Source organism: Phoxinus phoxinus (assembly GCF_949152265.1).
Source record: "Phoxinus phoxinus genome assembly, chromosome: 10".
In the NCBI taxonomy this organism is placed as follows: Eukaryota; Metazoa; Chordata; class Actinopteri; order Cypriniformes; family Leuciscidae; genus Phoxinus; species Phoxinus phoxinus.
In genome coordinates, this window is record NC_136885.1 from 15428803 (window position 1) to 15497484 (window position 68682).

Below are 68682 nucleotides of genomic sequence, written 5' to 3' on the forward strand. Positions count from 1 at the left end.
TAATGCAGATTATGTCCCCTTATTATGTCGAAATTACGAGATATCGATACTAGGCTACTGTGTCCACCGTGGTCTCCTTTTTGATCAGCGGAAACGATTTTTGCTTTTTTGGGATCTGACTGTCCAGCGTATTTGAAAAAGTTAAAGGACAAGTTCGGTATTTTACACTTAAAGCCCTGTTTACAGATCGTATCTGATGAAATAGAACGGTTAAGATTAAAATTTGGACACATGCTCCTGTCCCGAGAATTTTAGTTTTATTTAGCGTTTGTGGACCTATTTTGCCAAACGCGTCACACCCAGATTCTTCCGTTGAGAGCTTGAATAATAGACACCAGTTGGTGGCGATAATGCACCTTTGCCGATTGCAAGCAAACCGCTGGCATTTCATTTAATACACAGAAGAAGCAGAAGAAGAAGCGGCGGAGGAATATCGTACCTCACACAGCACATTCAATACAAGTCAATGGAGGTGGACAAAAACTACGATAAAACCTGTTGGAATGCATCTTTTTCAGCGATTTTTTTTGGGCCCGTATCAGTGAACACCCCTGACCACTCGGTGAGTTTCACGTCTTTGTAAACGAAAGTTGAATGTGTTTTAGGAAGGAATCTTCCAGTGGCCATAGACAACCATTGTGGGGGTGTGGGGGGGAAGCGAAATAAACCCAAAATTCTCGGGACTGGAACATGTGTCCAAATTTTAAACTTAACCGTTCTATTTCATCAGATACGATCTGTAAATAGGGCTTTAAGTGTAAAATACCGAACTTGTCCTTTAAGCAAACTTTCCTGTCTTTTTGAGTCCCCTGAGTGAAACGATAGAGGCTAACAGCAATCTCAACTCGTACAACAAGCGCGCAAGTCATGTGTCACAAACAGTCTTTTTTTTTTTCATCTAGGCAATTAATTTTAGTGACACAGGAGGTGCCGGATCCAATAAAAAAGGTTCCGGATCCAATGTCGGAGGTGACGGAACATGTTCCGGCGTGTTCCGGCTCAAATTAAGCCCTGCCAACCGTGTACTTAGAATGGTTGGCAAAATGGAAGTCTTGCATAAGGAATAAATAAATTAATACATGCATGAAAGTAAAACCCCTGTTTTTATTTCTGCTTTTCTGGATAAGGTAAATAACTCTCTAGATAGACTGCAATTCTAAACATAATTGGGTAGATGAATGTTTCCAGTTCTCTTTCTGTCAGTCATGTTAAACGTTTTGTTGATAATAACATTAGGGACCCTATCTTGCACCTAGCATAATTTACTTCGTACACCGACACATGTATCATTCCTATTTTTGCACCCGGGCACAGCGGACTTTTCCCTCCACAGACGCACGTCTGCACCGGGGGCGGTGCAGCTCAAAGAGGAGGCATGTTCCGGCACAAACATTCCCTGGTGCTATTTTGCAGTTTCAGAAAACAATTCCGCCACTGACCAGGAAAAACCTAGTCTTAAGTCAGTGACGCGTTGCGCATTGGTAAAATGTTATTTTAAAGGTGCATGCTTGGCCCTCAGGGGCCAGACCCACAGTTTTAACAGCTCGGGCCGAGGGTGGAAAACTAAGCCCCCTGCCTGGGACAGCAGGTCCCTCCTCAGAGGGATCTGCCATGGCGGGCCTGCCAGGAGTGATATGATGTCTGAGAACCATACTCGGGCTTGCCAGAACGGGCCTACTAATAGTAGGCTGACGCCGTCTCAACGGACCCTTTCCAGAACTCCCGGGAGCAGAGCGATCGGGGGAAAGGCATACAGACGTAGCCTCGGCCACGTCTGTACCATGGCATCCAACCCCAGTGGGACTGGATGCGTGAGGGAGAACCACAGTGGACAGTTTGTCGTCTCTCGAGACGCAAATAGGTCCACTTCCACTGGGCCCGAACCTCTCGCATATTAACTCCAGCGTCTCAGGGTGGAGTCTCCATTCCCCAGGCCTCAGCCCCTGCCTCGACAGCATGTCTGCTCCCTGGTTCTGGTCCCCCGGGACATACATCGCCTTGAGAGAGGCAGGCCCTGAACTCAAACCACCCTGCCATCCTCTGAAACCCCATGCAAACCTCTACCTCTTGAAACATACTAGACACTTTTCAAACTATGCACTAGACACTTTACACACACTGTTGCGTGTACATAAAAAGACTCAGCAATCTATGTATGTTTACATGCTCATGCACTTCAAATCAGCGGCTCTCCGAGGTCTCACAGGAGTTAGGACCTCTTTCCCTTCGCCTTCCTGTTCTGGAGGACGGTCCTCAGATCCGCCTTCTCAGGAGGCTGTGGTTCCCTATAGTCCCAAGCTCTATGAAGGGGACCTCTAGAGGCGAAGCTCCCCTTCTGGCTTTGGCGATAGGAAGAGTTCAACGATGGTTGCGGCTGCCTCTCCTTAGCAATGTCGGGTAAGAGGTAACTAGCCAAAGCTTCCTCAACCCAAGGCATCATCCCATACCCGTTCTCTCTAACCCCCATAATGTTGCTATAGTTCAACATCGGGGGATTAGACAGGCGCAGGAAAGTGCCTCGGCAGTCCCTCTCCCCTCTGCAAACTCTCTTTGCTATCCCCACGATCTAAGCCGCCGCGTCGCCTCGGCGGATGCGGGACCTGAACCGTGGGGAGCGCTCATCTGGCCGACTTCCTCGGAAAACAAAGCCAGGCAGGAACGCAGCACTCTTACTGAAAGGGATTCGCAGTGAGCGCAAGCAGCCCCCTCGAGGGCCTGGGCGTGCTGCATTCCTAAATAAGACACACGCATCTCATGTGTTCCCAGCCGTGATGTAACGTGGGCAGGGGAACACACACTTCTTGAACTGCTCGCTCATGATGGAAATAATATATATAAAGGACAGACAACACCAAATAGGACAAACTGTTTTCACACACACAGAGCGCTTGCTGAATCGCAAAAAGCTAATTTTGCTGGGTGCCGGCGTGACTTTGTACACATCCGCTTATGCCGTCACACGCTACGTCATTACGCAACGCCAATAGGATTGGACTAGTTTCATTCATGAATTCAGATGTGCTACGCTGAAGGGCGTTCCCATAGTGTTATCACTGACGCAGTTCGAGTTCCCTCGAAAGGGAACTATTGTAACATTATTCACTGTTCAAAAGTTTGGGCTCAGTAAGAGTTTAGTTTAGTTTTTTATGTTTTTTTTTTTTTTTAAAGAAATTAATACTTTTATTAAACAAGGATGCCTTATATTGATCAAAAGTAACAGTAAAGAAGACATGTTTTAATGGTAAAAAATATTTATATTTCAAAACTTTCAGTTTATCAAAGATTTTTTTTTTCTGTTTTCAACATTGATAATAATCAAAAATGTTTCTTGAGCAGCAAATCATATTAGAATTATTTCTGAATGATCATGTGACACTGTAGACTGGAGTAATGGTGCTGAAAATTTTGATCTTTGTGTAAAGAAAATGTATAGTCAGATTACTTATTTTAACTTAAACTTGATTTTGTGAATAAGGCAAAACAATACATTCAATCAGTGTATGTCTTGTCACATTCATTCTCTATAGTTCCCTCTGTCACATTCCTCATTGATATTGCCAGGGTGATGTTTCACGGCCTCCCTGCAAATCAGCCATTCTGACCATTAGTGTCTTGCTAAAGTTAAATGACTGTATTGTTTTGTATGAAGTGATCAGGATGATTTTCACACTGTTTTGAAGAAAAAACTCTAGGCAACAAGTTCCAGTTTTGAAAAGCCTTGTGAACAAATGTTTATTATGTGTTATATGGCCCTATTTCAGTAACTTAAAATTTTAGTTTAAAAACAAAACAAAAAAACATGAATAAACATTATTTTCTCAAAATTACCAACTTGTATGTACATGTTGCTCACATATTACTGTATCCCTGTTCTCTTACGAGAGTTCTTTCGTACTGCGTCGAAGACGCTGCGGGAAAGATTCTTTCTCGAGATATTGAAGCCTAAAAATGAATCCTTAATTTTGTAATAATGTAAAACGCTTTTCAGCAGCATACAGCCTTAGGCGGAACAGCTTGCGCGCCCATTGGCTGCTCTGCGGCAAAAGCAGCAGCCTATGCGAGGCCTCCATGACGCTTGACCCAATGAGGACGCCTCCCGCCCTCTACGTCACGTCCCGCCAGAATAGGCGTGGCCTAGGCTTATAAATAAGCGAACACGGCTGCATACCTCCTATTTTCTTCACTTCGGAGTGCCGCTGGATGTGCCGCTGCGTCACACATTTTTTCCTCACGCTAAAAGAGCCGAGCGTCTTTTTCAAGATGCCTCGCACCTCCTGTGGCTCGTGTAGAGCTCCACTCAGCGACGGGGACCACCACGTGAAATGTGTTTCCTGCCTGGGTGAGGACCACGCAGCTTTAGCTCTCTTCGATAGCGCTTGCCATCACTGTGAGACGATGCCTATGGTGACTCTGCGGAATTTCCTGGCTTCGTTCGCTGAAGCTGCTCTTCCGCCCGCTGCAGTGCCGCGCCGTAAAAAGCGCCGTGCTCAGCGGAACCCGGAACCTCCCTCCACCACGAGGAGCTCGCCGCTGCTGCCGCCAGCTTCTCCGCCCGCTTCGCCAGACTCTCTGACCGACGGACAACGGCCGCTGTCTGCCGCCGCGTCCGTTATAGACGATGAGGGTGAAGCCGCGTCTGTGGAGGACGACTGCTGTTCTCTCCTCGCTTTGGGTAGCGAGGGATGGGCGAGCTCTGAGGACCTCACCGCCCCCGCCGCTCGTGAACGTCGAGGAGGAAAGGCCAGCATCGAAGCAGAGCTGATGCGTCTGCTTACGCAGGCCGTCGCGAGCCTCGGCCTCGAGTGGTCGGCGCCCGAGGAGCCTGCGCTTTACCGGCTGGATGGCTGCTTTTCTGCAGGGGACCGTACTTCGCCATCCTCACGACTCGCGCCTTTTCTTCCTGAGTTTCACGAAGAAGTCGCGAAGTCCTGGAAAGCCCCATTTTCAGCCAGGGTGCATACTTCTGCTTCAGCTTTGAACAGTCACGCCTACGCCGCCGCTGGACAAGCTGCGTCGGCATTGCAAACACGATGGCGGTGTTACAGATTTTCCAGGCCAACCTTCTCCGTAAACTCGATGAGGAAGGCCCGGAAGTGATCTGCATGCTGGATTTACGGAGCGCCACAGACCTCGCTCTCCGCGCCACTAAATCCGCTGCACATGCCATCGGGCGAAATATAGCGAGACTACGCTCTTGCTCAGCTGGACGCCGCCCTCCGCTGCGTGGGCCTCGGCCAAAGATTGAGATCAAGCCCGAGGCCTCCACACCTTCCTAGCCCGCCTAGGAAAGCGACGGTGTTCAAGTCCCGCTGCGGCCGGATTTTCACCCAAACTTTTCGCTCGCACAGTTCCAACACACTCGAACGTGCCAGTGTATTCTGTAGTCACCAAACCGGCATCACGGCCCGTTTGCCTGCACACAACGCCGTTTTTACGGCGTCCCAGGTAAATCTGAAAAATGTGTATTTTCTGGTGTCCCGGACACGGCCGATGGTGTTATGTGTGTAACTGTAATTCCCACAACTCAGTGCCCATTCGTACACACAAACACAGCCCTACACAATACAGGGCTTGCACACATACAATCGACTCATGTCGATTGTGCATCACATGTAGTGAACGTGCCCGCTATTCAGTGCCCACAATCACTACACACTGCATGTCCCACAGTTTCTCTAAAAACGAAACCAATGCACGGTCAGTCAGTTCTGATAGACAGTATTCTCAGTGCTATAAATGTACCCGCTTTCACGCACCCACATTTATTCCCACACATGCCGAGCCCTATGGGGCTCGCCCCGCGTGCTCTCTCTCAGCTGAGAGAGCTGAGCGCGCGCGGGCTGCCCGCACGATTAAACGCGCCCCCGCCTCAAACGCTGCAAGCATGGTTACAGCACATGGTTGCTCTCGTGTCGCCGCCATTTCGCGACCAGAGCCCAGATTTCATTCTACCCCTATTTACTCATGTGGATGCGTGGGAAAAACTTCCCGGGGTTTCAGAGAGGGTGCTGAACATTATAAAAAGAGGCTATTCGCTACAGTTCTCGCGACGACACCCCCCCCCCCCCCCCCCCCCCCCGTTACACGGAGAGGGTCGAAACTACGGTAAAAACAGAAGTAGCACATCTACTGTACTTCGAGCTGAAATTGTGAAGCCATTGAGAAAAGGGGCCATAGAGCTTTTATATCAAGCTCAGAGCGAAGGGGGTTTGTACAGCAGATATTTCCTAGTGCCAAAGAAAGACGGGGGTCTCAGACCCATTTTAGATCTGAGGCAGCTGAACAAAGTGCTTGTGAAGCGCAAGTTCAGAATGCTCACGACCAGAAAAATCCTCGCGCAGGTTCGCCGAGGGGACTAGTTTATGTCAATAGATCTGAAAGACGCGTATTTCCACATACAAATCGCGTCACGTCACAGGCGATTCTTGAGATTCGCCTTCGAGGGCCAGGCATATCAGTACATAGTCCTCCCGTTCGGCCTGTCTCTAGCACCTCGTACATTTACAGTGTGTATGGACGAAGCGCTGGCACCACTGAGACTCCAGGGCGTGCGAATTCTGAATTATTTGGACGATTGGCTGATTCTAGCCCAATCGCGATCAGAGCTCGTACAGCACAGGACACAATTACTCGAACACCTCAAGGTTTTGGGTCAAAGAGTTCACTGTCTCCCAGTCAGAGGATATCTTTTCTGGGCACAGATCTGGACTCACTGTCTATGACAGCACAGCTGTCATCACAGCGCAGACTGCGTATTCTGCGCACGATAAAAACCTTCCGCAACGGTTCTATAGTTCCGCTCAGGAGGTTTCAGAGGATGCTGGGCCTCATGGCCTCAGCATCGTCAGTACTACAGTTGGGCCTGCTGCGCATGCGCCCGCTACAGTTCTGGCTGAAAGCACGAGTGCCGCGCCGAGCATGGGTCTCCGGTCTTAGTCGCCTCAAGGTCAATCAGGAATGCGTGTCAGCCCTTATGCCATGGAGTGCGACAGACTGGTACCAGTCAGGTGTAAGCCTGGGGACTTCCTCGAGCGTGAAGGTGGTGTTCACATTAAGTTCTTTTTTTTTTTTAAATGAACTAAGTTCACATATCTAAAAATGAACTAGTTCACATTCATTTTTTTAAATTATTTTAACAAAGTTGTAGGCTATTATTAATAATAATGTTATTTCAACACAGTATCTCGTTATTTCGAAATAATATGTGTGCGTGCATCTGTAAATCCGGTGACGCGTGTATTGATTTTTATTAATAAACAAGTGTTTTCTCTAAAAGTGTCGACTCGGCTGCAAAGATGAAGTTGACGATCGCCATATCCGTGTGAACGCGCTTATAGAGAGAAATGCACATAAATAAGCCTAATAATGGATTATCAGAGAGTAGCCTTTTTCTTTATTCGTTTTTGAATTATTTCGTTTAAAGACATTTCAAGCTTTGTGTATTTGATGTATTTGCAGGGCCGGATTAAGAGTTCAGAGGCCCCTGGGCACAATGACTTGTATGACTTTACTGTATATGACTTTACTGTATAAATTGTACATTCTCAGTCAAGAGTGAGGGATTTTCTCTTTATATTTTGTTGTTTTATTAACAGGGATAGTTCTCCAAAATGTTTTAATTGTCATCATTTAGCCTACTCTCTCAAGCCGTTTCAAACCCGAATAAGTCTCCCTCTTCTGTTGAAAATAAAAGTTATTTGGAAGAATGTGGGTAACCAAACAGTTGATGTACCCCAGTGACTTCCATAATAGTTTTTTCCTACTATGGTAGTCAATGGGGACCAGCAACCGCCCGGTTAGCCACACTCCTCAAAATATCTTCTTTTGTGTTCAGCACAAGAAAGAAATACATGTATGGAACAACATTAGAGTGAGTGAATAAATAATGACATCATTTTTATTTTTGGGTAACAATCCCTTTAAGGACAAGCGGCAGCATGTTTACTATTAGGGCTACTGTCTCTTTAAGATCTGCCCGCGACGAGTCTAATATACACACATTTGACAATCAGATTTTTTTCTACTGTTCTTTCACTTTAGACATAACCAACTTTGTTTATGTAAACCTTGTGTGTATTTGACAGTATTAGAGAATAAGACTCGAAAGATAACTTTAGTAACCATGCTGTTAGACAGGCTTTTAGTGCATGTGCGCGTCTAGTATACGTTATTGCGCTCAGAAAAGCGCCCGTTAGAACAGCGCATCAGCAGCTAATGACATGTTTAACCGGTAAGGCTTTAAAGCACATGCAAATAATTAATTTTTATAAACTACAGTGTCCCGTTCCTCTGCATTTCATACGTCGCGCTGTACAGTATGTTGAGACGGAGGCGCCAGAACTGCAAACTGATAGAATGCACGATCCTACGATATTTCTTCAAAAGCAGATCGTGGAGACATTTTAATCGTCCACGATCAAAAATCGTGATATCGCACACCCCTAATCTAACATAATATTTGACGGTGCCCAGGGCCCCTTAGATGTCCTGGGCCCCTGGGCAAGTGCCCAGTTGCCCTAATGGTTAATCCAGCCCTGTGTATTTGTCATGTCTGTGTGAGGCATACACTGAGTTTCGTTAAGTTAGGATGTGCTCTAGTTCACGGTTCACGTGCAATGCAAGTGAGCGCGCGGGCGCCTCCGTTATATTTGTTTCGTCGGCCTATTCATTAAATACAGGCAATTGGTTGATGAAAAATTAATTAAAATTAAGATACAATTTATACAAAACGAAATTCACTTTAAAGAAAGGCTTTCTATAACAACTTCAACGGTCAAAATCATGTCTGACCCGCTCCATGTCTCATATTGCGCATCTTACTCGTGCTGTTCACTTTTCATAAATCAACATAAATGGGAAAAAAAATAACATTATAATATTTTAACAAATATGAAACGCGCTTTTTTTTAATGGCTACAACAGTATAGTAGGCCTAGGCCTACATAGCCGACTCTCTATTTGTACAAATTTCTGCACATTAATTTAATTCTGAATTTTGCACTCACAAGTTGAAAGGCATTTGTTCAAATCAAGTTCACGGATAATTGTGCGTGCATTTATAAGCCTAATCATTATGATACTAAAATCCTAACAAATAGGCTACTATGTACAAAAAATCAGATGAGCCAATAATATGAACGGTTAAGCATTTTCCTCCCATAGAAAACCATTAGGCCCGTATTTATGTCGAAATAACGAGATATCGATACTAGGCTACTGTGTCCACCGTAGTCTCCTTTTTGATCAGCGGAAACGATTTTTGCTTGTTTGGGATCTGACTGTCCAGCGTATTTAAAAAAGTTAAGCAAACTTTCCTGTCTTTTTGACATTTTTCCCCTTAGTGAAACGATCGAGGCTAACAGCAATCTCAACTTGTACAACAAGCGCGCAAGTCATGCGTCACAAACATTGAACACTACACAAACAGTCATTTTTTAATTTTTTTTATTTAGCCAATTAATTTTAGTGACACAGGAGGTGCCAGATCCAATGTCGGAGGTGACGGAACGTGTTCCAGCTCAAATTAAGCCCTGGTAAAACCTGACTTTTCAAATGAGCGTGAACGTGAACTGCGCGTGCTGCTCATTCCTGCCAGAGTGAGCGCCGCTCTCGTTCACGTTCATTGTATGAAAAGTGATTCGTTCAGTTCAGCGTTCGGCGAAAATATGAACGAGTTCAGTGAACGTCGTTCAGTGAACGTCGTTCAGTGAACGTCGTTCATTGAACGCGTTCATGCACAACACTGACTTCAGTTCACACGGCATGAGCAATACAGAGCATAACAGGCTGACTGACGCTTCTTCAGCTAGCTCTACACAACCCGTTTTAAATGCTAAACAGGTATTGCCCCCTAGGGGACCATTCTAGTATGACAGAGATAACCTTCCCCATATACAACATTCTTCCCCCCTCAAGCTCTTGCATTCATCCTGACACAACTTTTTTTTTTAGCACTCATAGTCCTTTAAATAACCTGGCTTTGATACAGGTCTCGACGACCGACGTACCACTGGAGTCGCAGATTGTGACTGCACTTGAGTACCTGGAGGTTGAATGTCCAGCACTGATGGAGTAGCCTGCTCTGAAACGGCCCTTGCCACACCCTCAGTCTCTGCTTCTGGAACCAAGTAGCTTCCCTCCAGAATGGAACTCTCTGACGCTCCAAAAGCTGCAGCTGCCGATTCAGACAACGGCTGGTGCCCTGGTTCCCTAGATTCCATGATCACTGGTTCCACCCAATCCTTATCCTCCGAACTTGTCAAGATCTGGTCGACGTGCCTGCGCACAATGTTACCATCTCCTAGCATGACCTTGTAGGAGACAGGACTTGTTATCTTGGTAATGAACCCAGGGATCCACTTAGGTCCATGACTGAAATTCTTTGTGATCACGGGGTCTCCCTCCTGGAAACTTCTCCCTGCACCTTGCTTGTCACGATGTTTCTTTTGCATGCTCTGTTTCCGTTCCACCTTCCCATGGCGGTCCGGATGAATTAGGTCTAAGGTCGATCTCAACTTCCTGCCCTGTAACATTTCAGCCGGCGACAGCCCAGTGGTGGACTGTGGTGTCATGCGGTAACTAAACAGCACTCTGGACACTTTAGTGGTCAGGCTTCCGGCACTCGCCTTCTTCATCATTGACATGAATGTCTGGACTGCGCGTTCAGCACAACCATTAGAAGAGGCATGATAAGGAGCAGAAGTGATGTGTTCGATTCCATTTTTCTGCATGAAATCTCTGAATTCGGCACTCACAAAACATGAGCCATTATCAGACACAATTGTTTCTGGAATTCCTTGATTGCTAAAACTCTTCCGTAGACACTCAATCGTAATGGCTGACGTTGAAGTTGTTACAGGGTAAACATCCATCCATTTGGAGTGAGCGTCCATCAGGATCAAAAACAGGTGTCCCATAAACGGTCCCGCATAGTCAATGTGTAACCTTTGCCAGGGTTTGCTCGGCCACTCCCAGGGATGAAGTGGTGCTGGAGCTGGCGAATTACGATGTTCTTGGCATACGACACATCTTTTCACTACAGCTTCGATGTCGGCATCTAACTTTGGCCACCAGAAATAGCTTCGCGCTAAGGCCTTCATTCTAGTGATGCCGATGTGACCATGATGTAGTTGCTGTATCAAGGCGACCCGTCCTGGTGGCGGCACCACTACCCGTGAGCCCCACAATACACACCCATCTTGTACACTTAACTCTGTTTTCCTAACAGCATATGGTTGGAAAGCTGGGTCCCGGTCTTGGGGCGGCCAACCAAGTTGGACAAACTGCGCCACTCTGGACAACACAGGATCTCGGCTGGTCCATCGGTTCATTGCAGCTGCCGAAACGAGGGTCACATTCTCCATCATTAGAACTCGTTCCTCCTGTCCTCCTTTGACAGCCTGGTGGGGTAGAGGGAGTCGACTCAACGCATCAGCATTGCTATGATGTTTCCCCGGCTTGTAAACCAACTCGTACTCATACGCTCTCAAGGTTACTGCCCACCGCTGTATACGGGGGGAAGCCATTTGAGGCACAGCTTTCATCTCATTGAAGAGAGACAGTAATGGTTTATGATCAGTGCAAATGACAAACCTTCTTCCATATAAATATTTATGAAAACGCTGAATGCCAAATATCACCGCCAGACCTTCTTTGTCCAGTTGGGAGTAATTCGATTCAGCGGACGTTAGTGTCCTCGACATGAAGCTGATCGGTCTCTCCTGTCCATTTGGCATGCGATGCGACAACACCACTCCCACTCCATAAGAAGCATCATCGCAGGACAGGATCAGATCTTTTTGGCTGTTATAATGCACTAACACATCCGATGACTGCATGAGTCGCTTAGACTCCTCAAAAGCTCACTTTTGCTCCGCCTCCCATTTCCAGTCTGTGTCCTTTCTTAACAGTTCATGTAAAGGTGCCAACAAAGTTGACAAGTGTGGCAAGAACCTGTTATAATAGTTCAGAAGACCCAGATACGCTCTCAGTTCGGTGACATTGGTCGGTGCTGGTGCTTCTTGTATGGCCCGGACCTTATGTGGCAAAGGATGAAGTCCAGACGCATCCACCTTATGGCCCAGGAACTCTGCTTGTATTACCTGCTGATACGCATGGCTCAGGTCCAGTTTACTGAACTTTTCGCCGATTGACAACTTCTCAAACAAGTCCTCCAGTCTCGGTATGGGATACTGCTCGAGCTTCGACACCTGGTTTACAGTAAGTTTGTAGTCTCCGCAGATGCGCACAGAATTATCAGCTTTTAACACCGGCACAATCGGTGCGGCCCACTCAGAGAATTTCACTGGCTCAATAATTCCCTGGTTCATGAGTCTCTCTAACTCCATTTCCACCTTCTTCCTCATCGCATAGGGCACTGGCCTGGGTTTATAAAACTTTGGAGCCATGCCTTCTTTAACATAAATTTTCGCTGGTGGGCCTCTCCAAGTGCCCAGTTCCTCCTTGAAAACCTCTTCATGCTGCCTTAGCACATACTGCAATGTCAATGCTTGCTGCTCCATCTTATTGATACGAACACAGTTCATTCCCAGCTCCTTTATCCATGCCCGGCCTAACAGATTTGGTCCTGGCCCCGCTATGACCACTACTGGTAACTGTTTGACGTGGCCGTTGTACTCTACTGTAACCTCTGCTGCTCCTAGTGTTGGTACTTTTTCGCCCGTATAGGTTTTCAAAGTCATTAAGCAGTCCTACAACTCTCGTGCACCCCCTGCGGTCCATAACTTGGCATATTCAGCCCTTGACAAAATCGTCACACTACAGCCAGTATCCACTTCGAATTCCACAATGTTCTTATTGATGTTAAGCTGTGCAGTAATGGGGTCTACTTTCGTTATCTTGGGCTCTGTTATATTGTACAGCGTAAATACATCTTCATCACTAGTGACATTCTCCGGGAATTCCCGTATGTGATGCGCCCACTGCTTTTTATCGTTTCTGAAACTTCCTACAGACTGCTTGTTTTTTCCTCCCCCCTTAAAACGCTGGTCAGCAAAAGGCAAGGATTTGCACACTCTCTTCAAATGTCCCTTTTTACCACAGCCATGACACTTTTCATTAACAAAACGACAGTCTCTTGCAATATGTTCACCCCCACACCTGTAACAGGTCAACGGTGTTGCCTTTCCTAGCCCTCTCTGGTTTGACTCCACATTATGCACTAAGATGTGAGGTGCAGCTGTACTCACGGTACCCTCCAGTGTTTTCAGTTGCAGATCACGCACATTCCTATTGGCTGTCTCCACGGCCAACGCAACTTTCAAGGCTTTTTCAAATGTGAGCTCCGGCTCCGCCAACAATCTCCTCTGCATGCGATCATCCGCTATGCCACACACCAGCCGGTCGCGAAGCATCTCCTTCAATTTATTGCCGTAGTTGCAATGTTGAGCAGGCTCTCGCAGCACTGCCACATACTCCGTCACAGTTTCATTCGCGGTTCTAGTCCTTGAATTAAACTTAAATCTTTGGACTATTTCACTGGGCTTCGGGTTATAATGTGACTGCAGCAGGTCAGTCAAATCCTCATATGACTTTTCACCAGGCTTGTTCGGGCTCAATAAGTTTCTCATTAAACTATATGTCCGACTACCCACAGAACTTAACAATATTGCCCTCTTTTTTTCCTCATCCATGATTCCATTGGCAACGAAAAAATGTCCCAACACTTCGACATATTCCTCCCATGTTTGGGACTGACTGTCAAAAGCAGTAAGTGTTCCTACCATTGCCATAGCCATCTCGACGCCTTGGTTAGCGTTAGCTTCCTCGTCATCCGACATCCGCCGAGTTTCAGCGTACTCGTACTCTCCAGCTTCTTATTGTTCTTTCTCTTTGTTCTCTTCCGAGCTCCCCAGCATCCTCGTCGCCAAATGTAGTATCCTGCGTACTCATCAAGGAAGACGGACAGCGAGGTAGCGTTTATCAGAATGCTTTACTTCAGTTCACACGGCATGAGCAATACAGAGCATAACAGGCTGACTGACGCTTCTTCAGCTAGCTCTACACAACCCGTTTTAAATGCTAAACAGGTATTGCCCCCTAGGGGACCATTCTAGTATGACAGAGATAACCTTCCCCATATACAACAAATTGGCAAAGGTGCATTATTGCCACCAACTGGGCTGGAGTGTCTATTATTCAAGCTCTCAACGGAAGAATCACGGGTGTGACGCGTTTGGCAAAATAGGTCCACAAAAGCGAAAATAAACCTAAAATTCTCGGGACAGCAGCATGTGTCCAAATTTTTATATTAATCGTTCTATTTCATCAGATACGATCTGTAAACAGGGCTTTAAAGGAACACTCCGACTTTTTGGGACTTTAGCCTATTCACCTTATCCCCCAGAGTTAGATAAGTCCATACATAGCCTACCTTTTTCATCTCCGTGCGTGCTATAAGTCTGTTTGACGCACCCACCGCTAGCCTAGCTTAGCACAAAGACTGGATGTAAATGGTTGCAGCTAGCATACTAATCCAAATAAGTGACAAAATAACGCAAACATTTTCCTATTTACATGTTGTGATTTGTATAGTCACAGAGTGTACAAAAAACAAAGTCACATGAGACACAGACATATTTTAACCGTATGAATACTGGGAACTATATTCTCTGAAGGCGAAGCACTGCTACTTGGGCGGAATGATAACCGCAGCACCTGAGGCGCGCCGTTGTTTCTTCTGTCAACAAAACCAACGTGACTATACGTGACCTCTAGCTCCGCTCAAGTGTTACTGGGACGACAGAGCGCGTTCGAGGCAACAATACTAACATTACAGGGGATACATGGAGCCCGTAAACAGTAGTTACCACCCTATTCATATAATAGTGTCACTAACGTTACATGTTAGCTAATGACAGTGTTACAGTAACGTTAGGCTAAACATTTAAAAATATAACGGAACACTTACCGCAGCCGCTCCACTTTGTCCTGTAACTTATGTGATATCGATGGGATGGCTGTATCCTTCAGCACACGTTTCATGGTCCTTGTGGCAAATTCCATTTTTGGAAAATAGTCGTCCTCAGTGAAATGTACCGAGCAAACATAATGTCCCTTGATAATCTCATTAGGTGTGTTTTGATCAATATCCAGAGCAAGTAAGTTAGCCATTTCTTCATCCGGTCAGCGTTTTTAGTTGGAATTCTATGAAACATCATGGTATTACCTGGTCTCCCTGTTTATTGTCAAAGCTCTTTACAATACAGCGAAAATCCATGATTGTAAACTACGCTTTTACTATTTATAAATTGCTGACTCTGTTAGCCAAACTCTGAATGAACTCTGCTCCTCACCACGGCGCGCCTCAGGTGCTGCGGTTATCACTTCGCCCAAGTAGCAGTGCTTCGCCTTCAGAGAATATAGTTCCCAGTATTTATACGGTTAAAATATGTCTGTGTCTCATGTGACTTTGTTTTTTTGTACATTCTGTGACTATACAAATCCCAACATGTAAATAGGAAAATGTTTGCGTTATTTTGTCACTTATTTGGATTAGTATGCTAGCTGCAACCATTTACATCCAGTCTTTGTGCTAAGCTAGGCTAGCGGTGGGTGCGTCAAACAGACTTATAGCACGCACGGAGATGAAAAAGGTATGTGTGGACTTATCTAACTCTGGGGGATAAGTTGAATAGGCTAAAGTCCCAAAAAGTCGGAGTGTTCCTTTAAGTGTAAAATACCGAACTTGTCCTTTAAATAAAACACATGTAAGGGTTGTTGATGATTTACCTTGGATATGAGCGAGAGTGAACCTGCACTGTATTCGCATATAGCGCGTGAAATCAGGGCAACAAATGAATGGAAATCCACTGTTTCCTCAAAAGTGTCCGTTTGCAAGCAGCAGAAAGCCACATTATGACACACAGTAAACCTGTGTTGTTCACTCAGCTGCGCATAATAGCACCAAATTAATAAATAAAAAAAACATATATTGACCCGCGTTCTGTTTTCTATCATGCGCCGTGCATGTTTGCGATGACGTAAGATGCACACAAACGCACCAGGGTACGATAGAATCAAGTTGAGTGTAAATCCAGACAAACGCTTCGGGGGGTGCCGGGAACAATCGCTCGGACCGCAGCAAACGAGCCTAGTGTGAAAGCGCCCCTAACTAGGGAACACAGGCAAAGTCAGGTAGACTGGAAGTTCTGGAACAGAACCAAAACACACTATACAGGTGACACCGTATTTATTATTATTTATTATTTTTTTATGTGCATCTCAGGTCCTGACTGATTTTTTTTTTTTTTTTTTTTTTGGTTCCTACTAACTTAACTAGTTCATTTTAGTTGGCCCCAACTTCCATTTAGTCTCTCACATAATGTAAATGTAGCATGTCACAAGTCAAAAATTCATGTATATTTTACTGCTTTGTTTTTATTTACTGTGTTTCTCAGTTTTGTTCAGGGTTTTCACTCTGGACCACTCGATGCGACCAAAATCAGTGATAGTTCTTGTCTCTATATATGTAAGTATGAAAGTTCTAACACATTCTCTTACTGTCAATAATTCATTCTCTGAGTTTTTTTTATGATTATCTCATGAAATAGGATTATTCCTGTAGCTTAAGTTCTTGTCATAATTTATTGAGCAAACAGAAACTGTATGCTATTAGGATACTTATTTTAAACTCAAAATAAGAAAGTATGCTTTCAGTCTGCGTTTTGTGTAGCTACTTCTCAGAAATATACTTTATGTACCTCTCCGAAATATACTTAAAATGACACTTAAAGGGGTGGTTCAGTATTTTGGACATCAGACCTCATTTTCAAGTTAGCCTGGTTGTTATTCATCAGTGGAGACAGTTTTCATCCAGTCCTTCCAGTTGCATAGTTCACCGGTGCTAGCGCGAGTCAACGGTATTTGATATATGGTTGTGCTCTCTGTCGCAATAAATAATCGATACACTAACGCCCAATATCGATATTTTATTACAACACAAAATGATTAATTTACCCGTTGTCAGTGTCACTGTCACTACCCAATATCTACCATTCTGTTTGCGGGGGGCGCTGTTCGAGTAAATAGGGGTAAAGTGGCGCAAACAGTGGCCGGTGAAGAACACAAGTAAAGGCGGGCGTACACGGTGCGAGTTCGGACCAGGGGGGCAGTGTTCCGAAAGACATTGAAGCTGACCTGGGCGCCGCCATTGGCTAGCGGACCCCCACCTGCTGTTAGCATTCCATTGACTCCCATTCATTTTGGCGTCACTTTGACAGCGAATAACTTTACATCTGAGGCGTTTAAAGACACCGTTTGTCCATTGTTTATTTCTAAAGAAACACGAAAATGTATAAAAGGCTCCATTACCTTGTATCTTACGTTATGGCCCCGTAGAAGCAGTTTTTGTAAAAATAGGCTAACGGTTGCGTCATACCCGCGCGACTCTGTCGCACAAGTCGAAAAATTACCGTATGGACAGGCAGAGAAGCTCGCAAGCAATCGGGAGGACGTGGAGGCATAAAGTCAAGGGAGAAGCCCATAGAGAGTGATAAAGTTGCTCCCGTTGCTAGCTCATGGACAGCAAATACCCACGCTCTCCGTCTCTGCGAGATTCGGAAGGGAATGATTCAGATTTCTCTCGGCACAGCTACTAGAAGACCTACAGGTTGCTCACGTCACATCTACGTCGTCAAGCTCAGTTTGAGACTGCGCAGTTCGCCTTGCGATCAGGAAGTGAGTGCTTCTAATTGACTTCATTTCTCTCCGTTGAAACCTATGGGGTCGCTGTGTCCAGTTTATATACTGTCTATGGTTCGGACACTCGGGAGGTCGTGAGATATTGCACACATTACGAGTCAGTTAAACTGATAATCGCATCAAAGCAGCTGGTACACGGCACGACTGTCCTGCACAAATTTTATCCCGAGCCGGCGGCAATCACGTGAGCATTCGCGCTAAACACAGAGACCGGAGCTTTCAATGTTGCAGGCAATAGCTTCAGATAGAAAAATGACAGAATGTGTGTGCAAATGATTTGTTGAAAAGCAGAGAACAGTAGCCATTCTGTTCAACATAAAAAAACGAGAGAGAGAGAGTGAGTCTGTGTGTGTGTGTGTGTGTGTGTGTGTGTGTGTGACAGTGTATGCGCACGCTGTATGGTTGCTACCACTGAGGTATAGACCCATATGGATATCGTCAAGGCAGTGAGTTATTATGCAAATGCACATTTCTTTGTACAATGTTGGAAATGTTGGCATTAATCTGTTAGATATCCTAGGTATAACCTAATGTTGGCGGTGTTGCAACAATCTATAGAGATATTCTTAATGTTACTCAGAAAACAGGTGACAAATTTAATTCGTTTGAAGTACTTGTATTAAATGTTACGCTCTTAGATGTAAGGAAAAAATCCCTATTATCTCTAGCCTTGGTTACCGTATATAGACCGCCAGGGCCCTACGCTGATTTCCTAAAAGAGTTTGCAGATTTTCTCTCAGATCTATTGGTCAACGTCGATAAAGCATTAATTGTTGGAGATTTCAACATACACGTAGATAATTCAAATGATGCGTTAGGGGCTGCGTTCACAGATTTATTAAACTCCTTTGGGGTCAAGCAAAACGTCACCGGACCAACTCATCGTCTTAATCATACACTCGATTTAATTATATCATATGGAACCGATCCAACCGATATAGATATCATTCCACAAAGTGATGGTGTCAGTGACCACTTCCTGGTAACTTGTATATTACGGACTACAGTACTATGTCATACTGCGCCGCGTTACCGACCAGGCAGAACAATCCTTCCATCCACCATAGATAATTTCTCAAATTGCTTATCTGATTTGTCTCAGTTACTGCCTGAACCCAAACAAACAGACGAATTAGAGGAAGTAACTAGCACTATGAGCACCATTCTCTCTAGAACATTGGATATTGTTGCACCCATTAGATTAAAAAAGGTCAGAGAGAAAAGTAAAGCACCATGGTACAACAATACTACGCATGTTCTAAAGAGAGAAACCCGTAAATTAGAGCGTAAATGGAAACAAACTAATTTAGAGGTCTTTAGAATCGCGTGGAAAGACAGTATGTCACGTTATAAAAAGGCCCTAAAAGCGGCAAGGGCTGAGCATCTCCGCAAACTAATAGAAAACAACCAAAATAATCCAAGATTTTTATTTACCACAGTGGCTAGACTAATAAATAAACAAACGTCACCTGACCAAAATATCCCGTTACAGTTTAGCAGTAATGATTTCATGAACTTCTTCACTGAGAAAATAGAAAGCATCAGAACCACAATTGTAAACACTCAATCTTCAATCGCGCCTTATAAATCAGCCTCAATTATCACCCCGCAAGAACAATTACAGTGCTTTACAACTATAGAACAAAAAGAGCTAAATAAACTTATCACTTCATCTAAAACAACAACGTGCTTATTAGATCCTATACCAACTAAACTACTGAAAGAAGTGTTACCTGTAGTGGAAGAGCCTCTACTCAATATTATTAACTCGTCTCTATCTTTAGGACATGTTCCAAAAACATTTAAACTGGCAGTTATAAAACCACTCATTAAGAAACCACAATTAGACCCACATAATCTAGCAAATTATAGACCCATTTCAAATCTTCCATTTATGTCTAAAATATTAGAAAAAGTTGTGTCCGCTCAACTGAGCTCTTTTTTGCAAGAAAATGACATCTATGAAAAGTTTCAGTCTGGATTCAGGCCGCACCATAGCACTGAAACTGCGCTCGTTAAAATCACTAATGATTTACTTTTAGCTTCAGACCAAGGCTGTATCTCAATACTAGTTTTACTTGATCTTAGTGCTGCGTTCGATACTATAGATCACACAATACTCTTAGATCGACTACAAAATTATACTGGCGTTCAAGGACAAGCATTAAGCTGGTTTAGATCATACTTATCAGACCGCTACCATTTTGTCTATTTAAATGGGGAAAAATCGATCATAACTTCAGTAAACTATGGAGTGCCGCAGGGATCTGTGCTAGGCCCTCTATTATTCTCAATATATATGCTGCCACTTGGAAATATTATAAGGAAACATGGAATTAGTTTCCATTGTTATGCTGATGACACTCAATTATATATTTCATCACGGCCGGATGAAAACGCTAAATTATCAAAATTGACAGAGTGTGTTAAAGATATAAAAGATTGGATGACGCGTAATTTTCTTCTATTAAATCCAGACAAGACGGAGGTACTACTCATCGGTTCAAAAAACCGCCCACAAAACCTCTCACAATACAACTTTAACATAGTAGGATGTCCTGCTACTTTATCCTCTACAGTAAAAGACCTGGGTGTCATATTAGACTGCGACCTGTCTTTTAAAAATCATATTTCATATGTTACAAAAACGGCATTTTTCCACCTTAGAAACATTGCTAAGCTACGTAATATGCTGTCAGTTTCTGATGCAGAAAAGTTAGTTCATGCATTCATGACCTCGAGACTAGATTACTGTAATGCTCTATTAGCTGGTTGTCCTGCATCCTCAATAAACAAGCTACAGTTAGTCCAAAATGCAGCTGCTAGAGTTCTTACCAGATCAAGAAAATATGATCATATAACACCGATCTTATCATCTCTACACTGGTTACCTATAAAGTTCCGTATTAATTATAAGGTATTGTTACTGACTTATAAAGCCCTAAACGACTTAGCTCCAGTTTATTTAACGGATCTTCTATCGCCCTATAATCCATCGCGCTCTTTAAGATCGCTAAATTCGAGGCTTTTGGTTATACCTAGGATATCTAAGTCCACCAAAGGAGGGAGAGCATTCTCACATTTAGCTCCAAAACTCTGGAATAGCCTTCCTGATACTGTTCGTTGCTCAGAGTCGCTCTCCCAGTTCAAAACTAGATTAAAGACGCATCTCTTTAACCAGGCATTCATATAAATGTTTTAATCTTACAGTTAAATCCGGCCTCTAGTTCATAACCGCCAGAGGAGAACTGGCCCCCGACTGAGCCTGGGTTCTCCCAAGGTTTTTTTTTCTCTCTCCATTAGGTCACCTGATGGAGTTTTTCGTTTCCTTGCCACTGTTGCCTTTGGCTTGCTCAGTTGGGGATATTCAATTTAATTAATCAATCAATATTACTATTGATTAGCATTACCAAACATGGACATTTTATTATTATTTTAATTTATTACTGTGAAGCTGCTTTGATACAATCTGTATTGTGAAAAGCGCTATACAAATATTCTTGACTTGACTTGACTTGACTTGACATTAATAAATGCATTATATTTCCTTATTTCCTTATCCTTCTTTTTCTTTTCAGTCACATATATCGTGATATATCGTTGATGAAATTTCTACCAATATATTGAATATCGTAGATATCGTGATATTATCATATCGTGGACCACATATTGCCACAGAATTGAATCGTGAGGTACCTGTATCGTCCCACCCCTACGCCAGACTGTCGATGTAAATGTCTTTTGAGAGAATAATGTTAGAAATCAAACTACCCTTTCATCGCATTGCAATAGTTATACTTTTTTCCCTGTATTTATTAGCACAGTCTACAGCAGCGGCGGAGTGATATTAAAGGAGAACTCCGGCGCAAAATGAACCTTTGGTCTAATTACACATTGTTACCTAGTCAACCGTTATCTGAGATTTGTTTTCATGATTATCGAATGTAAATAGTTTTATCTCTAAAAACAGTTTAACCTATAACGCTAGTATATAGGGCATAGAGTAATGAAAAATAAAAATCGCTTGTTAATACCACTAACAAGGCTCAAAATAGCCCCACACTAACACGGTAGCATAATGAGGGTCCCTACCTTCAAACCGAAGCATTGAGAACTTTGACAGTGTCCAGACAGTTTAATAAGAAGATATTTTATACATACAGTCAACTTCACGAATACAGGCAGAAGCCATCTTTGAAAAACAGTCTCTATCAGTCGATCAACGAACGCCGATCCAAATGCGCTGGACCATATGAGATTCTACACAGTTCAGCGCATTTGGATTGGCGTTTCGTTGATCGACTGAAATCTCAGATAACGGTTGACTAGGTAACAATGTGTAATTAGACCAAAGGTTAATTTTGCGCCTGAGTTCTCCTTTAAGTTACCAAGGCAACCGAGAGAGCCGGTCCACATGACAATCATGCAAGTGTACCTGCCGCTGACACTCATCACTAACAGAAGCAGAGTATATTTCACAAATAAATCAACATAGGACATAGGACTATGGCCACGTTTGAAAGCCATGCCAATGATTCAGACTTTGGAGACGATAAAGACGAGGAATGTGTTTTATTCAACGAACCATACATGTATGAGCCGGAATACACAGACGAAGAACTAATCAAGTTGGATGCTTAAAGGGCAGAAAGAGAAAGAATGTCTGTAGAGACAGCAGCCGCTGGAGATGCCGTAGAGAATTCCTTAGTTTACAATCAAATGTTTTTCAATATCATTGTTCAAGGCTACTACTAGCTAGCTAGACGTCCCGACTGTAGTGCACTTCTGTTCTGTGTTTACTTTTCGGCGCAGTACTAATAACCGGAGAAAAGTAAAATTCCGCCGCTGCTGAGAAACTAGTTCCTGTAAATGTAATGCGATCATTGAGATGCAAGAGTACTTTGATTTCTAAAATTATTCTCTCAATAGACATTTACATCGATAGTCTGGCGTTATAATTTATTTGCTTTTGGTGTACTGTGGAGTGGGTAAAACTGTTTTTAATGACAGGCTAGCATATACCGTTGACTCGCGCTAACCTAGCACCGGCGAACTATGCAACTGTAAGGATTGGATGAATTTTTTTGAAAACTGTCTCCACTGATGAATAACAACCAGGCTAACTTGAAAATGAGGTCTGATGTTCAAAATCCTGAAGCACCCCTTTAATACTTGACCCATACGGACAGAGAAAAGTCTAAGTATATTTCGCCTATTCTTGTACTCAATCTTTTGATCAAGCGCGCGTGATCTTAGGTAAACCTATGCGCGTGAACTCGACAATCGACTACTTTGGACTTCGACCGAAAACAATTTAAATTTCTTATGCACAAGTATCATCAAACATTAAAAAGCATATACAGTAAATCTGACAAAACTGCCTGATATTACCAAATTAAATCCCAACTTAGGAAGAGGTCTAGGACTGAAACTTTGGTTCAAAAAACTTTTGAAACTTCTGATTTTGATCATCATTCTAAATCTGATCTGGATGTAGTGATTTTCTCAGCTTTTTGTTAAAAGTGTATTTTTTTTATTAACTTTTTGTAAGGGATGCCTAACTGACCTTTATATCCTCAGAATGCTGCTGGGAACAAGGTCAAGAAATCAACACACAAAGTTTTAGATGGCATTCTGTCAAAGAGCTACCACATCCCTGATATTTCAAAGTACAGTCAATCTTATTTTCTATCTTAGTTAAATATCTTGAAGCATAAAATCTCTGATACTTCCGGAAATAAATATCATGCTGTTCAGTCTTTTAAGATGGCACCATTCTGAAGCTGCTGTATTTTTTATCAGCCCAAATAATATGTTTAATTCAATCTCTCCAGACCTGGTGTATGGAAGATTACAGCACATTACGAAGGTGATGAGAAAAATCCTGCAGTGTGTGAATTCAGCGTACAGAAATTTGGTAAATGAAATTAAACTATACATGGAAATTATCATATTTTCAATTTTTATCGATATATATATAACTTTATTCACAGATATTGTATTGCATCTAACTCAAATACACTGCATTTTTGTCAGTTCCTCCCAGTTTTGAGGTTACTGTTCATTCAGAGAAAACCTTTCTGCTTGTGAATGCGGAGACATTCACATTCACCATTCAAGCCTCGTAAGTTCACATTCAGATCAAATATAACTCTCAAGAGATGGTTTACCCCAAAAGAAGAATTTTGTCATTATTTACTCATCCTTATACCATTCCAAACCTGTATTTTGAGGTGAACTATTCTATTAATGGTAGCAATGTGAAATTACTAAATGTGACAGTAGATTAAAAATGTTTTCTTTTTAATCATTTAAAAGATACGCATATGGTAAGGTGATTGATGGTGCTTTCAACTGTTGGTTTGGGATGAAAAAAGACGAGTCAAAAAATAATCCTGGAGAAATCAAATTCATCAAGGGACTGGAGAAAACTGGATCGGTGAGTAGAAACCGCTATATATTGAATCGCCAAGAAAAGTAAGTACACCTATATATATTACTATATACTCATATATCACTCTTTAACCCCCTGAGGTCGGCAAACGCGCGGGCGCGTTTTGCTCGTTTTTTTTTACATAGCAGCAAAATAGACCTAAAATACTCCGTCGGTTTTGGTCATACAGACTTAAGAAATATGAAAAAATTTGCTGTTAAATGTCTACTTTTTTATGTGTCCACTTACAATCGAAATAAAACATTGTGCTTTTGTAAAATAAAGAAAGTAAACAGGGAGTGCTTTATGCCTCTCCGTCTCCGTGAACTTTTTTTCTGAAGCACTTCTCTAAACTCAAATAAAACTCAGCGAATACTATTCACTCAGACATGAGCTATATATCTCTATAATCATTTAAGTGTGTAGTTTTAAATTATCTAATTCAAATCTAAAACAAATATTCTCTGTTTATGTAATCTATATAAAAAGAGCGAGAGATCAGCTGTGCTCATTATCTTTCTGGCACCTCATTACTCCGCTAATGTGACACGCCCATCGAGAGCGCGCGCTATTCAAACACAGATAATCTGGAGCAACACATGCAAACCAGTCAACGCCCACAACAGCTGGACAACACACTCGCTGTGTGGAATAGCTCTGCTAATAATATCGTGATTATCCTGGAAATTTTACCTCAAACGTGCTGGAGTAGCCGAACAACGGACCCAGCTGCAGATCATCAGTAAGTGCTTTGTTCTAATCGCGATATGAACTGGTGTCTGTAATCCGCAAAAGACTGTTTAAATTTGAATCGCGTTTCTGTGTTTGAATGAATGAACGGCACATGTGCATGCGTTTGTTTACTAACGTTACAGCTCGCGCGTGTCTGTGTGTGTGAATGAAATATCTATTGCCTACTGAGATGAGTAAAAATCGACTGAATACGTTGAAATAAAATGTCTTTGTATAAGCAACGTTTTAAACTGCAAATTAACATTTATGCCCTAATATAGGCTATATTATAAAAGACGATATGTTACAGACGAAATATGAAAGAAGTTTGTACTGCCACATCAAAACCTAATTTCCAAGGTGCAAACAAAATCTTAAAAGGTCAATATAAGCCTTCTCTTTAAATTATTTTTGTGTTTTATTAGTGACAAATTTGGGGAGAGGATAGCCTACATAATCCAAAACTTTCTGAAAATACGAATGAGAATTAACTGCACAATTACTAGAAATGTTTACCTTGGATATTATACAATTTGCAAGCATTACACAGTTTGTGGAAAAATACACTTTTTTTTCAAGATGTTTCCAACTCTGAACCAATTCTGTAGATGTGTGTGTGTATGTATGTATGTGTATGTATATATATATATATATATATATATATATATATATATATATATATATATATATATATATATATATATATATGTGTGTGTTGTCTTTGCATTCTGTGTGGCTCAGTGACACACTCAGTGAAAGGCTCATTAGTATGCAGCATTAGCAGCTCTTCTTTGTCTTCTCCAGGTGTGAATGAGGACATTATTCATGACCTTCTTGGATCATTCACGCCCCCCTGCATATTGCCTTTCCAAACAAAAAGTGTCTTACAAAATTTAAATCAATCTATTGTTTAATGTGAACGATTAGCCCGGATGATTTTCAGATCATTTTGAAGTAAATACTCTAGCCGACAACATCCATTAGTCAACAGTATTGTGGGAATATGTGAAGTTGGTCGTTTGTGGTCTTATATCAGAACATTTAAGTTTGAGTTTTTTGAATAACCACGCATAAATAATATTCTCTCAAAAATGCAAACATGTACATACATGTTGCTCACATATTATGATAGTCATGTTCGTGCTAAATAGAGTGTAATTACACCTTTGCCATTAATATGTTTATAAGCAACTGAAAAAAATAAAAATATCAGGGCATTTCAAAACATCTCAAGGACCCCAAAAACACCTTAGACTCCAGAGGGTTAATAATCTTTCATGGTGTTTTCCCCTTTTTAGGTGAAAGGAGGCCGTGCTGAGATTAAAGTTAAAATTTCAGAAATAAAGCAACTCCTGGATTCAACATTAGAAAATTTGGCAGTGATTCAGGCCCAATTCTACATTGCTGTCACAGTCACAGATATTTTAAGTAATCAATTGTGAGACAAGACATGAAATAATTTTTGTCAAAGTTAATTGAACTTTAAAGACTAAGGGACAGATTTATTAACAGCTTGTGCCAACACAAACCCTCTTTTGGCGTTAAAACTACTGTTATGATGTACTAAAGACAAGCAATGAGGCATGCTTAGATATTTTTGCAGCTGACCGTATTACATATGCATTTGTTGGATTTTCTCTTTCATACGCATAATTTATGGGGGAGAGTATTTAAATAAATCATGCAATGGGATGTACTAAGGTTCCCTTTCGAGAACGGTCACTTCGTATTGCGTAGCTAATACGCAGTGGGGAAACTCCTTTCCTAGAGAAATATTGAATCCTATAGTTTAAAACGCAGTGCAGCTGCACCGAGAACACAGCAGCACAGAGCGTCTAGCTCGCTCATTGGCTGTGCTGCGGCAACTGCACATCCTATGGCGAAGCGCCTCTGATGCGTGAACCAATCAGGTGACTTGGCGCCAGAGCACGTCAGAGCCCGCCAGAATGGGCGTGGCTTATGGCTTTAAGAAGCCCCCATCATCACCCACCCCCCCCCCCCGCCCCCGCCCCGCGCGCTGATCCGATCGGGGTTTTACAGTCACCACTTCCTTGTACTGAAAAAGGACGGCGGCACTCGCCCTATTTTAGACCTGAGGCATCTGAACAAAGCCCTCATAAGACGGCCATTCAGAATAACAACTACCAAACAAATCCTCCCGCAGGTTTGCCCGAGGGATTGTTTTTTTACGGTGGATCTGAAAGACACTTACTTTCATATTCAGATAACTCCCAATGACAGGCCATTCTTGAGATTCGCCTTCGAGGGGCAGGTTTATCAATACACTGTCCTACCGTTCGGTCTATCCCTGGCACCCCGTACATTTACGAAATGGATGGATGCAGCGCTTTCTCCCCTGAGGCAACAGGGAGTGCGCGTGCTGAACTATCTTGACGACTGGCTCATTATGGCACAGTTGCAGACCGAATTATTGACACCCAGGTCCAAGCTCCTCAGCCATTTGGTATGCCTGGGGCTCAGGATCAATTTCCCTGAGAGCAAACTGTTACCCAGCCAGAACGTAACCTTTCTGGGCACAGTTATCAACTCAACACTGATGAGAGCTCGGCTCACAACAGAGCGCATTCTCTCTATTCAACAGCTGATAGCCTCCTTCAGGCTAGATGCTCGCATGCCCCTCAGAGGCGTCTCATGGCCGCGGCATTGTCAGTACTCCAGTACAACACTCATTGCGCAATGTTCTTTTCGAAGAACAGGGACGCGCTGGCCCATTCCTGGCCCAGACGCCCTCTTTATGCGTTCCCGCCAGTCTCTATGATCCCTCAGGTCATCAGACGGATCAAGGAAAGTGGATGCCCAGTCCTCCTTATAGCCCACCCAGGCGTGGTTTCCGGAGCTGGCGCAGATTATGGACATTGTTCACTGGCCGGTGCCAGTGAGGAGGGATCTACTCACGCAGGCGAACGGGACGATTTGGCACCCTCGCCCCGACTTATGGGCCCTCCATGTGTGGCCCCTCAACTCCAGGGTCACACTCAAGCCAAGGCATGGTTATGTACCCAAGGTGCTCTCAACTCCGTTCAGAGCACAGGTTATTACATTGTCAGCACTTCCACCCTCGAAGAACAATGGGTAGGCTAATTTGCTCTGTCCTGTCAGAGCTATAAAAATCTACCTGGAGCGTTCTGCACCGTTTAGGCAGTCAGAACAGCCCTTTGTATGCTTCGGTGGTCGTACCAAGGGGTCACCGATTACGAAGCAGAGACTGTCCAGATGGATGTCATCTCTCTCGGTGGGCCAGGTTTGTCCCATAGGTGCTAGAGCCCACTCTACAAGAGGCATGGCCTCTTCGTGGGCCTAGTCCAGTGGTGTACCAATTCAAGAAATGTACGGCGGCCGGGTGGTCCTCGCCACCGATGGTCTAACATGATTACTGTCTATAAGCAAAAGTTGTTCTAGGACTATGTTACAAGATCGAGCCTGGTTCAGGCGCTCCAGCCCCTCTTATCATGAGACCCGACTTAGGTCCGGTCCCTGTTCTTGTGAGGGTTTATTATGGCTTGTTGATGCTTCCTTAGGCTCCAGTTGGATTAGAGCCAGTTGCTAATAGTGCGGCGTGTTACTAACCGTTACTCGGTTACTAACGTAACCTCGGTTCCCTGAGAGTGCCACACTATTGCAATCTGTCAGTGTTTGTCACTTCAGTCGATTTAACCTGTCTATGGCGCCCATTCTGGCGGGCTCTGATGTGCTCTGGCGCCAAGTCACCTGATTGGTTTGCATGTCAGAGGCGCTTCACCATAGGATGTGCAGTTGCTGCAGCACAGCCAATGGGCGAGCTAGATGCTCTGCTGTGTTTGCTGTGCAGCTGCATGGCGTTTTAAAATTTAGGCTTCAATATATCTTGAGGAAAGGAGTTTCTGCGCAATACTCGTTCCCTACTCTCAGGGAACCGAGGTTACGTTGAGAACCGAGTTGGCAGAACTTTGTTGATTGCAGTCTTATGCTAATTTGCCCTGTTTAGTAAATATGGCCCCAAAAATGCAAGATTAACTGAACAGACTTTTGATTAAACAGACAAACCAATGTAATTTGTCTGCATGTGCTATGTAGCCTAATGTTAAGATGCCTACAGTTCTGAAAATAGTAAACATAATTGTTTTTTTTTACCTAAAATGACTGTGCACCTCTCATAAGGTGGTGAGGTACAGAAATCAGCAGCTTTCGTTCCCGTTGTTTTGAGTCCATACAATGTGGATCTGTCTCGGACAAGATCGTTCTACACACCTACATTTCCCTTTCAAGCGGTGGTAAATAAAACACCATTTGATATAATCAAACTTCTATTCACAATACTATGCATCATAATGATCCTGTCAGTCATAGAGGATTATGCTTAATTCATTATGGTAGCTTTCACTCTATAATGGAAAACCTTTTGCTGATGATTTTGGGACAGGGTAACAGTGGTTTTTGTTTTTTTATTAGGTCACAGTCCATCACCCAAATGGTTCACCAGCTGAAGACGTTCAAGTGAAGTTAGATGTCTCAAGCACCAAAGAAAAGTCCCTAAATATTACAACTAATAAAGAGGGAATCGCATTTCAAAATTTCAAATTGGAAGGAACACCATCTTCCTTTTCAGTGCAGGTTAAACAATCAAAGAATAAAGTTATTTTAATACCTGTGAAGGCTGTTTCACACTGCTGGCAAAAGCAGTAGGTCTCTTTTACTAACTGTGCGAGTGCATGAATTTGAGAGTGAAATCTGCATGTGAACTTTTTCATGAAAAAATCATGATTCATCAATAACTTTTGTTCTAAAATTCATTCTAATTTTATGTAAAAATGTAGGAACAACTGAAACCACTCAAAAATAACCTACTCTTCCTGGCCTTATATAGATCCTATATATTGCGAGGTTGCCGCAGGGGGCAAGGTTGCCGCAGGTGGGCGCCCTCGCCGCGGGGGAAGGGCCAGCTGAAGCGGTTCGCCAATATCCATATGAGCAGGCTTGAGACGGTCAATAGCCACCCGCTCAGGCCTGCCCCCCATATCCACAACAAAGTTCTTAGACCCCCCCACCAGGACGCGGAAGGGCCCATCGTATGGGGGCTGCAGCGGTGTCCGATGGCCATCGTGGCGGATGAAAACATACTTGGCCGATGGTAAATCCTTGGGCACGTAGGACCGGGGAAGGCCATGGTGAGACGTTGGAATAGGAACAAAGGCGTCTGCAATGTCCCGAGACGCAGCCCGATGTGAGGCAACTGACCACGGGGCCGTGGCATCTGGAAGAAACTCCCCCGGGACACGCAGAGGCTGGCCATACACCAGCTCGGCCGATGAGGCCTGAAGATCTTCCTTGGGGGCGGAGCGAAGGCCAAGCATAACCCATGGAAGGCGGTCAGCCCAGTCGCTGCCCGTAAGGCTGGCCCTGAGCGCGGCCTTCATGTCACGATGAAACCGCTCGCACAATCCGTTGCTCTGTGGGTTATAGGCTGTGGTACGATGGACCTTCACCCCAAGGACCTCGGCGACCGCAGACCAGAGCTCCGATGTAAACTGCGGACCCCGGTCCGAAGAGAGGTCGGACGGTGTGCCGAAACGGGCCACCCAAGCCATAATGAACGCCCGGGCCACTTCCGCTGATGTAGTGGAGGACAGGGGAACTACTTCTGGCCACCTGGTGGTCCTGTCCACCATGGTGAGGAGGTAGGTGTAACCACGGGAGGGGGGAAGTGGGCCCACCAGGTCCACATTCACATGATCAAAACGTCTCTCTGGCACTTTGAAGGGTGCCAAAGGAGCCTTGGTATGACGAGTCACCTTTGCGCGCTGGCACGCCACACAGGCCGCAGCCCAGGCCCTGACGTCCCTCCGCAGGCCCGGCCAGACGAACTTGGCCCCCACCAGCTTGGTAGAGGCCTTCGCCCCCGGGTGGGAAAGACCATGGATGGCATCAAAAACTTTATGCCTCCAGGCAGCAGGTACCATGGGGCGAGGTTGCCCAGTGGAGACGTCGCAGAGGAGTGTAGCGTTGGCCGTGTCAAACATCACATCTTCCATGAGCAGTGCCGTGGGGGCCGTCCTGTAGGCTTGCACCTCAGAGTCCGCCATTTGATCCGCAGCCATAGCCGCATAGTCGAGGCCCAAGTGGACGGAACCAGCGACCGCCCGGGAGAGGCAGTCGGCGACGAAATTGTCCTTGCCAGCCACGTGCTGAATGTCAGTGGTAAACTCTGAGATGGCCGAGAGCTGACGCTGCTGTCGACCAGACCATGGCTCCGTAGACTTGGCCATAGCAAACGTCAGCGGCTTGTGGTCGACGAAAGCCGTGAACCGCCGACCCTCCAACAGGAAACGGAAATGACGTGTGGCGAGGAAAAGACCCAGGAGCTCCCTGTCGAAGGCGCTGTACTTCCTCTCATTGTCCCGGAGCTTCCTGCTGAAAAAGGCCAGCGGCTGCCAGGCTCCGCTCACCCACTGCTCACACACAGCCCCCACGGCGTAATCAGAGGCGTCCGTAGTAAGAGCAACTGGGGCGGTCGGAGACGGGTGCGCCAGCAGAGCAGCGTTGGCCAGCGCAGTTTTGGCAGCATCAAACGCATCAGTCATCTCTGGGGACCAATCCAACACGTCCGCCGGTCTCCTACCCCGCAAGGCGTAATACAATGGACGCATGAGCTGGGCCGCATGGGGGAGGAAACGGTTGTAGAAGTTCACCATGCCCAGGAACTCCTGCAGAGACTTCACAGTGCGTGGGCGTGGAAAACTGGCGACGGCCTCCACCTTGGCAGGGAGGGGGACTGCCCCCTGTGGGGTGACGTGGTGGCCGAGGAAAGTGATGGATGACCGGCCAAACTCGCACTTGGCCGGGTTGATGATGAGGCCATGCTCACTGAGCCGGCCGAACAGCTGCCGGAGATGCGTCCGGTGGTCGTCTACGGACGCGCTGGCCACGAGAATGTCGTCCAAGTAAACAAACATGAACGGCATATCTCGCAGCACCGAGTCCATGAGACGCTGAAACGTCTGCGCTGCCCCCTTGAGGCCGAAAGGCATCCGTAGGAATTCGAAAAGGCCAAAGGGTGTGATGACTGCTGTTTTGGGGATATCCTGCGGGTGGACAGGCACCTGGTGGTAACCGCGCACCAGGTCCACCTTTGAGAAAATGGTGGCGCCGGCTAGGTGGGCGGAGAAGTCCTGGATGTGCGGCACTGGGTACCGGTCGGGTGTGGTGGCGTCGTTCAGGCGACGGAAATCTCCACAGGGACGCCATCCACCATCAGCCTTGGTCACCATGTGCAGGGGTGAAGCCCACGGGCTGTTGGAGCGGCGCACGATACCGAGGTGCTCCATGGTGGCGAACTCCTCCCTGGCGATAGCGAGCTTGGCAGAGTCGAGGCGCCGGGCTCGTGCGTAGACTGGGGGGCCCACCGTGGTGATGTAGTGCTCCACGCCATGCTTAGCCACCGCCGATGAAAACGTGGGCGTGGTGATGTCAGGGAACTCAGCAAGTAGGCGTTGATACAGGTCCCCGTTGGCCAGCGTGTTTGACAGACAAAGCGCCCCTGTCCCTCCCAGCGTGCAGGGGTACGAAGCAAAAGAGAGGGCGTCGATCAGGCGGCAGTTTGTAACATCCACCAACAGCCTATAAGCGCAGAGAAAATCCGCCCCCAGGAGCGACGTAGACACAGCAGCCATGACGAAATCCCAGCCGAACCGCCGCCCGCCGAAACACACTTCCACATGCCTCGTGCCATAGGTACGAATGGGCGTGCCGTTAGCGGCGTCCATCGGGGGGCCGTGCCCGCCAGCCATGGTGTCCACAGGCTGCGCTGGCAGGATGCTGCGCTGAGCCCCAGAATCGACCAGCAGCCGCCGGCCGGACAAGGTGTCGGTGATGAACAACAGCTTGCAGTCACGGCCAGCGCCCATAGCTGCTTATGAGCGCCGGCCCTGGCTTTTCCCTGGGCTCCAAAACTGCAAGGCTGACGACACTGCTTGGCTTTGGCCCCAAACCTGGAATGGTAATAACACCACCCGTCCTCACGCTGTCGGCGGGCCGTCACAGCAGCTGCAGTGTCTGGGTCGTCCTCCGAGGGTGGAACAGACGTGCGCTGGGTGGGCAGCAGTGCATGGACAAACTGCTGTCGGTTGGCGAGGAAAATCCTGTCTGCCTCCACAGCCAGTGCTCGGTAGTCTCTGGAGGAAGGGAGGGTGGGAACTAGCCAGTGCGGTGCGCACGGGTGCTGGAAGCTGCCGCAGGAATATGTGGGCGAAAAGGAATGAGGGATCCGCCGCGCCCAGCACCGCCAGCATCCTCTCCATTAACTCGGACGGCTTGCTGTCGCCCAGGCCGTTCAGGGACAGCAGGCGGTCTGCCTTCTCCAGTTCTGACAGTTCAAAGAGGCTCAACAGGAACGTTTTAAGTGCGTCGTACTTGCCGTCAGCTGGAGGAGCCTCTAACAGCGCCATAGTCCTGGCCGTCGTCGAGGCATCTAAGGCCGCTACCACGTGGAAATACTTTGTAACGTCCTGTGTTATTCCTCTCAGCTGGAACTGTGCCTCGATGTGCTGAAACCACGGCCGTGGATTGTGCTGCCAAAAGTCCGGTAATTTGATGGTGGCCGCGTAGATAGCGCCGACATTAACCGGCGCAGCGGCCGCAGCGTTTTCACCACCGTCGTTGTGAGACATAATTCAGCCGTGTTCAACTCGCGTCGGGGTCACCAAATGTGGAGTGCAGTAAGTGAGGAGACAAGAGACGGAGATGCGTCGAGTCAACTTTACTATCCACTTCAATATAAACTATAACAGTACAGCGAGTGATATCAAAACCAAAACACTGCGTCAAAACCGGAACTCGTCATCATTTTACCTCCCCTTCCTTAAAGGTACAGTCCCTGGTGAATGTCTCTTTCAGACTTCCTTGTGGGTCACTACAGTTACAAAATTGGCTGTATGAAGTGCACAATGTATACAAGTGCACAAGAGTATAGGAAAATAATATTTATTAAATTAACAACGAACACTCAGGAGAATATATCAAAAACAGACACTGAGCTGCAGTGACGAGTATCCAAGGTGGAGCCAGGTTGCCAGAGGACTGAGGAAGAGCCTGTGGGACTAAGGACCAGGCGAGCTGGAGGGAAGGCAGAGCCTGACAGAGGGGTGGAAGGACGAAACTTAACTGATGGCCCGTAGATTAGTGGCACATGCAGGATGATGTTTGACCAAGGCAGAGCCGTAAGGATGATGGTCCCAGGTCAAGCTGAGGGAGGCAGGAGCCAAGGTGGAACCGATAAAGTCGAGTTCAGTGACTGGACGCAAGGATCCTCATGTCTGAGCAGAGCTGGAGACCGGAAGACTTGTGGCAATGGAGTGTAAGGGCTGAAGGGAATGAGAGGAGGTGGGGCAGAGGAACTGGCTGAACTGGAAAAAAGAGTTGGGAGAGGGAGGCTGGGTGGGAGTCACAGGAGACTTTGAGATGGGAAGAACCAGCAGAGGCACAGGAGATTTTGAGCTGGGTGGAACCAGCGGAGGCAGAGGAGACTTTGTACTGGACGGAAGACAGCAGGGACTGGAGAAAAAAATATCCTCTTTCAAATCATAAAAATGTACAGAGGCCAGCTGCAGCTCACCCTCAAAGGTGGGAATTTGGGCAGGGCTTTCCTCCATGCCCTCATGTTCCACAAGTTCTCTCACGGCATCACAAGTTGTAGCTGGCTCACGCATCTGGTCAGATCCTCAATGGGGCTCTGGGGTGTTGGCTCGCTCAGTCCTGGCTCTTGGTACTGGCTCGTGCATCGCGGCAGGCTCAAACTATTACACAAACTTGTAAGCAATTATAATTTTTTTGTATTCTGTAGGCTACAGCACAAAGCGAGATTTTGGGAGTTTATGTGGATTATTCTGTTGTGGCGGCCCCTGACAAAAAAGGGAGCAAGCCGAAAGAAAGAGACTTGCTTAAATAGAACACTCCAAATCCTTTGTGTGATAAGGTAATCCAAAAAAATCCACGCAGTTACAGTGTATGAAAGCCCATTGCTGATATTTACTATTTTTACTATTATGTATTAAGTTACAACAAACAATGATTTTGTGGGTGGTGTGAAACAGGCCTAATAATAAATAAAAAACTTTTAGTTACTATAATCTACATTTTCCTCCCTATGTACATTTTTGATTGATTAATTTCAACAGGCAACAGTGGATGGTTTCAAGTCAACAAAAGAAGTGCGCCCAAAGAAATCCGCAAAGAACAGCTTCCTGTATCTGAGTGTGACTAATAAAGTTATGTCATTAGAAGATTCTCTAGATGTTGCATTTTATGTCAATGGCAATCCAGTAGAAGGGCATATATATTACATGGTAAGTAATGCATTAAATGTTCCTTCTATTACATGTGGTGAAATGTCTAATGTTTTTAATATACCATTGGTCGAGAAAGAAAATAGTACATATTTTACTTTAACAGTAATATTTTAATATCTTACTCAATTTTCCTTCTCTATCACATTTATTTTGATTTACAGAAAGCATGTTTAGATATTTTTACTGTACTCATTAGGATTTTTTCATTAAGATTTAGTATTTTATAAACCTCAGAACTGAATTATGTGCATCTCTTCAGATTGTCAGCAGAGGCATGCTGAGAACAGCAAGCTCTGTTGCATCCGGTTCTGCAGTAAAAATATCCATCCAAATCAGCCCAGAGATGACCCCGTCCTTCAGAGTGATCGCCTTTTACTATGACACAGATGGGGACATCATTGCAGACTCAGTGTGGGTTGATATAGAGGACAAGTGTGAAGGAAAGGTAAACAGACACTAAAAATCTTTCACATTATTTTTAACAACTTACAATGTTTTCATAATTTTATGTCAAAATTATACAGTACAGTGAAAATCTTGCAAAATGCTTACAGTTCTGCTTTCCCATCTCCTGTTTAGCTTGAGATAAAACTGAATGGCAATCATAATTATGAGCCAGAAAATTCAGCAGAGCTTGACATTGATGTCGGATCACAGGATGCAAAAGTGGCCTTACTAGTTGTGGACAAAGCCATTTATGCCCTTGGTTCTCAAAACAAACTCACTCCAAAACAGGTGTGTTGTACTGTCTAATACCTATTGGTTTCAAAAAATTAGGTACTGTATATCAGAAATACATATAAGATAAACTTAAATCTGTTCTTAAGTTCTTGTTCTTTTACTGTTTCTCAATTTCCCTGTGTGAAGGTGTTCACCTCCATGCAGTCTTATGATCTGGGATGTTCGTATGGCGGTGGAGAAAACACAGCTGCTGTTTTTAATGACGCTGGTCTGGCCTTCATCTCACACTCGACCACAATCCATTCAATTATGAGAAAAGGTGCTAAATGATGCTGTAGCAAATAAGCTCAAAGGGGAAATGTCAATAATTAATCATAACTTATCATAATTAATTACAAATATGTGGATCAGTTAATCGAATTAACTCGATGTATCAGAATTAACATCAGTTAACCTGTTCATTCAGTGAACACTATTTTGGCTGTCTATCAAAAGTTCAAAATCTTTATTGTCAGATGTAGGTACAATTAAATTTTTTATTTTAGTATCTCCTCACGAGAAAAACAGGGTAGAAGAGGAAGGGACAATAAATTACAAAGACAAAAAAATATAAAAGAATATACAAGAATATATAAAAAAGGACAAGGCAGTAAAACATAGAAAATATCCCATAAATGACAAACCAGAAACAATCATCAAAATTAATAAGCAATGACAATTGTATGTTCTGTATGAATAAAAAGAATAAGAGAATACAGTCTTTCACATTATAATGTTGCAGTGCAGGTAACAATAAATCAACATTAGAATTAAAGTGTTGAGTGTCTATGTAAAGTTGGTATTTGAATTGTCCACGCCTATCAGTTAAATGCAGTATGAGATAGTGCAAAGTCCAGTAGGTAAAGTGTAGAGGGGCTTATCTAATCCTGATGGTCCAGGTGGAAGTGGCAGTGGGTGACAACCAATTATCAGTCTAATGGCCTGGGGGTATAGACTGTTCCAGAGCCTGGGTGTTCTGGACGCAGTGCTCCGGTACCGCTTGCCGGACTTCATGAGGATAAAGAAATTGTGGGTAGTATGAGTGGGTGTCGCTGATAATGTTGCTAGTCTGTTTATACTGTAAATCAATTTATTGTTGATTTCCTGCAGTGAAGGGAGATCTGTCCCTGTGATTTTTTGGGCCAGCTTTATCACCGTATGTAGTGCCCTTCTGTCATGTGCTGTGTTGTTACCAGACCACACAGCAAGTTAGCACACTCTCCACAGTGCATCTGTAGAAGTTATATGTGCTGACATGCAAAACTTCCTCAGTCTCCTAAGGAAGTACATTCTTTGGTTGGCCTTCCTTACCAATTTCATTGTGTTCTGCATCAACTTGAGGTCTTCACAGATGTGGACACCAATTGACCACTCTCTCTACCTCAGCTTTTCTGGGGTGCGTTTCCCAAAAGCATCGTTAGCCAACTATGGTCGCAAGTTCCATTGAACTCTATTGGAAACGACAGAACTTGCGACCATAGTTGGCTTTGGGAAACGCACCCCTGATCAGTAACGGCTGATAGACACGCTCATTCCTCCTTCTGTCCACAACCATCTCATTGGACTTACTGGTGTTAAGTGTGAGGTTATTGGCCTCACACCAAGTGACCAGTTCCAACACTTCCTTCCGGTAAGCAGTCTCATCTTTGCCTGTGACAAGACCAATGACTGCTGTAATCTGCAAATTTTATGATGACATTGTTGGGCTGGGTAGCGACACAGTTATGTGTGAAAACAGTGTACAGTATGGGGCTGAGTATTGAGGAGTGCCCGTGTTCATTATGCTGGTGCTGGAGGGGTGTTTTCAAATGCCAACACATTGTGGTCTACTGTGAAGCTCCAGTATAAAGTTACACAGTGTAGAAGGCAGCCCCAGGTTATGCAGCTTCTTTATCAGTTTTGAGGGGATGATAGTATTGAATGCCGAACTATAATCAATAAAGGGTAGTCCGGCATAGCAATCTTTATTTTCCAGGTGAGTCCGAATTTTGTGAATAGCAAATTAAATAGCATACTCTATGGATCTATTTGTCCTATTTGCAAACTGTAGTGGGTCCAGGTTTGTTGGCATGATGTTCAGAATGTGTTTTTTTTTTGACGAGACTCTTAAAAAACTTCACGAGAACCACTGTGAGAGCCACTGGTCTGTAGTTGTTAAGACAGGAGACTGTGTCTTTCTTTGGAACATGAATGATAGTGGTGGACTTGAAACAGAAGGGGACTGTTGCCAGGGTGAGGGAAAGATTAAAGATGTCAGTGGTAATATAACAAACATATGCTGCATTATGTGAGGAGGTGATACACTTAAGTGTGAGTCATTAAATGAGCATTCATTTGAAATGAGACAAGATATAGGTGGGGTTACATTAACTAGAAGTTCTATAAAATTACCCTTTGGGGTCTCATACAATTTTCACACATAAATTGTTTGTTGGGTGTGGGGTTTTAAATATTACTTGTTGCATATAGCAAATAACTGTGTCTTTTCGGACCAGCTGTTACAGTGCCAAACTCTTCTCTATTTCAGTACATGAGAAATGGAAACCTAATGCAAATTTTCTTTGTTTTTATTTTCAATCAGTGCTTAAAAAGAAACCGACTGGTACTGTGCTTATTGCCTTTACATGAAAGGGTTGTTACAATATGGAAATAATAATATCCAATTCATTGTACTTCCAGGTTTCAGCTGCGAGTGTGATTTTAGGCGCAACAAACGGTCTACAGATATTCAAACAGAAATGGCTAAAAAAGGTATAGTATTGTCAGCTGAATTTTTGTTGACCTTTTGTATCAATTATCAAACCTCATCTGAGTCAGAGTTATTTTAGGATTTTTTTCATAAAGTATTATATTCTTAATATAATTAGGTTTTATTTGTATATTTTCAGTAGTCATTTAAAAATAATATTATGTGCTTTTATCATTTTTATTTTTTATTTTTAGTCATTGTATTGCTTCAGCTTAAAATGATTTATTTCATTTAGCTGCTGAGGCAAAGTTTTTTTATTATTAGGGCCCAAGCCTTGAAAAGGCGAAGGCCCTATTGTTTTCCTTCGGATTATTCTTCTTTATTAGGGCCCGAGCACCGATGGTGCGAGGACACTATTGGAATTGCTCTGTTTATTAGGGCCCGAGCACCGATGGTGCGAGGACACTATTGGAATTGCTCTGTTTATTATTATTATTATTATTATTAGGGCCCGAGCACCGATGGTGTGAGGACCCTCTTGGAATTGCTCTGTTTATTATTATTAGGGCCCGAGCACCGATGGTGCGAGGACACTATTGGAATTGCTCTGTTTATTATTATTATTATTATTATTATTATTATTATTATTATTTTCCGCATTTGATCGCATTTTTGAGGGCCTAAACATGCACGAAAACTCACGAAAATTTGCACACGCGTCAGAACTGGCGAAAATTGACATCTGATATGCGTTTCAGAATTGGGCGGGGTAAAATGGCTCGATAGCGCCACCTATAAAGGTTCAACGGAGTGCGCCTCCCGCTACGTTTCACGTACGTGTATGAAATTCGGTACATACATGTAATGACCCAATACCTACAAAAAAGTCTCTCGGAGCATAGCCTTAAACACAACAGGAAGTCAGCCATTTTGAACTTCCTCTCTGATTTTTGTGCATTTTTTGGCATTTTCAGGCCTCGTACTTTAACGAACTCCTCCTACAGTTTTAATCTGATCATCTTCAAATTTGGTGAGTGTAATCTTAAGGCCTTTGCGACGTTAAATTGCGAAGATCTAGAGTTTTCGTCGAAGGGCGTGTCCTCGGCGGCCTGACAAATTTTGATGTTTCGCCATGAAACAGGAAGTTGCTGTAACTAAGGCAAACAATGCCCAATCTGCCCCAAACTTCACACGTTTGATAAGCGTTCTGTCCTGAACACATGACCATGCTCAAATTCAGTTACAGTCATAGCGCCACCTGCTGGCAACAGGAAGTGACATGTTTAACACCGTTTTGGACTCCTAATTAACATATACAAAATTGCCAGCAAGTGCTAAACATGTTAACACCATACTAGAAACATGCTAAAACATGCTAGCAAACATTAGCTAAGTGCTAAAGCATGCTATTACTGCAATTAAATAGGAATTTGCTGTAACTCAGGCATTGAATGCCCAATCTGCCCCAAACTTCACACGTTTGATAAGAGTTCTGTCCTGAACACATTTACATGAGAATATTCAGTTATAGTAATAGCGCCACCTATTGGCAACAGGAAGTGACATGTTTAACACTGTGATGCTGTACTAGCAACATATTAAATAAACCATTGAGTTATAAACATGTTAGAAACATGTTAAAACATGCTAGCAATTCTTAGCTAAGTGCTAAAGCATGCTAATGCAATGAAACAGGAAGTTGTTGTTACTCAAGAAGGCAATGTCCAATCTGCCCCAAACTTCACACGTTTGATAAGAGTCCTGCCCTGAACACATTTACATGACACTTTTCAGTTATAGTAATAGCGCCACCTACTGGCAACAGGAAGTGACATGTTCAACACTGTGATGTTGTACTAGCAACATATTAAATAAACCATTGAGTTATAAACATGTTAGAAACATGTTAAAACATGCTAGCAATTCTTAGCTAAGTGCTAAAGCATGCTAATGCAATGAAACAGGAAGTTGTTGTTACTCAAGAAGGCAATGTCCAATCTGCCCCAAACTTCACACGTTTGATAAGAGTCCTGCCCTGAACACATTTACATGACACTTTTCAGTTATAGTAATAGCGCCACCTACTGGCAACAGGAAGTGACATGTTCAACACTGTGATGTTGTACTAGCAACATATTAAATAATACATTGAGTTATAAACATGTTAGAAACATGTTAAAACATGCTAGCAATTCTTAGCTAAGTGCTAAAGCATGCTAATGCAATGAAACAGGAAGTTGTTGTTACTCAAGAAGGCAATGTCCAATCGGCCCCAAACTTCACACGTTTGATAAGAGTCCTGCCCTGAACACATCTACATGACACTTTTCAGTTATAGTAATAGCGCCACCTACTGGCAACAGGAAGTGACATGGTTAACACTGTGATGCAGTACTAGCAACATATTAAATATGCCATTGAGCAATAAACATGTTAGAAACATGTTAAAACATGCTAGCAATTCTTAGCTAAGTGCTAAAGCATGCTAATGCAATGAAAGAGGAAGTTGTTGTTACTCAAGAAGGCAATGTCCAATCTGCCCCAAACTTCACACGTTTGATAAGAGTCCTGCCCTGAACACATCTACATGACACTTTTCAGTTATAGTAATAGCGCCACCTACTGGCAACAGGAAGTGACATGTTTAACACTGCGATGCATTACTAGCAACATATTAAATATGCCATTGAGTTATATACATGTTAGAAACATGTTAAAACATGCTAGCAATTCTTAGCTAAGTGCTAAAGCACGCTAATGCAATGAAACGGGAAGTTGTTGTTACTGAAGAAGGCAATGTCAAATCTGCCCCAAACTTCACACGTTTGATAAGAGTCCTGCCCTGAACACATCTACATGACAATTTTAAGTTAAAGTAATTGCGCCACCTACTGTCGACAGGAAGTGACACGTTTTAAACTGTGATGCATTGCTAGCGACATATTTAATATGCCATTGAGTTCTAAACATGCTAGAAACATGCTAAAACATGCTAGCAACACTTATCTGAGTGATAACGCATGCTATTATCCCCATAATAAAGGACATTTTTGTAACTGACTTTGACATACTCCTATATTTACCTACTTAAATGCACAATGCCCACCGTGCTCTGTCTTCCTAAATCCACCGGGTGGCGGTTGGCACGGGTGCGAGGGCCCTTTCATCGCTGCTTGCAGCTTTAATTAGGGCCCGAGCACCGATGGTGTGAGGACCCTCTTGGAATTGCTCTGTTTATTATTATTATTATTATTAGGGCCCGAGCACCGATGGTGTGAGGACCCTCTTGGAATTGCTCTGTTTATTAGGGCCCGAGCACCGATGGTGTGAGGACCCTCTTGGAATTGCTCTGTTTATTATTATTATTATTATTATTATTATTATTATTCTTCTCCGCATTTAATCGCATTTTTGAGGGCCTAAACATGCACGAAAACTCACGAAAATTTGCACACGCGTCAGAACCGGCGAAAATTGACATCTGATATGCGTTTCAGAATTGGGCGGGGCAAAATGGCTCGATAGCGCCACCTATAAATGTTCAACGGAGTGCGCCTCCTGCTACGTTTCACGTACGTGTACGAAATTCGGTACATACATGTAATGACCCAATACCTACAAAAAAGTCTCTTGGAGCATAGCCTTAAACACAACAGGAAGTCAGCCATTTTGAACTTCCTCTCTGATTTTTGTGCAGTTTTTGCCATTTTCAGGCCTCGTACTTTAACGAACTCCTCCTACAGTTTTAATCTGATCATCTTCAAATTTGGTGAGTGTAATCTTAAGGCTTTTGCGACGTTAAATTGCGAAGATCTTGAGTTTTCGTCGAAGGGCGTGTCCTCGGCGGCCTGACAAATTTTGATGTTTCGCCATGAAACAGGAAGTTGCTGTAACTCAGGCATTGAATGTCCAATCTGCCCCAAACTTCACACGTTTGATAAGCGTTCTGTCCTGAACACATGACCATGCTCAAATTCAGTTACAGTCATAGCGCCACCTGCTGGCAACAGGAAGTGACATGTTTAACACTGTTTTGGACTCCTAATAATTTATAAAAGATTGCCAGCAAGTGCTAAACTTGTTAACAACATACTAGAAACATGCTAAAACATGCTAGCAAACATTAGCTAAGTGCTAAAGCATGCTATTACTGCAATTAAACAGGAAGTTGCTGTAACTCAGGCATTGAATGCCCAATCTGCCCCAAACTTCACACGTTTGATAAGAGTTCTGCCCTGAACACATTTACATGAGAATATTCAGTTACAGTCATAGCGCCACCTGCTGGCAACAGGAAGTGACATGTTTAACACTGTTTTGGACTCCTAATAACATATACAAAATTGCCAGCAAGTGCTAAACATGTTAACAACATACTAGAAACATGCTAAAACATGCTAGCAAACATTAGCTAAGTGCTAAAGCATGCTATTATTGCAATTAAATAGGAATTTGCTGTAACTCAGGCATTGAATGCCCAATCTGCCCCAAACTTCACACGTTTGATAAGAGTTCTGGTCTGAACACATTTACATGAGAATATTTAGTTATAGTAATAGCGCCACCTATTGGCAACTGGAAGTGACATGTTTAACACTGCAATGCATTACTAGCAACATATTAAATATGCCATTGAGTTATATACATGTTAGAAACATGTTAAAACATGCTAGCAATTCTTAGCTAAGTGCTAAAGCACGCTAATGCAATGAAACGGGAAGTTGTTGTTACTCAAGAAGGCAATGTCCAATCTGCCCCAAACTTCACACGTTTGATAAGAGTCCTGCCCTGAACACATCTACATGACACTTTTCAGTTATAGAATAGCGCCACCTACTGGCAACAGGAAGTGACATGTTTAACACTGCAATGCATTACTAGCAACATATTAAATATGCCATTGAGTTATATACATGTTAGAAACATGTTAAAACATGCTAGCAATTCTTAGCTAAGTGCTAAAGCACGCTAATGCAATGAAAGAGGAAGTTGTTGTTACTAAAGAAGGCAATGTCCAATCTGCCCCAAACTTCACACGTTTGATAAGAGTCCTGCCCTGAACACATCTACATGACACTTTTCAGTTATAGTAATAGCGCCACCTACTGGCAACAGGAAGTGACATGGTTAACACTGTGATGCTGTACTAGCAACATATTAAATATGCCATTGAGTTATATACATGTTAGAAACATGTTAAAACATGCTAGCAATTCTTAGCTAAGTGCTAATGCATGCTAATGCAATGAAAGAGGAAGTTGTTGTTACTAAAGAAGGCAATGTCCAATCTGCCCCAAACTTCACACGTTTGATAAGAGTCCTGTCCTGAACACATCTACATGACACTTTTCAGTTATAGTAATAGCGCCACCTACTGGCAACAGGAAGTGACATGTTTAACACTGCGATGCATTACTAGCAACATATTAAATATGCCATTGAGTTATATACATGTTAGAAACATGTTAAAACATGCTAGCAATTCTTAGCTAAGTGCTAAAGCACGCTAATGCAATGAAACGGGAAGTTGTTGTTACTGAAGAAGGCAATGTCAAATCTGCCCCAAACTTCACACGTTTGATAAGAGTCCTGCCCTGAACACATCTACATGACAATTTTAAGTTAAAGTAATAGCGCCACCTACTGTCGACAGGAAGTGACACGTTTTACACTGTGATGCATTACTAGCGACATATTTAATATGCCATTGAATTCTAAACATGCTAAAACATGCTAGCAACACTTATCTGAGTTATAACGCATGCTATTATCCCCATAATAAAAGGACATTTTTTGTAACTGACTTTGACATACTCCTCCTATTTTTACCTACTTAAATGCACATTGCCCACCGTGCTCTGTCTTACTAAAGCCACCGGGTGGCGGTGGCACGGGTGCGAGGGCCCTTTCATCGCTGCTTGCAGCTTTAATTATTATTCTTCTTCTTCTTCTCCGCATTTAATCGCATTTTTGAGGGCCTAAACATGCACGAAAACTCACGAAAATTTGCACACGCGTCAGAACTGGCGAAAATTGACATCTGATATGCGTTTCAGAATTGGGCGGGGTAAAATGGCTCGATAGCGCCACCTATAAAGGTTCAACGGAGTGCGCCTCCCGCTACGTTTCACGTACGTGTACGAAATTCGGTACATACATGTAATGACCCAATACCTACAAAAAAGTCTCTTGGAGCATAGCCTTAAACACAACAGGAAGTCAGCCATTTTGAACTTCCTCTCTGATTTTTGTGCAGTTTTTGCCATTTTCAGGCCTCGTACTTTAACGAACTCCTCCTACAGTTTTAATCTGATCATCTTCAAATTTGGTGAGTGTAATCTTAAGGCCTTTGCGACGTTAAATTGCGAAGATCTAGAGTTTTCGTCAAAGGGCGTGTCCTCGGCGGCCTGACAAATTTTGATGTTTCGCCATGAAACAGGAAGTTGCTGTAACTCAGGCAAACAATGTCCAATCTGCCCCAAACTTCACACGTTTGATAAGCGTTCTGTCCTGAACACATGACCATGCTCAAATTCAGTTACAGTCATAGCGCCACCTGCTGGCAACAGGAAGTGACATGTTTAACACTGTTTTGGACTCCTAATAACATATAAAAAATTGCCAGCAAGTGCTAAACATGTTAACAACATACTAGAAACATGCTAAAACATGCTAGCAAACATTAGCTAAGTGCTAAAGCATGCTATTACTGCAATTAAATAGGAATTTGCTGTAACTCAGGCATTGAATGCCCAATCTGCCCCAAACTTCACACGTTTGATAAGAGTTCTGGTCTGAACACATTTACATGAGAATATTCAGTTATAGTAATAGCGCCACCTATTGGCAACAGGAAGTGACATGTTTAACACTGTCATGCTGTACTAGCAACATATTAAATAAACCATTGAGTTATAAACATGTTAGAAACATGTTAAAACATGCTAGCAATTCTTAGCTAAGTGCTAAAGCATGCTAATGCAATGAAACAGGAAGTTGTTGTTACTCAAGTAGGCAATGTCCAATCTGCCCCAAACTTCACAGGTTTGATAAGAGTTCTGTCCTGAACACATTTACATGAGAATAATCAGTTAGAGTAATAGCGCCACCTGCTGGCAACAGGAAGTGACATGTTTAACACCATTTTGGACTCCTAATAACATAAAAAATTGTCAGCAAGTGCTAAACATGTTAACAACATACAGGAAACATGCTAAAACATGCTAACAAACATTAGCTGAGTGCTAAAGCATGCTATTACTGCAATTAAATAGGAATTTGCTGTAACTCAGGCATTGAATGTTCAATTTGCCCCAATTTCACACGTTTGATAAGAGTTCTGGTCTGAACACATTTACATGAGAGTATTCAGTTATAGTAATAGCGCCACCTACTGGCAACAGGAAGTGACATGTTCAACACTGTGATGTTGTACTAGCAACATATTAAATAAACCATTGAGTTATAAACATGTTAGAAACCTGTTAAAACATGCTAGCAATTCTTAGCTAAGTGCTAAAGCATGCTAATGCAATGAAACAGGAAGTTGTTGTTACTCAAGAAGGCAATGTCCAATCTGCCCCAAACTTCACACGTTTGATAAGAGTCCTGCCCTGAACACATTTACATGACACTTTTCAGTTATAGTAATAGCGCCACCTACTGGCAACAGGAAGTGACATGTTCAACACTGTGATGTTGTACTAGCAACATATTAAATAAACCATTGAGTTATAAACATGTTAGAAACATGTTAAAACATGCTAGCAATTCTTAGCTAAGTGCTAAAGCATGCTAATGCAATGAAACAGGAAGTTGTTGTTACTCAAGAAGGCAATGTCCAATCTGCCCCAAACTTCACACGTTTGATAAGAGTCCTGCCCTGAACACATCTACATGACACTTTTCAGTTATAGTAATAGCGCCACCTACTGGCAACAGGAAGTGACATGTTCAACACTGTGATGTTGTACTAGCAACATATTAAATAAACCATTGAGTTATAAACATGTTAGAAACATGTTAAAACATGCTAGCAATTCTTAGCTAAGTGCTAAAGCATGCTAATGCAATGAAACAGGAAGTTGTTGTTACTCAAGAAGGCAATGTCCAATCGGCCCCAAACTTCACACGTTTGATAAGAGTCCTGCCCTGAACACATCTACATGACACTTTTCAGTTATAGTAATAGCGCCACCTACTGGCAACAGGAAGTGACATGGTTAACACTGTGATGCAGTACTAGCAACATATTAAATATGCCATTGAGCAATAAACATGTTAGAAACATGTTAAAACATGCTAGCAATTCTTAGCTAAGTGCTAAAGCATGCTAATGCAATGAAAGAGGAAGTTGTTGTTACTCAAGAAGGCAATGTCCAATCTGCCCCAAACTTCACACGTTTGATAAGAGTCCTGCCCTGAACACATCTACATGACACTTTTCAGTTATAGTAATAGCGCCACCTACTGGCAACAGGAAGTGACATGTTTAACACTGCGATGCATTACTAGCAACATATTAAATATGCCATTGAGTTATATACATGTTAGAAACATGTTAAAACATGCTAGCAATTCTTAGCTAAGTGCTAAAGCACGCTAATGCAATGAAACGGGAAGTTGTTGTTACTGAAGAAGGCAATGTCAAATCTGCCCCAAACTTCACACGTTTGATAAGAGTCCTGCCCTGAACACATCTACATGACAATTTTAAGTTAAAGTAATTGCGCCACCTACTGTCGACAGGAAGTGACACGTTTTAAACTGTGATGCATTGCTAGCGACATATTTAATATGCCATTGAGTTCTAAACATGCTAGAAACATGCTAAAACATGCTAGCAACACTTATCTGAGTGATAACGCATGCTATTATCCCCATAATAAAGGACATTTTTGTAACTGACTTTGACATACTCCTATATTTACCTACTTAAATGCACAATGCCCACCGTGCTCTGTCTTCCTAAATCCACCGGGTGGCGGTTGGCACGGGTGCGAGGGCCCTTTCATCGCTGCTTGCAGCTTTAATTAGGGCCCGAGCACCGATGGTGTGAGGACCCTCTTGGAATTGCTCTGTTTATTATTATTATTATTATTATTATTATTATTATTCTTCTCCGCATTTATTCGCATTTTTGAGGGCCTAAACATGCACGAAAACTCACGAAAATTTGCACACGCGTCAGAACCGGCGAAAATTGACATCTGATATGCGTTTCAGAATTGGGCGGGGTAAAATGGCTCGATAGCGCCACCTATAAAGGTTCAACGGAGTGCGCCTCCCGCTACGTTTCACGTACGTGTACGAAATTCGGTACATAGATGTAAGGACCTAATACCTACAAAAAAGTCTCTTGGAGCATAGCCTTAAACACAACAGGAAGTCAGCCATTTTGAACTTCCTCTCTGATTTTTGTGCAGTTTTTGCCATTTTCAGGCCTCGTACTTTAACGAACTCCTCCTACAGTTTTAATCTGATCATCTTCAAATTTGGTGAGTGTAATCTTAAGGCCTTTGCGACGTTAAATTGCGAAGATCTTGAGTTTTCGTCGAAGGGCGTGTCCTCGGCGGCCTGACAAATTTTGATGTTTCGCCATGAAACAGGAAGTTGCTGTAACTCAGGCAAACAATGTCCAATCTGCCCCAAACTTCACACGTTTGATAAGAGTTCTGCCCTGAACACATGACCATGCTCAAATTCAGTTACAGTCATAGCGCCACCTGCTGGCAACAGGAAGTGACATGTTTAACACTGTTTTGGACTCCTAATAATTTATAAACAATTGCCAGCAAGTGCTAAACTTGTTAACAACATACTAGAAACATGCTAAAACATGCTAGCAAACATTAGCTAAGTGCTAAAGCATGCTATTACTGCAATTAAACAGGAAGTTGCTGTAACTCAGGCAAACAATGTCCAATCTGCCCCAAACTTCACACGTTTGATAAGAGTTCTGCCCTGAACACATTTACATGAGAATATTCAGTTACAGTCATAGCGCCACCTGCTGGCAACAGGAAGTGACATGTTTAACACTGTTTTGGACTCCTAATAACATATAAAAAATTGCCAGCAAGTGCTAAACATGTTAACAACATACTAGAAACATGCTAAAACATGCTAGCAAACATTAGCTAAGTGCTAAAGCATGCTATTATTGCAATTAAATAGGAATTTGCTGTAACTCAGGCATTGAATGCCCAATCTGCCCCAAACTTCACACGTTTGATAAGCGTTCTGTCCTGAACACATAACCATGCTCAAATTCAGTTACAGTCATAGCGCCACCTGCTGGCAACAGGAAGTGACATGTTTAACACTGTTTTGGACTCCTAATAACATATACAAAATTGCCAGCAAGTGCTAAACATGTTAACAACATACTAGAAACATGCTAAAACATGCTAGCAAACATTAGCTAAGTGCTAAAGCATGCTATTATTGCAATTAAATAGGAATTTGCTGTAACTCAGGCATTGAATGCCCAATCTGCCCCAAACTTCACACGTTTGATAAGAGTTCTGGTCTGAACACATTTACATGAGAATATTTAGTTATAGTAATAGCGCCACCTATTGGCAACAGGAAGTGACATGTTTAACACTGCAATGCATTACTAGCAACATATTAAATATGCCATTGAGTTATATACATGTTAGAAACATGTTAAAACATGCTAGCAGTTCTTAGCTAAGTGCTAAAGCACGCTAATGCAATGAAACGGGAAGTTGTTGTTACTCAAGAAGGCAATGTCCAATCTGCCCCAAACTTCACACGTTTGATAAGAGTCCTGCCCTGAACACATCTACATGACACTTTTCAGTTATAGAATAGCGCCACCTACTGGCAACAGGAAGTGACATGTTTAACACTGCAATGCATTACTAGCAACATATTAAATATGCCATTGAGTTATATACATGTTAGAAACATGTTAAAACATGCTAGCAATTCTTAGCTAAGTGCTAAAGCACGCTAATGCAATGAAAGAGGAAGTTGTTGTTACTAAAGAAGGCAATGTCCAATCTGCCCCAAACTTCACACGTTTGATAAGAGTCCTGCCCTGAACACATCTACATGACACTTTTCAGTTATAGTAATAGCGCCACCTACTGGCAACAGGAAGTGACATGGTTAACACTGTGATGCTGTACTAGCAACATATTAAATATGCCATTGAGTTATATACATGTTAGAAACATGTTAAAACATGCTAGCAATTCTTAGCTAAGTGCTAATGCATGCTAATGCAATGAAAGAGGAAGTTGTTGTTACTAAAGAAGGCAATGTCCAATCTGCCCCAAACTTCACACGTTTGATAAGAGTCCTGTCCTGAACACATCTACATGACACTTTTCAGTTATAGTAATAGCGCCACCTACTGGCAACAGGAAGTGACATGTTTAACACTGCGATGCATTACTAGCAACATATTAAATATGCCATTGAGTTATATACATGTTAGAAACATGTTAAAACATGCTAGCAATTCTTAGCTAAGTGCTAAAGCACGCTAATGCAATGAAACGGGAAGTTGTTGTTACTGAAGAAGGCAATGTCAAATCTGCCCCAAACTTCACACGTTTGATAAGAGTCCTGCCCTGAACACATCTACATGACAATTTTAAGTTAAAGTAATAGCGCCACCTACTGTCGACAGGAAGTGACACGTTTTACACTGTGATGCATTACTAGCGACATATTTAATATGCCATTGAATTCTAAACATGCTAAAACATGCTAGCAACACTTATCTGAGTTATAACGCATGCTATTATCCCCATAATAAAGGACATTTTTGTAACTGACTTTGACATACTCCTATTTTTACCTACTTAAATGCACATTGCCCACCGTGCTCTGTCTTACTAAAGCCACCGGGTGGCGGTGGCACGGGTGCGAGGGCCCTTTCATCGCTGCTTGCAGCTTTAATTATTATTATTATTCTTCTTCTTCTCCGCATTTAATCGCATTTTTGAGGGCCTAAACATGCACGAAAACTCACGAAAATTTGCACACGCGTCAGAACTGGCGAAAATTGACATCTGATATGCGTTTCAGAATTGGGCGGGGTAAAATGGCTCGATAGCGCCACCTATAAAGGTTCAACGGAGTGCGCCTCCCGCTACGTTTCACGTACGTGTACGAAATTCGGTACATACATGTAATGACCCAATACCTACAAAAAAGTCTATTGGAGCATAGCCTTAAACACAACAGGAAGTCAGCCATTTTGAACTTCCTCTCTGATTTTTGTGCAGTTTTTGCCATTTTCAGGCCTCGTACTTTAACGAACTCCTCCTACAGTTTTAATCTGATCATCTTCAAATTTGGTGAGTGTAATCTTAAGGCCTTTGCGACGTTAAATTGCGAAGATCTAGAGTTTTCGTCGAAGGGCGTGTCCTCGGCGGCCTGACAAATTTTGATGTTTCGCCATGAAACAGGAAGTTGCTGTAACTCAGGCAAACAATGTCCAATCTGCCCCAAACTTCACACGTTTGATAAGCGTTCTGTCCTGAACACATGACCATGCTCAAATTCAGTTACAGTCATAGCGCCACCTGCTGGCAACAGGAAGTGACATGTTTAACACTGTTTTGGACTCCTAATAACATATAAAAAATTGCCAGCAAGTGCTAAACATGTTAACAACATACTAGAAACATGCTAAAACATGCTAGCAAACATTAGCTAAGTGCTAAAGCATGCTATTACTGCAATTAAATAGGAATTTGCTGTAACTCAGGCATTGAATGCCCAATCTGCCCCAAACTTCACACGTTTGATAAGAGTTCTGGTCTGAACACATTTACATGAGAATATTCAGTTATAGTAATAGCGCCACCTATTGGCAACAGGAAGTGACATGTTTAACACTGTCATGCTGTACTAGCAACATATTAAATAAACCATTGAGTTATAAACATGTTAGAAACATGTTAAAACATGCTAGCAATTCTTAGCTAAGTGCTAAAGCATGCTAATGCAATGAAACAGGAAGTTGTTGTTACTCAAGTAGGCAATGTCCAATCTGCCCCAAACTTCACAGGTTTGATAAGAGTTCTGTCCTGAACACATTTACATGAGAATAATCAGTTAGAGTAATAGCGCCACCTGCTGGCAACAGGAAGTGACATGTTTAACACCATTTTGGACTCCTAATAACATAAAAAATTGCCAGCAAGTGCTAAACATGTTAACAACATACAGGAAACATGCTAAAACATGCTAACAAACATTAGCTGAGTGCTAAAGCATGCTATTACTGCAATTAAATAGGAATTTGCTGTAACTCAGGCATTGAATGTTCAATTTGCCCCAATTTCACACGTTTCATAAGAGTTCTGGTCTGAACACATTTACATGAGAGTATTCAGTTATAGTAATAGCGCCACCTACTGGCAACAGGAATTGACATGTTCAACACTGTGATGTTGTACTAGCAACATATTAAATAAACCATTGAGTTATAAACATGTTAGAAACCTGTTAAAACATGCTAGCAATTCTTAGCTAAGTGCTAAAGCATGCTAATGCAATGAAACAGGAAGTTGTTGTTACTCAAGAAGGCAATGTCCAATCGGCCCCAAACTTCACACGTTTGATAAGAGTCCTGCCCTGAACACATTTACATGACACTTTTCAGTTATAGTAATAGCGCCACCTACTGGCAACAGGAAGTGACATGTTCAACACTGTGATGTTGTACTAGCAACATATTAAATAAACCATTGAGTTATAAACATGTTAGAAACATGTTAAAACATGCTAGCAATTCTTAGCTAAGTGCTAAAGCATGCTAATGCAATGAAACAGGAAGTTGTTGTTACTCAAGAAGGCAATGTCCAATCTGCCCCAAACTTCACACGTTTGATAAGAGTCCTGCCCTGAACACATTTACATGACACTTTTCAGTTATAGTAATAGCGCCACCTACTGGCAACAGGAAGTGACATGTTCAACACTGTGATGTTGTACTAGCAACATATTAAATAAACCATTGAGTTATAAACATGTTAGAAACATGTTAAAACATGCTAGCAATTCTTAGCTAAGTGCTAAAGCATGCTAATGCAATGAAACAGGAAGTTGTTGTTACTCAAGAAGGCAATGTCCAATCTGCCCCAAACTTCACACGTTTGATAAGAGTCCTGCCCTGAACACATTTACATGACACTTTTCAGTTATAGTAATAGCGCCACCTACTGGCAACAGGAAGTGACATGTTCAACACTGTGATGTTGTACTAGCAACATATTAAATAAACCATTGAGTTATAAACATGTTAGAAACATGTTAAAACATGCTAGCAATTCTTAGCTAAGTGCTAAAGCATGCTAATGCAATGAAACAGGAAGTTGTTGTTACTCAAGAAGGCAATGTCCAATCGGCCCCAAACTTCACACGTTTGATAAGAGTCCTGCCCTGAACACATCTACATGACACTTTTCAGTTATAGTAATAGCGCCACCTACTGGCAACAGGAAGTGACATGGTTAACACTGTGATGCAGTACTAGCAACATATTAAATATGCCATTGAGCAATAAACATGTTAGAAACATGTTAAAACATGCTAGCAATTCTTAGCTAAGTGCTAAAGCATGCTAATGCAATGAAAGAGGAAGTTGTTGTTACTCAAGAAGGCAATGTCCAATCTGCCCCAAACTTCACACGTTTGATAAGAGTCCTGCCCTGAACACATCTACATGACACTTTTCAGTTATAGTAATAGCGCCACCTACTGGCAACAGGAAGTGACATGTTTAACACTGCGATGCATTACTAGCAACATATTAAATATGCCATTGAGCAATAAACATGTTAGAAACATGTTAAAACATGCTAGCAATTCTTAGCTAAGTGCTAAAGCACGCTAATGCAATGAAACGGGAAGTTGTTGTTACTGAAGAAGGCAATGTCAAATCTGCCCCAAACTTCACACGTTTGATAAGAGTCCTGCCCTGAACACATCTACATGACAATTTTAAGTTAAAGTAATTGCGCCACCTACTGTCGACAGGAAGTGACACGTTTTAAACTGTGATGCATTGCTAGCGACATATTTAATATGCCATTGAGTTCTAAACATGCTAGAAACATGCTAAAACATGCTAGCAACACTTATCTGAGTGATAACGCATGCTATTATCCCCATAATAAAGGACATTTTTGTAACTGACTTTGACATACTCCTATATTTACCTACTTAAATGCACAATGCCCACCGTGCTCTGTCTTCCTAAATCCACCGGGTGGCGGTTGGCACGGGTGCGAGGGCCCTTTCATCGCTGCTTGCAGCTTTAATTATTAGGGCCCGAGCACCGATGGTGCGAGGACACTATTGGAATTGCTCTGTTTATTATTATTATTATTATTATTATTATTATTATTATTATTATTATTATTTTCCGCATTTGATCGCATTTTTGAGGGCCTAAACATGCACGAAAACTCACGAAAATTTGCACACGCGTCAGAACTGGCGAAAATTGACATCTGATATGCGTTTCAGAATTGGGCGGGGTAAAATGGCTCGATAGCGCCACCTATAAAGGTTCAACGGAGTGCGCCTCCCGCTACGTTTCACGTACGTGTACGAAATTCGGTACATACATGTAATGACCCAATACCTACAAAAAAGTCTCTTGGAGCATAGCCTTAAACACAACAGGAAGTCAGCCATTTTGAACTTCCTCTCTGATTTTTGTGCAGTTTTTGGCATTTTCAGGCCTCGTACTTTAACGAACTCCTCCTACAGTTTTAATCTGATCATCTTCAAATTTGGTGAGTGTAATCTTAAGGCCTTTGCGACGTTAAATTGCGAAGATCTAGAGTTTTCGTCGAAGGGCGTGTCCTCGGCGGCCTGACAAATTTTGATGTTTCGCCATGAAACAGGAAGTTGCTGTAACTCAGGCAAACAATGTCCAATCTGCCCCAAACTTCACACGTTTGATAAGCGTTCTGTCCTGAACACATGACCATGCTCAAATTCAGTTACAGTCATAGCGCCACCTGCTGGCAACAGGAAGTGACATGTTTAACACTGTTTTGGACTCCTAATAACATATAAAAAATTGCCAGCAAGTGCTTAACATGTTAACAACATACTAGAAACATGCTAAAAAATGCTAGCAAACATTAGCTAAGTGCTAAAGCATGCTATTACTGCAATTAAATAGGAATTTGCTGTAACTCAGGCATTGAATGTCCAATCTGCCCCAAACTTCACACGTTTGATAAGAGTTCTGCCCTGAACACATTTACATGAGAATATTCAGTTATAGTAATAGCGCCACCTACTGGCAACAGGAAGTGACATGTTTAACACTGTGATGCTGTACTAGCAACATATTAAATATTCCATTGAGTTACATGTTAGAAACATGTTAAAACATGCTAGCAATTCTTAGCTAAGTGCTAAAGCATGCTAATGCAATGAAACAGGAAGTTGTTGTTACTCAAGTCGGCAATGTTCATCTGCCCCAAACTTCACACGTTTGATAAGAGTCCTGCCCTGAACACATTTACATGAGAATATTCAGTTATAGTAATAGCGCCACCTACTGGCAACAGGAAGTGACATGTTTAACACTGTGATGCTGTACTAGCAACATATTAAATATGCCATTGAGTTATAAACATGTTAGAAACCTGTTAAAACATGCTAGCAATTCTTAGCTAAGTGCTAAAGCACACTAATGCAATGAAACAGGAAGTTGTTGTTACTAAAGTAGGCAATGTCCAATCTTTACCAAACTTCACACGCTTGATAAGAGTCCTGTCCTGAACACATCTACATGACAATTTTAAGTTAAAGTAATAGCGCCACCTACTGGCAACAGGAAGTGACATGTTTAACACTGCGATGCATTACTAGCAACATATTAAATATGCCATTGAGTTATATACATGTTAGAAACATGTTAAAACATGCTAGCAATTCTTAGCTAAGTGCTAAAGCACGCTAATGCAATGAAACGGGAAGTTGTTGTTACTGAAGAAGGCAATGTCAAATCTGCCCCAAACTTCACACGTTTGATAAGAGTCCTGCCCTGAACACATCTACATGACAATTTTAAGTTAAAGTAATTGCGCCACCTACCGTCGACAGGAAGTGACACGTTTTAAACTGTGATGCATTGCTAGCGACATATTTAATATGCCATTGAGTTCTAAACATGCTAGAAACATGCTAAAACATGCTAGCAACACTTATCTGAGTTATAACGCATGCTATTATCGCCATAATAAAGGACATTTTTGTAACTGACTTTGACATACTCCTATATTTACCTACTTAAATGCACAATGCCCACCGTGCTCTGTCTTCCTAAATCCACCGGGTGGCGGTTGGCACGGGTGCGAGGGCCCTTTCATCGCTGCTTGCAGCTTTAATTATTATTATTATTATTATTTTCCGCATTTGATCGCATTTTTGAGGGCCTAAACATGCACGAAAACTCACGAAAATTTGCACACGCGTCAGAACTGGCGAAAATTGACATCTGATATGCGTTTCAGAATTGGGCGGGGTAAAATGGCTCGATAGCGCCACCTATAAAGGTTCAACGGAGTGCGCCTCCCGCTACGTTTCACGTATGTGTACGAAATTCGGTACATACATGTAATGACCCAATACCTACAAAAAAGTCTCTTGGAGCATAGCCTTAAACACAACAGGAAGTCAGCCATTTTGAACTTCCTCTCTGATTTTTGTGCAGTTTTTGCCATTTTCAGGCCTCGTACTTTAACGAACTCCTCCTACAGTTTTAATCTGATCATCTTCAAATTTGGTGAGTGTAATCTTAAGGCCTTTGCGACGTTAAATTGCGAAGATCTAGAGTTTTCGTCGAAGGGCGTGTCCTCGGCGGCCTGACAAATTTTGATGTTTCGCCATGAAACAGGAAGTTGCTGTAACTCAGGCAAACAATGTCCAATCTGCCCCAAACTTCACACGTTTGATAAGAGTTCTGTCCTGAACACATGACATGCTCAAATTCAGTTACAGTCATAGCGCCACCTGCTGGCAACAGGAAGTGACATGTTTAACACTGTTTTGGACTCCTAATAACATATAAAAAATTGCCACCAAGTGCTTAACATGCTAACAACATACTAGAAACATGCTAAAACATGCTAGCAAACATTAGCTAAGTGCTAAAGCATGCTATTACTGCAATTAAATAGGAATTTGCTGTAACTCAGGCATTGAATGTCCAATCTGCCCCAAACTTCACACGTTTGATAAGCGTTCTGTCCTGAACACATGACCATGCTCAAATTCAGTTACAGTCATAGCGCCACATGCTGGCAACAGGAAGTGACATGTTTAACACTGTTTTGGACTCCTAATAACATATAAAAAATTGCCAGCAAGTGCTTAACATGTTAACAACATACTAGAAACATGCTAAAACATGCTAGCAAACATTAGCTAAGTGCTAAAGCATGCTATTACTGCAATTAAATAGGAATTTGCTGTAACTCAGGCATTGAATGTCCAATCTGCCCCAAACTTCACACGTTTGATAAGCGTTCTGTCCTGAACACATGACCATGCTCAAATTCAGTTACAGTCATAGCGCCACCTGCCGGCAACAGGAAGTGACATGTTTAACACTGTTTTGGACTCCTAATAACATACAAAAAAGTGCCAGCAAGTGTTAAACATGTTAACAACATACTAGAAACATGCTAAAACATGCTAGCAAACATTAGCTAGGTGCTAAATCATGCTATTAATGCAATTAAATAGGAATTTGCTGTAACTGGCATTGGATGTTTAATCGGCCCCAAACTTCACACGGTTGAATATTCTCATGTTTAACACATTTACATGAGAATATTCAGTTATAGTAATAGCGCCACCTACTGGCAACAGCAAATGACATGTTTAACACTGTGATGCTGTACTAGCAACATATTAAATATGCCATTGAGTTATAAACATGTTAGAAACCTGTTAAAACATGCTAGCAATTCTTAGCTAAGTGCTAAAGCATGCTAATGCAATGAAAGAGGAAGTTGTTGTTACTAAAGAAGGCAATGTCCAATCTTTCCCAAACTTTACACGTTTGATAAGAGTCATGTCCTGAACACATCTACATGACACTTTTCAGTTATAGTAATAGCGCCACCTACTGGCAACAGGAAGTGACATGTTTAACACTGTGATGCAGTACTAGCAACATTTTAAATATGCCATTGAGTTATATACATGTTAGAAACATGTTAAAACATGCTAGCAATTCTTAGCTAAGTGCTAAAGCACGCTAATGCAATGAAACAGGAAGTTGGTGTTACTGAAGAAGGCAATGTCCAATCTGCCCCAAACTTCACACGTTTGATAAGAGTCCTGCCCTGAACACATCTACATGACAATTTTAAGTTAAAGTAATAGCGCCACCTACTGTCGACAGGAAGTGACACGTTTTACACTGTGATGCATTACTAGCGACATATTTAATATGCCATTGAGTTCTAAACATGCTAGAAACATGCTAAAACATGCTAGCAACACTTATCTGAGTTATAACGCATGCTATTATCCCCATAATCAAGGACATTTTTGTAACTGACTTTGACATACTCCTCCTATTTTTACCTACTTAAATGCACATTGCCCACCGTGCTCTGTCTTCCTAAAGCCACCGGGTGGCGGTGGCACGGGTGCGAGGGCCCTTTCATCGCTGCTTGCAGCTTTAATTATTATTATTATTATTATTTTCCGCATTTAATCGCATTTTTGAGGGCCTAAACATGCACGAAAACTCATGAAAATTTGCACACGCGTCAGAACTGGCGAAAATTGACATCTGATATGCGTTTCAGAATTGGGCGGGGTAAAATGGCTCGATAGCGCCACCTATAAAGGTTCAACGGAGTGCGCCTCCCGCTACGTGTCACGTATGTGTACGAAATTCGGTACATACATGTAATGACCCAATACCTACAAAAAAGTCTCTTGGAGCATAGCCTTAAACACAACAGGAAGTCAGCCATTTTGAACTTCCTCTCTGATTTTTGTGCAGTTTTTGGCATTTTCAGGCCTCGTACTTTAACGAACTCCTCCTACAGTTTTAATCTGATCATCTTCAAATTTGGTGAGTGTAATCTTAAGGCCTTTGCGACGTTAAATTGCGAAGATCTAGAGTTTTCGTCGAAGGGCGTGTCCTCGGCGGCCTGACAAATTTTGATGTTTCGCCATGAAACAGGAAGTTGCTGTAACTCAGGCAAACAATGTCCAATCTGCCCCAAACTTCACACGTTTGATAAGCGTTCTGTCCTGAACACATTTACATGAGAATAATCAGTTATAGTAATAGCGCCACCTGCTGGCAACAGGAAGTGACATGTTTAACACTGTTATGGACTCCTAATAACATATAAAAAATTGCCACCAAGTGCTTAACATGTTAACAACATACTAGAAACATGCTAAAACATGCTAGCAAACATTAGCTAAGTGCTAAATCATGCTATTAATGCAATTAAATAGGAATTTGCTGTAACTCAGGCATTGGAGGTCCAATCTGCCCCAAACTTCACACGTTTGATAAGCGTTCTGTCCTGAACACATGATCATGCTCAAATTCAGTTACAGTCATAGCGCCACCTGCTGGCAACAGGAAGTGACATGTTTAACACTGTTTTGGACTCCTAATAACATGCAAAAAAGTGCCAGCAAGTGTTAAACATGTGAACAACATACTAGAAACATGCTAAAACATGCTAGCAAACATTAGCTAAGTGCTAAAGCATGCTATTACTGCAATTAAATAGGAATTTGCTGTAACTCAGGCATTGGATGTTTAATCTGCCCCAAACTTCACACGGTTGAATATTCTCATGTTTAACACATTTACATGAGAATATTCAGTTATAGTCATAGCGCCACCTACTGGCAACAGGAAATGACATGTTTAACACTGTGATGCTGTACTAGCAACATATTAAATATGCCATTGAGTTATAAACATGTTAGAAACCTGTTAAAACATGCTAGCAATTCTTAGCTAAGTGCTAAAGCATGCTAATGCAATAAAAGAGGAAGTTGTTGTTACTAAAGAAGGCAATGTCCAATCTTTCCCAAACTTTACACGTTTGATAAGAGTCCTGTCCTGAACACATCTACATGACACTTTTCAGTTATAGTAATAGCGCCACCTACTGGCAACAGGAAGTGACATGTTTAACACTGTGATGCAGTACTAGCAACATATTAAATATGCCATTGAGTTATATACATGTTAGAAACATGTTAAAACATGCTAGCAATTCTTAACTAAGTGCTAAAGCACGCTAATGCAATGAAACAGGAAGTTGGTGTTACTGAAGAAGGCAATGTCCAATCTACCCCAAATTTCACACGTTTGATAAGAGTCCTGCCCTGAACACATCTACATGACAATTTTAAGTTAAAGTAATAGCGCCACCTACTGTCGACAGGAAGTGACACGTTTTACACTGTGATGCATTACTAGCGACATATTTAATATGCTATTGAGTTCTAAACATGCTAGAAACACTTATCTGAGTTATAACGCAAGGTATTATCCCCATAATCAAGGACATTTTTGTAACTGACTTTGACATACTCCTCCTATTTTTACCTACTTAAATGCACATTGCCCACCGTGCTCTGTCTTCCTAAAGCCACCGGGTGGCGGTGGCACGGGTGCGAGGGCCCTTTCATCGCTGCTTGCAGCTTTAATTATTATTTATTATTATTATATTACTACCTTTTGGGCACTTTTGGGGGCCTTAACGTGCTCAAAAACTCTTGAAACTTTGCACAAATGTCAGAACCCGCGGCCATTAGAGCCGGACTGAAGCTGGTACCCGGGCGTGGCAGGGGGGCTCGACAGCGCCCCCTGGAACGGGGTCCGAAAACTTGGTCCATAAATCAAACACGCTTGCGTGTAATAATATGAAACTCGGTACACTTATAGATCTCATCGGTTCATATATCCTTCGTGCTCTGACTTTTTACCCCAGCCCAACAGGAAGTCGGCTATTTGGCGTAGTTTAACCTGTTAGCCTTCAGCGCCACTTTTGAAAAATCCCCAGAAATAGCATACCCAACCTAAAAAAGATTCAATTAATTGACCCTTTGTCCTAAAAGCTCAAGTACGGTCTCATTTGAAAGCTGACACCTGGCACTTTATTGGAAATGTAGAATGAATTATTGTCATAATGAAAAAAAAATTATGAATAGCTTCAAAGTTGTGTAAGTTATTAGAAATTTATTTTTATGAAACATCTTCATGAAAATTAAATTGAAGTTGGCCCGTCAGCACTCTAGAAATGCACTCCAGCTAAAGACACATGTCTGACCATGTTATATTTAAAATTTGAAGGTGATAAGTCTAAAACTCTGTATTTTGTTAAATGTTTTTCAAGATCATCTCAAATGACTTTATTTTGAATTGACTCTAAAATGCAAACTTGTGTTTATTGTCATCTATTAGCATCTATTCAGTCTATTGTCTCTATTGTTTTGTGGTGCAAACGAGCCCCATTCAGTGTCAGTCTCTCCTGCACACATTTACACCTTTCCAGCCGGCTTATGGCCATAAATATTATTTTCCTTTGTCTCCATTATAATCGCTAACGACTGGCTAATCACGGTGTTTCACCCCCTAATTTCTTTCATAATCTTCACTTCACATTTGAAACTGTATCAAATGTCTTTCTTAAATAAAGAAATATTTCAGTAAGCATTCCGATTTAGAAAAAAAATCATAAAAAATAACAGCTAGATGGCAGGTGCAACTAGAGAGCTAGCTAGCATGTTAGCTTAGCACACCATCAATACACGACAATTTATGAGATTAAAACCCTTTTTGTGCTCCAAACTTACTTTATAGTGCAAGTCGAGTGTTTTAAATAATCTTCTATGAGCTTATTTGGCTTCAGAAAAGAAAATCAGACAGAAAATATATGATTTGATATTATTCTGCACTATTGTAAAGTCTATACCGATTAGCATTACATTATACATATAATCTATTATTATAAAAATACCTGACATGGCTCGAAGAACACAGGTAAATCAAATATCATTGCAATCATGTTTATTGTCTTCAAAACATCTTTATCTGCATGTTATAGCGATCTCTGAAAGCTAACGTTAGCTGTGTTTATGTCAGTGACGTCCTGGAAGGTCACAGGTTATTTCTTCTTCGTGAGCTTTCATATTTGGAAAAAACTGTGCAAATGGCGCCCTCAGCCTGCTGTATGGATTGAAAACACAGTACATCAGAGTATCCAGCGCTCTTTATGTATACATCGACGCATTTGGATATAAATTCAATAAATATTATTCCTGTCTATAGAAATATGATGTAAACCTATGATAATATATCAATATTTCTCCAAATCTGCACATTTTTGAGCCAAAAGCCCTGAGGAACGTTGTTTTGTCACGCGTTCTCAAGACAACAGCACCGGAGTTTTTTTCTAAATGGAGCAGCTGACGCTCATAATTCATATTAAAGGTATCGACTCATTTTTTCATTACATAAATCCTGACACAAATTAAGACATAACTGTCACTATAAGTTTCTCAGAATACAATAGTGGTCAAATACTGAAACGTGAGACTTATATATTTTTAATGATGTATAGTTTGTCAAGGTAATAACATTAAATCTGATAGTAACTTTGAACTATTTAAAAAAAAAAACGCTTCAGAGCGTCCTCGCTCTGGTGAAGGTTAACAGGTTAAAAAACACATGCAATGGAATTTAAAATACTCCTCCTAGACGATTCAACCAATCACCACGAAACTCGGTGTGCATGAAGTCAAGACATGGAGGATGAAAAATTGCGAGGGGATTTTTGATATCTCGAACGGTTTGGCCGTGGCGAGGAAACGAATTTATGGCGAATATTGGAAACAGGAAGTGTGTTATAACATCCTCATACATTAATTGATCTTGATGAAACTTCAGCAGTGTGTTCGTTGTAAGAGGCCGATCACATGGATGTGACTATTGTGAGTCAAAGTTATAGCGCCACCAACTGGCAGCAGGAAGTGTGTCACTTTCAAAATGCTTTGAATTCACCCTCTTATTTTTACCCGATTTGCTTCAAACTTTATGTGTATAATGTAAACACACGGCAGATGTAGACCTGTGAAAGAATTATTGATATCTTAAATACTGTTGCCATGGCAACGCTTTAAACTGTTATATTCTTTTTGGGTGCATTTGAGGCTCTTAACATGCTTCAAATTGCATGAAACTCAACATGCATATCAGATTTATTAGGTACTAGGCATGTGTGAAGTTTCAGAAACGGGCGCGGTGGAGGGGCTCAGTAGCGCCACCTTTAGTCAAAAATGGGGTATTAGTTTTACCTACAGTAACAAAAATCGGTATCTATATTTATCTCCCCGAGCCGGACAACTTTCTAATTTACAGTCATTAGCTCCGACCAACAGGAAGTCAGATATTTTGGTTTGAATGTGATTTGATGGGAATTTTGCCAGTCTCTCTCAGTGTCTGTGTGTGTGAGAGAGGAGGGGGGCTTTATTTTAACCCTTTCTCTGCTGTGTGGGACTTCTCGGGCACTTTTGGGGCCCTTAACGTGCTCGAAAACTCTTGAAACTTTGCACACAGGTCAGAACCTGCGGCCATCAGGGCTGGGCTGAAGCTGGTACCCGGGCGTGGCAGGGGAGCTCAACAGCGCCCCCTTGAACGTGGTCCGAAAAACTTGGTCCATATATCAAACACGTTTGCATGTAATAATATGAAACTCGGTACACATATAGATTTAATCGGGCCGAACAACTTTCGTGCTCTAAGTTTTACGCCAGTCCAACAGGAAGTCGGCTATTATGGGCTGTATGAAAATGCATGCCCCTGGAATTTGATATACTCGTCCAAGAAAAATTATCCTATCGCCACCAAACTCGGTCAGCATGAAGTCAAGACATTGAGGACGGTAAATTGCGGACGGATTTTTGATATCTCGAACGGTTTGGCCGTGGCGAGGAAACGAAGTTATGGCGAGAAAAGAAAAACACAATGTGTTATAACGTCTTCATACATTTATTGATCTTGATGAAACTTCAGCAGTGTGTTTGTTGTAAGAGGGCGATCACATGGATGTGACTATTGTGAGTCAAAGTTATAGCGCCACCAACTGGCAGCAGGAAGTGTGTTACTTTCAAGATACTTTTGACTAAAGTGGGTGGGTTATTTTTACCTACAGTCACAAAACTCGGTATGTAAATTGTGCTTATCGATCCGGACAACTTTCTCATTTACAGTCATTAGCTCCGACCAACAGGAAGTCAGATATTTTGGTTTGAATGTGGTTTTGTCTCTCTCTGACAGAGTTCCCCCTGCCATTCTCTGTGTGTGTGTGTGTGTGTGTGTGTGTGTGTGTGTGTGTGTGGGGAGGGAGGGAGGGCACACACACAGACAGCCCCCCCCCTTTTCTGTGTGTGTTTGGAGGGGAGCAGAAAGACTCACACTGATGCAAGCTCTAAAGCAGACTTCTTCTCGACAGTCAAAGCGGGGTTACGTTATTGCCCGTCGTGCACAGGAACCCGAAAGGCAACGGGGTGGCGGCTTTTTATATATATATATATATATATATATATATATATATATATATATATATATATATATATATATATATATATATATATATATATATATATAGCTGCAAGCAGCGATTACGGGCCCAAGCCGGTGGCACCGCCACCCTGGTGCCTTTATTATTAGGGCCCAAGCCTTGAAAAGGCGAAGGCCCTATTGTTTTCCTTCGGATTATTATTATTATTATTATTATTTTTCTTACGACTATTCGGGCACTTTTGGGTCTCTTAACGTGCTCAAAAACTCTTGAAACTTTGCACACAGGTCAGAACCTGCGGCCATTAGAGCCGGACTGAAGCTGGTACCCGGGCGTGGCAGGGGGGCTCGACAGCGCCCCCTGGAATGGGGTCCGAAAACTTGGTCCATAAATCAAACACGCTTGCATGAAATAATATGAAACTCGGTACACTTATAGATCTCATCGGTTCATATATCCTTCATGCTCTGACTTTTTACCCCAGCCCAACAGGAAGTCGGCTATTTGGCGTAGTTTAAAAAACACATGCAATGGAATTTAAAATACTCCTCCTAGACGATTCAACCAATCACCACGAAACTCGGTGTGCATGAAGTCAAGACATGGAGGATGAAAAATTGCCAGGGGATTTTTGATATCTCGAACGGTTTGGCCGTGGCGAGGAAACGAATTTATGGCGAATATTGGAAACAGGAAGTGTGTTATAACGTCTTCATACATTAATTGATCTTGATGAAACTTCAGCAGTGTGTTCGTTGTAAGAGGCCGATCACATGGATGTGACTATTGTGAGTCAAAGTTATAGCGCCACCAACTGGCAGCAGGAAGTGTCACTTTCAAAATGCTTTGAATTCACCCTCTTATTTTTACCCGATTTGCTTCAAACTTTATGTGTATAATGTAAACACACGGCAGATGTAGACCTGTGAAAGAATTATTGATATCTTAAATACTGTTGCCATGGCAACACTTTAAACTTTTATATTCTTTTTGGGTGCATTTGAGGCTCTTAACATGCTTCAAATTGCATTAAACTCAACATGCATATCAGATTTATTAGGTACTAGGCATGTGTGAAGTTTCAGAAACGGGCGCGGTGGAGGGGCTCAGTAGCGCCACCTTTAGTCAAAAATGGGGTATTAGTTTTACCTACAGTAACAAAAATCGGTATTTATATTTATCTCCCCGAGCCGGACAACTTTCTAATTTACAGTCATTAGCTCCGACCAACAGGAAGTCAGATATTTTGGTTTGAATGTGATTTGATGGGAATTTTGCCAGTCTCTCTCAGTGTCTGTGTGTGAGAGAGAGGAGGGGGGCTTTATTTTAACCCTTTCTCTGCTGTGTGGGACTTCTCGGGCACTTTTGGGGCCCTTAACGTGCTCGAAAACTCTTGAAACTTTGCACACAGGTCAGAACCTGCGGCCATCAGGGCTGGGCTGAAGCTGGTACCCGGGCGTGGCAGGGGAGCTCAACAGCGCCCCCTTGAACGTGGTCCGAAAAACTTGGTCCATATATCAAACACGTTTGCATGTAATAATATGAAACTCGGTACACATATAGATTTAATCGGGCCGAACAACTTTCGTGCTCTAAGTTTTACACCAGTCCAACAGGAAGTCGGCTATTATGGGCTGTATGAAAATGCATGCCCCTGGAATTTTATATACTCCTCCAAGAAAAATTATCCTATCGCCACCAAACTCGGTCAGCAGGAAGTCAAGACATTGAGGACGCTAAATTGCGGACGGATTTTTGATATCTCGAACGGTTTGGCCGTGACGAGGAAACGAAGTTATGGCGAGAAAAGAAAAACACAATGTGTTATAACGTCTTCATACATTAATTGATCTGGATGAAACTTCAGCAGTGTGTTTGTTGTAAGAGGGCGATCACATGGATGTGACTATTGTGAGTCAAAGTTATAGCGCCACCAACTGGCAGCAGGAAGTGTGTTACTTTCAAGATACTTTTGACTAAAGTGGGTGGGTTATTTTTACCTACAGTCACAAAACTCGGTCTGTATATTGTGCTTATCGATCCGGACAACTTTCTCATTTACAGTCATTAGCTCCGACCAACAGGAAGTCAGATATTTTGGTTTGAATGTGGTTTTGTCTCTCTCTGACAGAGTTCCCCCTGCCATTCTCTCTCTCTGTGTGTGTGTGTGTGTGTGTGTGTGTGTGTGTGTGTGTGTGTGTGAAGTGGGGGGGAGGGGAGGGAGAGAGGGCACACACACAGACAGCCCCCCCCCCTTTTCTGTGTGTGTTTGGAGGGGAGCAGAAAGACTCACACTGATACAAGCTCTAAAGCAGACTTCTTCTCGACAGTCAACGCGGGGTTACGTTATTGCCCGTCGTGCACAGGAACCCGAAAGGCAACGGGGGTGGCGGCTTTTTATATATATATATATATATATATATATATATATATATATATATATATATATATAAATAAATAAATATAGCTGCAAGCAGCGATGGAGGGCCCAAGCCGGTGGCAGCGCCAGCCCGGTGCCTTTAGTGTAACTAAAGGCACCAGGGTGGCGGTGCCACCGGCTTGGGCCCGTAATCGCTGCTTGCAGCTATATTTATTTATTTATATATATATATATATATATTTATTAGGGCCCGAGCACCGATGGTGTGAGGACCCTCTTGGAATTGCTCTGTTTATTATTATTATTATTATTATTATTATTAGGGCCCGAGCACCGATGGTGTGAGGACCCTCTTGGAATTGCTCTGTTTATTATTATTATTATTATTATTATTATTATTATTCTTCTCCGCATTTAATCGCATTTTTGAGGGCCTAAACATGCACGAAAACTCACGAAAATTTGCACACGCGTCAGAACCGGCGAAAATTGACATCTGATATGCGTTTCAGAATTGGGCGGGGCAAAATGGCTCGATAGCGCCACCTATAAATGTTCAACGGAGTGCGCCTCCCGCTACGTTTCACGTACGTGTACGAAATTCGGTACATACATGTAATGACCCAATACCTACAAAAAAGTCTCTTGGAGCATAGCCTTAAACACAACAGGAAGTCAGCCATTTTGAACTTCCTCTCTGATTTTTGTGCAGTTTTTGCCATTTTCAGGCCTCGTACTTTAACGAACTCCTCCTACAGTTTTAATCTGATCATCTTCAAATTTGGTGAGTGTAATCTTAAGGCCTTTGCGACGTTAAATTGCGAAGATCTTGAGTTTTCGTCGAAGGGCGTGTCCTCGGCGGCCTGACAAATTTTGATGTTTCGCCATGAAACAGGAAGTTGCTGTAACTCAGGCATTGAATGTCCAATCTGCCCCAAACTTCACACGTTTGATAAGAGTTCTGTCCTGAACACATGACCATGCTCAAATTCAGTTACAGTCATAGCGCCACCTGCTGGCAACAGGAAGTGACATGTTTAACACTGTTTTGGACTCCTAACAACATATAAAAAATTGCCAGCAAGTGCTTAACATGTTAACAACATACTAGAAACATGCTAAAACATGCTAGCAAACATTAGCTAAGTGCTTAAGCATGCTATTACTGAAATTAAACAGGAAGTTGCTGTAACTCAGGCAAACAATGTCCAATCTGCCCCAAACTTCACACGTTTGATAAGAGTTCTGCCCTGAACACATTTACATGAGAATATTCAGTTACAGTCATAGCGCCACCTGCTGGCAACAGGAAGTGACATGTTTAACACTGTTTTCGACTCCTAATAACATATACAAAATTGCCAGCAAGTGCTAAACATGTTAACAACATACTAGAAACATGCTAAAACATGCTAGCAAACATTAGCTAAGTGCTAAAGCATGCTATTATTGCAATTAAATAGGAATTTGCTGTAACTCAGGCATTGAATGCCCAATCTGCCCCAAACTTCACACGTTTGATAAGAGTTCTGGTCTGAACACATTTACATGAGAATATTTAGTTATAGTAATAGCGCCACCTATTGGCAACAGGAAGTGACATGTTTAACACTGTGATGCTGTACTAGCAACATATTAAATAAACCATTGAGTTATAAACATGTTAGAAACCTGTTAAAACATGCTAGCAATTCTTAGCTAAGTGCTAAAGCATGCTAATGCAATGAAACAGGAAGTTGTTGTTACTCAAGTAGGCAATGTCCAATCTGCCCCAAACTTCACACGTTTGATAAGAGTCCTGCCCTGAACACATCTACATGACACTTTTCAGTTATAGAATAGCGCCACCTACTGGCAACAGGAAGTGACATGTTTAACACTGCAATGCATTACTAGCAACATATTAAATATGCCATTGAGTTATATACATGTTAGAAACATGTTAAAACATGCTAGCAATTCTTAGCTAAGTGCTAAAGCACGCTAATGCAATGAAACGGGAAGTTGTTGTTACTGAAGAAGGCAATGTCCAATCTGCCCCAAACTTCACACGTTTGATAAGAGTCCTGCCC

General features: G+C 42.4%; 1 protein-coding gene across 1 annotated transcript; it reads left to right on the top strand.

Moving 5' to 3' along the window:
• Nucleotides 1–15606: 15606 nt before the first annotated feature.
• Nucleotides 15607–29569, top strand: LOC307006099 (complement C4-B-like; the record flags this gene model as incomplete). The annotated part of the gene is made up of 9 exons (XM_079626737.1): nt 15607–15614; nt 16419–16489; nt 23302–23390; nt 23556–23638; nt 23758–23845; nt 24040–24160; nt 26185–26314; nt 29045–29157; nt 29336–29569. Exons 2-9 carry the CDS (start codon nt 16451–16453, stop codon nt 29567–29569), a joined length of 897 nt encoding a protein of 298 aa, XP_079482863.1. The 5' UTR covers nt 15607–15614; nt 16419–16450.
• Nucleotides 29570–68682: the final 39113 nt, after the last annotated feature.